The following is a 72,089-nucleotide window of genomic DNA, read 5'->3' as shown; positions in this document are numbered from 1 at the left end:
CTAGTCACCACTCCCACAAGAGGGGACAACATACTAGACCTGATCATTACCAACATGGGGACTCTATGCTCCACACCAGAAGTATATCCCTCATTGGTAAGATCAGACCATAAATTAATTTCACTGGATGTCCACATCCCGACCCCACCCCCAGCCCAGAAAACCACAGTGACAAACTTCTCAAAAGTGAACTTCTCACTTCTCAAAACTGAAGTGGAATCCTTCAAGGCCCCAGGGCCAGTGGAAACTACGGCCAAAACTGCAGAATCCTATATAAATGCATTCTACGGACATCTCCAGGAATGCATGGATCATGCTATCCCAAACAAAACCAAGACCCAATCATCCAAAGGCAGGCGTCCAGTCTGGTGGACCCCTGCCATAAATAAACTGTACAACAGAAGGAGGAAGCTACTACATGATAGAGCAAAATCCCTAACAGGGAAGGCATCTCTGATCAGTACTAGCAAAAAAGTACGATCCCTCATAAAATCCTCCAAGGCCAGCTTCGAGAGAAAAATTGCACAGGACACCAAAGACAATCATAAGGCTTTTTTCAGTTACGTTAGAAACCTGGGATGCAACTCCCAGACTTGTTCTGAGTTGATTCTAAACGACAAAAAATACACTGAACCCACAGACATCACCAATATCCTGGCAGACAGGTTCAGTGCAAACTTCTCCCCTCCCACCCCAAAAGAGCAAGTATCTATCCTGGCAGAGGGCTGCCTCCCAAACATCTCAGATGCTCAGGTGAAGGCTGCCCTCTCCAAAGCAAAAAAACACTGCTTCCATAGGACCAGATGGCATCCCAGGTTGCGTCCTACATGAACTACAAGAGGAACTAATCCCTTAAATAAAACAGCTATACAATCTCAGCCTCACTACAGGATATGTGCCCTCAGAATGGCGTACAGCAACAGTGGTCCCACTCCACAAAGGTGGAGCCTCTACGGACCCTGGAAACTATCGCCCCATAAGCCTGACTAGCTTAGTCTGCAAGGCTATGGAGAGGATCATCATGGAGGTCATAAACAAAGACATTGGGGGCAAACAGACACTAGATCCTACCCAGTTCGGCTTTGTCAAGGGCAGATCCTGCCTTTTGAACCTGGTTGACTTCTTTGAAACAGTCACCAAAGCCATAGATGAAGGGAAGGTAGTCCACACAGCCTATCTGGACCTTGCAAAGTCATTTGACACAATACCCCACTCGGGCATCATAGATAAGCTATCCAGCTTAAATAAAAACCCCTATGTCACAAGATGGGTCGCAAACTGGCTCAAACACAGAACCCACAGAGTGTGAGTTGCTGGAGCCATGTCAGACTCGAAACCGGTCACAAGTGGCATCCCACAGTGTTCTGTCCTGGGACCACTCTTGTTCGGTATATACTTTTCCGAGGTACAGGCAAACGTGGGAGGACTATGGCTCACCAACTTCGCAGACAACTGCAAACTGGGCACCATAATCAACTCTCCAGCTGACACAAACATCCTTCAAAAAGGTCTCACAGAAACAGATAACTGGTGCCAGCGCCATGGTTTAAAGCTAAATGCCAAAAAATGTATAGTCATACCCTTTGGCAAAAACAATGTGCCCACAAATTACCACATAGGCGGAAACCCATTAAGTACAGAGAAAGTTATTAGGGACCTGGGGACCCAAGTTGATAGCAATCTCTCCTTTGAAAACCACATTGCCAAAGTGGTTAGAAAGACCTTCTACATAGCCCACCTCATCACAAAGGGTTTCACATCTAGATCAAGAGAGGTAATCGTGCCCCTTTATTCATCCCTCATCAGGCCCATCATAGAATACAATGCCCCTTTTGGGATGTACCTTACCCGACACCTGCAGCAATTAGAAAGATCCCAAAAGTATCTCACCAAGAGGATCAAGGGTCTCAAACAGATGCCATATGCTGCTCGGTTAAAAACTCCAGCTCTACTCAGTTGCATACCGCCTACTTGAGGCGATCTATGCCTGACATACAAAGCTATGTCAAATCCAGAATTAATGGACATGCTCCACCTCAGTAAATCTAAATCCCTTAGAGCCACACGCTCGAGGGACTTGAACCTCAGCACAGAAATAAATAGAACTTGCTGGAGGGACAGGTTCATAACCCAGAGGCTCCCTTCGCTCTGGAATAGAATTCCAGTTCATGTGAGGCAGAGCACCTCACTGAATCTCTTCAAGAAGAATCTCGATAAGTGGATGGGGGATCGTAGGTTTGTCCCAGGTATTACTCCCATGTCACTATTAGACAGAGGCACAATAAACTAAACCTTAAAAAGGGCACAGTATACTCAAATCAAGGGGTGGCGTAAGTCATACAGAATCGGGCTAGGCTTATAATTGCCCCTGGGCAGATAGCCTAGTATGAACCTATGAACCTATGCATTCTCTCTGTGAACTTTCTACAGGTTTTTCCTATATAGAATGCTGGACATTGCAGGCATTTTTCAGCATAAACAACACTTTTAGACTGACCAGTGAAATGACCACGTATATTAACCTTATAGTCACCCAGTCTAAATTTTACCCCTGTTTCAGTAACATTGGGGCAATGCCTGCACATCCCACATGTAAAGTTTCCAAAGGGCCTATTATTAGGTTCTTTTCCTACTGTATTATTTTCAAGTAGATTTTTAAAAGATCTATCCTTTTGAGCACAATAAATGCTTAGTACCTAATTTTTCTACAGTCATATAATCCAAATTAAGAATGGACCAGTTTTTTATTGACAATTTTTACTACAGCTAAACTGTATTTATTGAATGTTGCAACAAAGTAGAAGGTCTTTTTCTCCTCTATCCATTCCCCCCTCACCAATAACACCTATTACATGTTCACCGTCACAAGATGTGGACTGTTGACTTAAGATGGGCCTGAAAATCCCACTAGTTCTTTTTATTTGAACTTCCATATTTACTTTCTGCAGTAGGTGGTTCAGGATAACCCCTTCTCCTAAACATATCCATAATAAAACTGGTATAAACTCTAAATTCATCTGTTACCATCCTGGCTGCTCTTACCAGCTGCCCTTTTACCACTGATCTTTTTTGGTATGAAGGATGGCAAGTACTGTAATCTAAATAAGAATTCGAGAAAGTCAGTTTTCTATAGAGCCTTGATCTAAGTTTCTGCTTATCTTCATCTATACTAATTTCTACATCAAAATAATATATTCTCTCCTTATGTAAAGTGTGAGTAAATTCTAAAAAGATGGTACTATTATTAATGTAATCCAGAAATTCATCCAAGAGCTCTGATGACCCCGCCCAAACTAAAAAAGGTCATCCAAAAACCTTGTGTAGTATTTTATATTTTTCTCAAATCTACTTTTAAATATGTATTCAGTTTCCCAAAAAGACGTAATGTAATTTGCATACATGGGGGCACAAGCGCCCCCCAAAGCTACACCTAACACCTGCTTGAAGTATTGTCCCTCAAAGAAAATTCAATTATTTTGAAGAATGACTTCCATGAGGGCAGTGCTCAAATTAATACAATCCTGTGTGTATTTCATAGTCATACAAAGCTGTGCTTCAAGCCATTCTAAACACTACTTATGGGGTATAACTGAAAATAAATGTTTAACATCTATAGAAACAAAAATCATGCCTTCAAAACCCACTACTTTGTTTAAATCCTTCAGAAAATCCTACAAATTTTTACATACATACATAAGTTCTTCCACCCCCTCTTTTAAATAAAAGTCTACTAACTTTGCCATAAAGTGGGTCTTGGATCTTTTTCCATCCACTATAGGTCTAAATGGGGGATTCATGTCCTTATGGCTCTTAGGGATCCCAGAGATGCTTGCAGTCATTGGGTATTCATTTTTGATGTAATTATACTCATCCAGGTTAATTTTACCCTGAAAAATCATGTCATCCAGTGTGATATCTAACTTTTTAAAGGCAATGTTAATTTCATTTCGTGAAACTTCTATACAAGTACCATCCACTAAAATAACATTCATGCTGTTACTATAGTCTAGTTTGATTGGTTGAGTATGTGTTTGAATAATATTTAAACCTGATCTATGCAGATGGTTTTTGTACTGAAGTCGTCCCATGTAATTTTATGGGGGACAAAAGTGCTTAACGTTTATTGTGGTTGTATCCAATAAAGAGAACCATTTCCGTTTGAGGTCCTGTCCTTGGCTGCAATTTGTTTCTTTGGAGTCTTATTGTATGGTTCTGGTTCCATAGTTGTGCAGTATAGACAGTGTATTTAACAGTAAGGGGTGAGACACTGTGTCAAAGGGCTTGGTGAGATCAAGGAATACCTAGGATGTATAGCACCCTGCATCTCTGGCCTTATTTATGGTGTCTGTAAAAGATAATAGGGCTGTAGCTGTGTTGTGGCTAGGTCAGAAGCCATGTTGTTTTTTTGTTAAAAGATTGCTTAGCAATAGATATTGCATTACCTACTGATGGATACCCCTCTTGAGAATTTTGGATATGGGTGACAATTTGGATATAGGATGGAAATTGGATATATCAAAGGAGTTGCCTCCTTTGTGGATGGAGGTGATGTGAGATTGTTTCCATATGGTAGGTACCTCTAATTCAGATAAAGGCCTATTTATAAGGATACTGATTGGGTAGGTGATTGAATTAGCAGCCAGTTTGAGGTAGTGTGGTAGAAGATTATCAGCTGAAGTAGAGCTGGGTTTTAGTTTATGTAGCAGTTTCTTAATGGTGCCAGTAGGTATGGGCTGAAGTGAGAATGGGGTTTGTATGACATTTTTTTGAGTAGGGGTTATTAATTATAGGGTTATAAGTGTTGGTTGGTGTTTGAATAGGTTGAAGGGTGGGGATGTGAAGCATTAGGGGTGTGAGTAAGTAGGCTCGATATTGATTTTATGAAGTGCTTGTTAATGTTTTCCTTTATTTGTGATGGAGGGTTATAAGATGATAGGGTGTGGTCTTTATTTGTTCCAGGTTTAAGTAGAAACGATATGGAGTGCCAAAATTTATTGGGGTTGATTTTATGTTGGAGTTGGAGCTGAAGCTGGGAATAATATGACTTCTTATCTCTGTTGATTAGTTTTGTCACTTAGTTACGTAGTGTTTTGAAATTAACATGATTTTGTTCATTTTTGTTCGGTTTCCAGGTTATCCAGGCTAGGCCCCTTTGCTTCATCAGGTGTTTACATTCCTTAGAGAGCCATGGTGCTGAGTTCTTTTTGCTTATTTTCATACAAATAGGTGCTAAGGTATTAAGTATGTGAAGGAAGGTATTATTAAAGTGTAGTACAGCATCATTAAGGGGTAGTTGTTTAAGGGTTGTCCAGTCTATTTCATGTAGGAGATGGTTGAATTTATGCTGACAAAAATTAGTTGAGTTCCTAACTGATTTTACAGTGTGTACTCTTAGTTGTTGGGAGTTTGTTCTAAGTGAATAACCTGGCAGATGATCGCTGAGGGAGCTAGGCAGTGTACTGGAAGAGGGGTAATTAGCAGGGTGGGATACTAGGATCCAGTCTAGGATTGTTTGGCAGGTGAGATCTTTGCTGTATCTTGGAGTATTGATGAGCTGAGCAAAACCATACAGGTTTATATTATTTGTGGGGGAGTTGGAAGCTATGGTTTGTCAATCTATATTTACGTCTCCTAAGATTGTTTCAAGGTTTACTGTTTGTGATGTCCAGTACAAGATATTTTCCAACACTGGTATATTGTTACCTGGTGGGATATATATTACCATTATGCAAATTATTTTTGATATGTTGAGGTTCAAAAAAGAGATTAGTACCTCAGCATTGGAAAAGGTGGGTATATTACTGCTATATGATGTTATGTTGAGCATAGAGGGATATAGAAGAACTATCCCTCCACACTTTTATTTAGATCTAGCTCTTCTGGTTATTACAAAATATGGAGGTATTATTTCTACATCTTTTACACCAGTGTGTAGCCATGTTTCCATAAGGGCTAGAATGTCAGGTTTATTCTGATCAATCCAGGTATTCAATGGGGTGATTTTATTACATATACTTCTAAGGTTTAGTGTAAGTATGTTTAAATTGTTGGGGTTACTCTTTTGGTTAGGATTAGAGGGTGGGCCAGGGTTAGGATGTATGTGTTCACATTTGAGTAGATAGGTAATGAGGAAGCAGTACCATGGGAAGTATTTTTTATTCCTAGGTGATGATACTGGTGTCAAGTGTGGTTTTCGTAGGCGGTGAGGAGGCCAATATGTGGCTTGAATAATATGGGAGGGTATAGGGGAAAAACTAAGATGAGATATGTGAGAAGCTGTGTTGTTTATTGGGGTGATGGTTGGAGGAGGTTGTTGATGTGTACTCATGTGTGGGGGTAAGCAAAGATATAGCTGTAGCGAGGTTGAGAATTAAGATTAAAGAAGCTAGGCAGGTTAGGAGGAGCATGTCAACTGTGATAGTGGGTTTAAAAATAGCAAAAGTGGTATTTATGTGTTTGAACGCAATATCAAGTACAAATAGAGATTATCATGTGATGTGTGCAACTGAAGGTAAGGATGGAAATATTTTGACTTCTGGGTGGGCTTTGACAATGTGGTTAGGTGTTTTGCCCTGTGGTTTGTGACAAAGAGAGGTGGGAGAGATGTGACTGGTCAGTAGTATAATTATGGCACAATGTGAATTTATGTGTATAACAGAAGGGAAAGTGGTAAGCCTGGAGTTAATGTAAGACAGTTTGAGGTGGTGACAGTATTGTGATGGTAAAATAGAGTAAGATACAAAGAATTATTGTAGGGGGAATGAGAACTCAAGCTGAAGGATACAAGGGGAAGCAGATAAATTTGGTGAAATAAAAATAGGTAAGGTGTGAATGAAATGTGGGTGTGGACAAGGTAGAGTTGTATATAATTGGATTAGAGGAATGAGGGGGAGTGGTTTGCTTGGGATATGAGTAGAGGTGCTGTGGGAGGGTGGGATATGGTGGAAGGGCAGGGGAGTGGACTGAGTGGAGCAAACGTTTATCACCATAAACAATCAAAGAGGTAAAATGTTCCTGGATACAAACACAAGGTGACTGAACTCTAAAAACTTGACCTGAATCACAGCATCTAATTTTATAGTTATGGGCTTTTCAATGCCTTTTCCAGGGATCTATTGCACTAATAACAGTAAAATATGCTGAAGTCTTAATGTAGCTTCACCTTCAGCAATAAAAGGCCTGTGAGTGTCAGTAGGTGTGGGGGTGTATCCTTCCAGCAGATTCAACACTACAAACAGAACATACTAGTCCATGACTTAAATTAAATTATCAGTCTAAGTCTATGAATTTGTCTTACAATTTACAAATTACATTTTTTCTTGTGAAATTTTGCAACTGCAAGGGAACTTCAGCTGTGCAAGTTCTTAAGGTAGTGGGTTGTTTGACTGGGGGGGGGGAGAAAGTTAATAAGGAGATCTTGATGGTTGAGATAGACAGGTACAGTAGTATTTGTCTATATTCATCCATATTAAATAACGTTTGGCAAACAAGAGTAGTCCACTATATTTCACAGTTGTGCATTTCACCTTTCTAGCCTTTAAATAGGACAATAAGAAAGCTTACCAGAGATATTTGTAGGTATGCAAGTTTGTGATTACTAAAAACAAAAATGGTGGCTTACACAGTATAGGAGAGAAAGAAAAATAAGCTAACAAGAGACGTGTTTGCAAGCAAACATGGAGTTACCGAAATGTAGGTTTACAGATGTTAGAGAGAAAGGTAGCACACCTATCTGTTAGTTCCTACTTTTTGCTATACAATATACAGACTGTAAATCTGCTATTTAGGCACTTAGAAAAAGGCAGCCAGCTGGAGTGTATAGCATATATGAAAGAAAGCAGCAGCCTTACTCAATGAGAAAACTCTTCACAAACAGAAACTCCCACGGATTAACAATTGCCAACAATATCCAGTAACTGTGCTGTTCATACAAACATAAAATCGGGTATTACAATAGAAGCCTTCAATAGGAAGCTCAGAAATATATATATATATATATATATATATATATATATATCTATATATATTCATAACATAAACATATGCACTACAGATTAGCAGGGAGAAAACAAAATAAACACATATATATATATATATATATATATATATATATACATACATACATATATATATATACATACATATATATATATATATATATATATATATATATATATATATATATATACACACACATGCACACACACACATGCATAAATATATATATTCATACGTGTGTATATGTATATATATATATATATATATATATATATATATGTATATAGATATATACACACACACACACATACCTATACGTGTGTATATCTATAGATATGTATATATATATATATATATATATATATATATATATATAGAGAGAGAGAGAGAGAATGAGAGAGAGAGAGAGAGATGGATATACATATTACACACACATATATGTGAGTATGCAAACATGATTCTGAAATTAAAAAAGTATCATTCCACAAGACGATTTGTTGAATAAAAACTAAAATATTTTTTCTATTTATTTTGTAAGTATTTCTCCTGAAGTAATTCAGAGATGAATATAACAAAAGTAAATGGCTTCCAGTACGTAACTTCAGCACAATCCATATCAGCAAGATAATTCAAATGTGTTACCATTTCTGATGCTATATTAGCTTACCTCCTTTTTAAGAGTGTACTGCACATGTGAACATCTCCACCATTTGATATCCATATACTGAATGTTCATAGGCTACCAGTACCATTTTCCAGAAAATATTTTTACTGAATAAAAGGTTAATAAAAATAAGAAATCAATATTAATAAAGATTATTCTGATGTGTTACATTTTAAGTCAGTTTGTCTAAATTTCTTGTGTAATTTTCACGTGAGAGATCCTAGGGGCAGCCAAACTACTTTACACCCCAGACACACAGTATTTACCCTCTGCCCATCCAGGCACATCCATACAGGGTCAGGTTGGTGTCACTGGTGCTATAGGCCGCCTGGCACACACAAACCTCACAAACTATAAGCTTTAGGACTCGGTTGTGGAACAGGTAGTGGAGCGACATTTTCAGCCAATCTGGGATGATCTTCTGTGGGTCCAAGTCTAGCTGCCCAGGCCAGCAGTAACCACTACATCACCAAAGGCTTCCACATCCTCAACACTGGGGTCCTGTCCTGCAAAAACATCATGCAGTGGTAATGTTTGACTGGGGTGTTCTTGTGTGGAGCTCCACTTTACTTACATCACCTCTCCTACAGTCTCTAAACCTACTTCTTAACCAAACTACGCTCTTACATAAAAACAAGTTACAAGTTTAAAAAATGGGGGTGGGTCTATCTCCCACCAAAAATATAGAACCCCTCCTCTCCCATCTCCTGAAGCACAGCACTACTGATGTTTCCCCTTCTTTGTGTCCTCCTTTCTTACATCTCCCATTTTTAACCTTTCTTATCTTTCCCTTCATCTTTTACAGGACACATACTGCTAATTATACAATTAAACATATGTTTTCATATGTCTGTAAATATCTCAGTAAATGTGCAATTATAAAGGAATTTCTTATCATATGGAAGCTTATGTCTGGTTAACAAAAATGTTCTACAAATTCTAAAAAAAATACATGTGTAGGTTGTTTATTTTTCAAGATATGAAAATTTGTTTCTGAAAGTTTAGCAAAAATATAATATGGGGTTTGTGTGCGTTATAATATATTAGAGCACTTATTGAAAAGACTATGAATGCACTATTATCACTGTAAAATATATCTTACTGATAGTGCTATTTGTACAGTTTTAATAGTTTTTATTGTTCACTATTTGCATTTGTGTATCTTATGTTTTTCAAGTTTATTTTTCAGAAAATGCAAAATGTATGTAAGCTGATAGCGGTGCGACATTCCACACTACCCATGTGTTAATGAGATAAATAAATAACTTTGAACTACCATATATCCATTGCTGTAAGAAAGTTCTTCTATATTGCATAGCTTCTAAACAAAGGGATTGCATCTAGATTAAGAGACGTCACTGTCCCTTTTTACTCTGCCCTCATTAGGCCAGTCACTGAATATAATGTTCCCTTTGGCATATATCTGACAATATACATGCAACAAGTGGAATACCAACAGAGATATGTTACTAAAAGGATACAAGGTCTAAACAACATGCCCTACGTGGACCAACTCAAAGCCCTGTCTCTATACTCAGTATCCTAGAGACTGCAATGAGGTGACTTGTGTCCAACATACAAGGCATCCTCTGACCCAATACTGATGGGCTTACTGCACATCAGCAAGTCAAGTGGCATCAGGAATACTTGGTACAGGGATTTAAAACTCTTCAGTAACATCAACAGAATGGTTTGAAGGGACAGATATAGCTTGCAGTCGCAGATGATGCAGCTGATCTGGAACAGACTCTCGATCTGCATTAAACGAAGTTCATCCCTGTCCATATTCAAACACAAGTTGTATCTCTGAATAGGAAACAAAAAATTTACCCCAGAACTGCCCCTCAGCAGTACTAATTCTCAGAAGCAGCTCCTAAATGCTTTATACCATGCAAGGTTCCCCTCAGACTATCTATGGTATGATCCCAGTTAATTTCATTAAGATAATATATAATTATTGGCCATTGGACGAGTAATGCCAATCTCTAACCAAACACGATAGGTTAATTCAAGCATAAAAAGTGAGATTGGCTAGGCTTAAAATGGCCTGCAAAGGCAGCTAGCCTAGTACTTACCTATGACCTATAGCAATAGCTACACTTCCTACTGTTTTCCTTAAATGTCTATCAGCACTTCAAGCATGCTTACATATAGCTGCATTCAACAATAATGTTAGACTACTTCTGAAATTATATGAGCATTTCTGTTTTCACTTTGTGTTTCACACATACATAAAGATTATCTTAAGCAACTTTATACATTTCATGAAAGTGGGTGTTTTTTTTTTTTTTTTTTATGACAAACTTTTGTATTGTTGTAGTCATTGCAAATAAACTGATATTAGTGTATTTGCATGCTGCCATAGTGGGGTTCTTCACCAGCAACTACTATGATAGTTCCAACCTCAGGGCTATGAATACCACCCTAATATTATGAATTAAAGCATCAGTTCTTTAATCACTAAATCTCTGTCACTGTCCAGCTTAGCAGTCAATGAAACATTCAATTGCAGCTGTGATTCTTCCATAGAACAGCAAGGTCTAGCAGGTAAAGACACTGGAATAGAAGGAATTATATGCAAGTGAGTCCTGCAGGATGTTTTTTTTTGTCAGAAACTTTTGTATTGTTGTAGTCATCACAAATAAACTGCTATTAGTTTTTTGCATACAGCTGTGATGCCTGTGCACTGGCCCAGTATTCAAGGAGCCGCAATCCTCACCACTAAAACCAATGAGGGCCATTCCACATTGAGAAGGATAACAAATGCACACACAGTAAAGTACAATTTCCCTTAAGAGCACACAGAGATCACAATCAGTCTGGGGCTGGTTTCTCCCTTTCTCTACAGATCCTCAATAAGACTCACCACTGGCACAGTTATAGTCCTTAGCTAGGGTCCCAAGCCAAGTACTCCTAGCACTCTCTCTATCCATCCAGTGCTTCGTGTCCCTGCCCAAATAGCTGACACACACAAACACACACACACACACACACTTTGAGATATCAGTTATATACAAACACACAGACTCTTCTGGGGAAGGCTGGCACAGCTTCTCCAGCTATGCCCCCTTCTCTCCAGACTATAAGGTAGAAATCATTGCTACCAGGACCCCTACTTATCAGCTACTCTAAGGCCCTTCCCAAAGGGTGACCAATTTTACTGTGTAATATTACTGATATCCAAATAGTAATTGTGACTGGGCAGTAAGACTATTGGAGTGGCTTTGTACAGTATCACCGAATACATGCAAGTACTCTAGAGCTTAAATTATCTCTACACAAAATAGACACAGCTGAAAGGTTTAAAAATATTTAATAATAAATAATAAAAAACACAAGTCATATCTTCTCAGTTCAACACAGTGCTAGTCAAGAGTTCAGAAATCACAGGAAATGCTTACAATAATACTGTAGAATAGTTTGGCAAATAAAGAAAACAACTAGACTAAACTTACTATTTTCTATCTATTTCTTAAGAGAAACACTAAAGTCTAAGATTCTACTTACAAACAGACAAAGCAAAGCAAGTGCTGGTGAGTGGTCAGTTCTGAAGAGAAATGCAAACTGCTGTCCTTTCTTTCTGTCCTTAAACTGATAACACAGTACTGCTTCACATTACATCATCATTCTGGACACACCTCTGCTTTCCCAGGGTAATAGAAACTCAGAATTCACCTTTATTTTTGTAATGTGCACCTGTAGGAGGCCATGACAATAAAAGAGATTATATATGTAAAATCTAGTGATTAACTCTGGTCTCAAAACAATAAAAGGAATGTCTCAGCCTAGACATCTTGTCTCTGAGCTCAAACAGTCGTACAATGCTTGACTTATCAGCCTTTGTCCAGCAGAGTGCACTGTGCTTACATTTTTGAAGTTCAACATTTAACACGGTTTTCTTTACATTTTAAGAGGACAAGCCTGTGGATTATATTCATGTTTACAATGACATAGAATTATCTACAAAATTTAATCTAGCTAGGCTGGCAGCCTTCACAACAGCCATAATGGGGTTATTCACCAACAAATACTATGAAAAAGTGTGAACCTCAGGGCTATGAATACCCACCCCTCTAATATTATAAATATTATAATATTATAAATTAAAGCAACAGCTGTCAGTTCTTTAACCACTAAATCTCTGTCATTGTCCAGGTTGTCAACCAATGAAACATTCAATTGCAGCTATGATTTTCTGTAGAACAGCAAGGCCTAGCAGAAAAAGACACTGGATTGGAAGGATTTATATGCAAGTTACTTGAGGCCTGTTACAACAAAATCTGCAAATTTGCAACCAATTCTAAGAACTCTTCCCATCACTGTCACTCCCTACACACCTTAAACTGGCTAGAACTCCACAGCCACCTAAAGTACCTACAACTTACAACAGCCCATAAACTCATCTTTAAACCAGCAGAATGCCCCCCTCTCTTGCTAAATCTCTAACACCCTACACACCTACCTGTACCCTGAGATCCACAGGCCAAAACGTTCTGCATGTACACAAACCCATCCACCCAACTGGTAAACTACTACTATCCCACACTATAGCCAAACTATGGAACAATCTCTCCACACCACTACGTAATATACCCAACCACAGCAATTTCAAATCCATGCTTCTCTCCCATCTCTCCTCCAAATGGGAATGTCCTTCACATGCTCCCACCTAAAACTCCCACACTACTAACTCCACAACTAAATCATCATTTCTTTGCCTACTTTAACTTAATTCAGAGATCTTACTCAGAACACCTTTTCATAAATCTTTTGCATGCATGCCTCTGGCCTACCTTACTCATATTCTCAAACTTTCATTGTTTGTTTTTCTTATCCATTGTACCCATAATATTGTTTTCCTCTGTAATATTGTTACTTTGTCTCTATCTGTATGTATTTGTATGTCTGTTTGGGGATTTTCCCCTCGGGTCTCCACTGAAAAAGGATAATTCTTACCCAGCTGGACCAACCCGGTTAACAAATGCAAATAAATAAATAAATAAATAAATAAATATAAGTGAGTCCTGCAGGATGTAGCCTTGTACTGAGTATGGAAAAAAACTTTTTCAAGGTTACAGATGTTGTGCTAAATGTGGCTAAAGTAGTAAACGATGCTTGTTTTTAAATGCTGAAGCCAAGACTGTAAAGTTTTCATGTATGCAAAATTGTAGGAAAATCTGTATTAAATCCCATCACACCCAAAAATAAATAACTTCAAATAGTCTGATTTGGAAACAACTTCCTGCCAGAGAAAATGCAATGCATAGGGTCTAGAAGTAACCTTACAATCAACAATGTGTTGATTTATCTGAGCCTTTTATTTCTTAATCTGGGACTCCCACTCCAACTATTTTGCGGTTGCGATAACTGTACTCATGGCTGTGCAACTTACAGAATGCACTGTTCCAATCTAGTGAAATTTCTATTGTGAGTATAGAGTCAAAATATTAACATAATGTCGGGGTGTATGAGGAAACAAATTGCATCCCCTTCCACTATGCAGCACTAAGGACAGAAAAATACTCAGCAATTTGTCTGTGATTATATTTCTTTTCAAAGTAATTGCTGCATTCTGCTTCCTTTTTTTTTTTTTTGCTTTTAAAACTGAATAATGAATTTATTTTAAGAGATACGGTCTTTACGTTTACAGGCACACAGATGAGATGAGGAAAACGTACAGTCACTTCAGAACTTACTGTTTGGCTGTACGTATTCATAGGGAAATGCTGAAGTTTCTCTTACGATCACTGATGTGAGCGTGGCTAAGACAATAAACATCTTCAGAGACCGTACATGCAGTCTTCCAGATGGTGGGAAAAGATAATATATTATGGTACCATGCAACACCTTGTGCATCTTTATAAACCAGATGTACATACAAGAAGACTGTAGCGTAATATATATAGTACTAAGTTGTACAGACTTCCTCATACCCAAAGTAATCTTGTAAACTGGTGTTTAAATTTAGTGCATTGTTCCTTGAAATAGATTACTTATCAATGTGTTATCCGTTCTGTTTACTCAGTGTAGACAAAAACACTTAATTCTTCTACAGAGCTTATAGTCTGAAAGTAACAGTTTGGAAAGCTCTGCAGTTGACAGCACTTGTTCTCACTTTAGAATGAAGACAATCAGCTGGAAATTTGTTTTCCCTCTGAGAAAAAGGCTTTCTCAATTACATTTTCAGAAAGAACTGATGCTGTTTGTATGAAGGGTTTGCTGGTGCACTCACACAGAACATCTGCAGAGAATCTCAGAACACCTAATCTGAGGATCTGATTACCAAACTAGACTGCTGAAAACATGCTGTTTTAGCAATAATTGATTCAGAAATGTCCAATGTACTCTTAAGACCTGCTGCTGTTTTGAACTCCTAATGTGTTTCAGGCTGGTTTGGGTTTGCCTAATTTGGCAGTAGTAAACATACACATTCCTCTCTGAACTCAATTGCAAACATACTGAGGCATAAATGATGCCGTTCGGGTTGCATCACAGCTAGTATTATTGTTCTATATCTCTACCACCACTGAAGTAAGAAATCCAGCAACAGAAAAAGCATTTGTGTTAAAATAAAATAAATAAAAGGAGAACACATCAGCTCCATGCAGTGCCTGAATGCAGCAAAATACAGAAAGAATAGATATTCTACATTTCCACCTTAAACTTTATAGCCTTACATTTCTAAGGGATCAGTCATTAATAGGTCACTGATCTGACAGTATTTTCTGAAGATCTAAAATAAAAGTTGAATGCTTTCTTTATTAATGTCCACCTTGATGAAAATGTTTTAAAGCTGCATCCGTTTTCAGATCTGATTAGATGTTTGCTAAAAATGCTGCATGTGGTGTTCCTTCATACTAATGTGCTTTCTAAGACTGGAGATCTGTAATAGGAAAGTATTGTAAATATGGTAATCCAAATAAGAAAATGTGATGGTAAAATAAATCAGGAAAAGCATCCATGAGAATGAAGGAAGGGGTTATTTAAAAAGGAAGAGAACAACGTTATGTCAATAGACAGAGATACAAGCACTGCACATAAACTGAACCTGTCTAAGTCTGTGCATTTTTAGTGTGAAAAAGATAGATACTTTATATCCAATTATAAATTGTCAGTTTCTATAGTTGACTGAAATGAAAGAAAGCATTAAGGACAAGGAAACACTCTAAACAAAAGCACACAAAACAAAACACAAATAAAAGAAAACATCTTTTTTCTACATAGTAAGCCAATTAAAAAGCCACCTGCACTCTCACACTAACCACTGAAGTATTTCTCCATTTTGTTTTATAAATACGGCTATGACAGCGCGCACTGTTCTGTGACGTTTAACATCTTAATAACTGTAGTATTTCTCAGTCTTCTTCGTTGCATCATGGAAGAATACAACTCCCTGCCACTTTGCAGATTGTACCACTAATACAGAGGAGATGTTAGCAATATGCACTAAATGATAATAGAATTATTATCAGCAGGTTTGAAAATGTTATTTTGTCAAATCTGATCATCAAGCTCTGGACACAGTATAATTTTTCCGTGGAAAAAAAAGACTGATTTTCCTTTTGTTACTGATTTTTTTGGCTCAGGTTCAGGCTACCTTTTTGTTGAAATATATTTCAGTAGTTACATATCTAAGTGAGTATAACTACACCTCTGATGTTTTTCTTTTTTTATATTATTAAAAAAATCTGTAGCCTTTTTTCTAAAAACATTTATTGGTTCCCTGTTAAATATGATACACATATTTCTGTTATGATTAGTTTCATGACTGGCCTGTATTTCACTTTCATATCATATTTCTGTATATTAAGTAGCATTCTCTGCAATATTTGTGATACTTTGCACCAACATTCTCAATATGCTTTGTGTTTTGTTTTCAGTCTTTTGCTACCAGTTCCTTTTCTACTGAGAATGTATCTTTTGTGCAGTTTTTCTGCTCCGGAAGGAGTGTAAAGTTGATAACTTTAACCTTGCCAGTTTCTGTTCCCTTATCACTGTCGTGCACAGAAAAAGACCGCTGTCCACATATAGAGATCATGATCAAGGCACACCAGCAGTGGGAAATCCTGATATACTCACACCCAGTCATGGATTATTGCTTAGATACCTATATCTGTATATGCATATTGCCTCTATAATTCTCGTTGCTTCACAAGTAGTGGATGTGAATATGTCACATTGGCACCCTGACAGTGGTGAATTCATTTTCAAGATATCGATTGATGTACCCAGTAACTGCACTGTATTATTATTAACTACTGCACAAAATGTGGTGGAGTTGTACATTGGATCTATTTGGCTCATGGATTGGACTTTTTTAAGCCACTGTTGTGGACGTCATCAGTGTATTCATTACATGGTTTTATCAGCTTTACAGGGGGCTGTACGTTACCTCCATTTGTTTAGGTTTTGATGACTACTAAGTCATATAAATCTCATAATATGATGTGGAGTGCTTTCTATGAGTACTGTTCCATGGGGGGATGCATACCAGCTTTATGTTTTACCCTGGGTGATTTTGAACCTGACAGTAATTGGAGTATGCATAGTGATGCACCCAATGTGAAAATAAAAGGCTGCTACTTCCATTTTTCACAGAATATTTGGCAAAAGATTCAGGCTACTGGCTTGTCATCTCTGTGTGGCTCATGTGGCTCTCTTCAGTTTTTATATCAACAGCTAGTGTCACTGTGTTTCCCAAATCCTGAGGATATTCCAAAAGCTTATGAGTTCTTAAAATGCAAGCTTCCTAGTGAAGCTTCATGTTTACTGTGTTACTTTGATCTATATTACCTCTATAGTAGAAACACGTAGATGGCTACAAGATCCGCTTGTGCCAGTCAGCAAGCTTCCATCTTTGTTCGTCCCTTTGCTATGGAGCATAGCTAGTTTAAATGAGCAAACCCTTACACAGATGCAAAATTTATTTATTTATTTTTATTTATTTATTGCATTTGTTGACCAAGTCCACTGGGCCAAGAAGAGCCCATTTTCAGTGGAGGCCCGGGGATAAAAGCTCCACAAAATTATATAATTACAATTCAGCAGTAATACATGCATAAGTAAAAGAAGCAATCTTGATACATAGAATGAGTAAAAGATAATTTGGGAAGAAAAAAATAAGACATTGTCTTTGCAATAATTACATTATTAAAAAAGAATTTGAATAAAAAAAGGACATAGTAATTGCATTAATTACAAACAAAAAAATTCCTACTATCTGTGATAGTTAAACTGTGTAAAGTTTGGGAAGGAAGTTATGTGCTGGGAAATTATGGAGGAGTACAAACAGAAAAATCCTTAGCGATTTGCAACAGTTAAACTATGATTATAGTAAGAGAAGGAATTCAGGTGTGCTTCAAAATGCTGTTGAAGACTAGCAGTGGCTTAAATGATCATGGTGCAGGTGATCTGTGAAGTGTTTTGCATGCAGTTCTGAAGGATCATAATCTAGTGGAAGGTCTACATCTCAGCTCAATACTGAGGTGGCTGGAACACTGAGTCACCGTGGTAATGTGAGAAAAGAGGCTACTTCATGGAGTGTGTTTGCAAGATAATCTGATTACTTTTTCACGTATTTATTTGCCATCTCCTGTGTACTGGTTATTTAAATGTGGATTATTTCATAGGTTCATAGGTTAGTACTAAGCTAACTACCCTTGCGAGCCATTTTAAGCCTAGCCAATTATCGCTTGTGAGACTCAAACCCTGCATCTTGTGTTTGTAAGGCAAACACCTTAACCATTAGGCCACCCTCCCAACCCTGAAAAAATGCTCTCTTTTGTCTAATAATGGTGCTGGGGATTCATCACTGCATGGATGTTTGACTACACATTGCTTCGAGGCATGTACATGTAAAGCAGTGAATATTTTCATTTAAAAATATGTCTGCTTGAGTTATTAAATATGTAAGATTGTTTTCGAGATTTATGTATGTTGCTATCACTCGGTGTGGCATCATGTTTTGGTTTTTCAGTAGGTTGTGCCACTATTTGGTCATTTTGCATGCTTCTCTTAATGAATTGAGGTGCAAGCATCATAGAACGGATTTAGATAATGTGTTTACAACAGGTTGTGTTGCATTCACCTGAGGCTCACTGCTGTGACTGTTTTGCATTCATTATTGTTTTGATCTTTTGTGGAATTTGCTAGTAAGAGTCCTGTTTCATTTAGCATTCATCTAGTGTTGTGTGATGAGTTGTGCTAAATTTTCAGTGTGTGCTAAGTTGAAGAGTTTTTTTTTCCTCTAACTTGATTGTTGATCATCAGTCCACAGAACAATTGGCAGTGGAGGATTTATGGTGTCGGGTTGCCAGCCCAGTGCCCAACCTTCACAGCAGCCACACATATCCAGACTCTCACACCTAGGGCCGATTTCAGAAATCCAGTCCACCTACCACATGTCTTTGGAATGTCAGAGGAAACCAGAGCACCCAGAGGAAACCCATGTGACCCCAGGGAGGACATGCAGACTCTGCACAGAAGGTACTCCAGCCAAGAATCAAATTGGAGAACCCTACTTTCATTTTTCACAGAATATTTGGCAAAAGATTCAGGCTACTAGTTTGTCATCTCTGTGTGGCTCATGTGGCTCTTTTCAGTTTTTATGTCAACGGCTAGTATCACTGTGTTTCCCAAGTCCTGAGGATATTCCAAAAGCTTATAAGTTCTTAAAATGCAAGCTTCCTAGTAAAGCTTCATGTTTACTGTGTTACTTTGAGGTATATTACCTCTATAGTAGAAACAGGTAGATGGCTACAAGATCCGCTTTTGCCAGTCAGCAAGCTTCCATCTTTGTTCGTCTCTTTGCTACGGAGCATAGCAAGTTTAAATTAGCAAACCCTTACACAGATGCAAAATTTATTTATTTATTGCATTTGTTGACCTAGTCCACTGGGCCAAGAAAAGCCCATAAATTCTTACCAGAAATAGCACTCACAAAGCTTCTGGACATGGGCACTCTTTACTAAATGCAATGCTGGGTATTAACTAACATTTCTATGGTATTACATCGGGATGAAATGTGTAGGCTTGAAATATACTCTTGGTTGATAGCCTATTAATCTATGATCCTATGATTTCTGCATGAAATAAACTGTAATTTTGAAAAAGTAGAGCTGTGTGACCCAAAAATATTTATTGTATTTATTAATTTGACATTTGTTGACTGGGTTAGTCTAACTGGGCAATAGCCCTTTTTCATCAGAGACCTGAGGAGAAAAGCTCCTAGTAGTAAAAGAACATGGAAAAGATCAATTACACGATTGCATCTAAATTAAGCATAACATAGTGCAAAGTTCAAAAACATGTCAGAGAAAGCATACATGTAACAGCATTCAAGAAAAAAAATGTATAGATTTATAAATCCCAAATAGAGTATAGTCAGTTTTGTACATATATTAATATAGGAAAATATCATAAGATGTCATAGGCAAGTGGAAGCTTATCGGAGATGCAAAAGATTAGAGGCATGTAATATGTAAAGGGATTAAAGACCATGAAAAAAACTGCAGTGGTGGTGCTGCGGTAGCGGTGTCACCTCACAGATAGATGTTGTCCTGTTCGATTCTCAGCTAGAGCATCTTCTGTGTGGAGACGTGTGAATGGGCATACCTTCGTTGAAGGTTGTGCGTCAGGGCTAGCAACTCGGCACGTAAAAATCTACTGCCAATCATTAGTGGACTGGAGTTCTGCTGTGGCGACCCCTAACCGGGAAAAGCCAAAAGACACAACAACAAATTAAAGACCATGAAAAATGCAAGTGTCCAGACATCAATTACAAAGGATTTCTCTTGTTTAGCAGTCATGACATCATAATCATTATTAGTCTAGCTTTGAAATTTAAATGTTACCTGGCGAGGAGGACTGCCATTCAATCTGGGTGATCGTACAGATCAGTATGCATGATCTATTCTAATGGGCCATGCTTGAGACAAATTTAAAGCTGCAGTAAGCTGTCCCTCCTGAAAACATGCTGATTCCTCTTTTTCACCTCCTGTAGGTAGCACCAGAAGTCTCAGACTGCAGTGATACTGCCAGTTCTCATGATCTTCCACCTTGTCCACAGTGTGCAACTTCACTGTCCAGATAAGTAATGGCAACGCCCTGCCCTGCTGATTGTCCCCATGCACAGCCAATTAATGGCCATTCTTCTAATACCTGCTGTTGATGTCCCTGTTCAGCTTTCAAAGAAGCTGTGTCATCTAGGACATTAGTGATGTGTCTTGTGAAATGCTTTTCAGACAAGTCTGCTGAGACTTATGGCAGACAAGGCCTCCACAAGTCTTGACACCAGCAGTACTATACCATAGTCAGCTCACACTGTACTATTGTAAAAACCCAAATCTGGTTTATAAAACAGCCCCAATGAGCCTGTTAGGAACAGCTTTACACTTATATTTGGAGGCTTCCAATAAATTAATAAATAATTAAATAAATAAAAGTTTACTGCTTCTCCACAGAGACTGTCTTCACCTTAAGGCTGCTTAATATTGCCGCAAATACCATCAAACATGTGACTGAGGTTACACCTATTGACACAGATCCAGCTATGTTGTTCCTGCCTGATTTGGGATCTGCATAATAATCACAATACACAGTATCTAAGTGTGGATAGTGTGTCCTAAGTGTGTAACCTGGATGTATAGCCAGAGTTTCCGAAGTGTGTAACTTGGGTGCTTGGCCAGTCTTTCGGTTGCTGCCTGAGCAGTTTAAGAAGTTGTGGTTATGATTATGGCAGTATTTCAGTCCATAACATCTTATTGTCCATATTTTAGTCACTACTGTTACCGTGTCATTAATCAGTGTCAGTTTTCTACCTTCCTTACATTTTTTGCGGGTTGTCTTTCTGTGATATGTGTGAATCTGTGGCGCATAAAGCTCATTTGCATGCAGAGCACACACACTATTGGGTCAAGAAGTGCTATATCTCACTGACATGCACAGTCATTTGGGAATTAAGCTACATGACCTTGGGTATGGACGACAACCTGTATGCTGCACAGTATGTTTATAAATCTCACTATATATCAAGCTATGGAAGGGCATTACCTGTTCTCTGCAGGTAGTAACAGCGGAGACTGAAACTGAAGATTATACAGTGCACCTTTATATGCTGCTTTACTGAAACATAGCATTAGGTTGCATCCCTTAAATGCACACATTCATATACATGTAAAGATATCATAGAGAATACATATTTCATTGTTTAATATCTTGATGCAGACTGTTTGGCTGATGGATTTTAAATGGAAACCTAAGTTAACTTTTAATCCCTAAGCAACACCACGTCATTTTTTGATTCTCAAGAAATTGAAAGAGAATGCATGTTGAAAACCCAAAGATTTATCACAAAGTAATTTTTCAAAACTGTACTTCAGAGTAGTGTTGTTATTGCGCAAGCCTCATGCGCTGCATGAAAACGTAAAACAAAGCCAGTCAGGAGAAACTCAACTTTACAGTTGTTTTATATCAAAACTCCATGATTTATTGTGGCCCCATGGCACAGAGGGACAAAGTGATTAGTGTGTCCTCTATCTGTATTCAATTAGTGGGATGGGTGTTGGAGGAGTGACAAAGGAAGGATGGTAGTGAATGGCTGATGTTGGCTCACCCATCCTCGGGGGAGTGAGACATCCTGAAGACTCACTAACTACACTGTGCAGCATATGGACCTGGCTAGATTCACACTGCTTAAGTGGTTTGGCACCCAGGTGGGAGTTTGTATATGTGTAGAAGTGCTCATGTACCTCCCAAGGATAGTTATTGTGGAGCTGCCTGCACTGCAATGAGCTAAGGGGAGTTTGGACACATTACCCAGCATGTAGCATTATGCTTCATTAGTGCCCTTGACTTCCAAACTGGTGGGCCTGGGGTAAGGCTGAGATTAGTCTAATAGACCTGATGAATAAATAAGGGAGATGGGGCTGCTGATGGTCAGCTCAGCTGTTGGACTTCTGTGACAACCATAGCAGTGTGTAGTGAGGTCCTGTCTACACTATTAGCTGTTGCCAATATTTGTTTACCAAAGATAGCAATACTACACATCTTTGCAGTTAATTTAAAGCTTATTTGTAATACACCATTGATTCATGTGGTTAACTCCTTGATGTATTTACAAGATATCTAATTCTGAGTGAATGGCAGCACTCATCTTGCAATCATTGTCAAATTTAGTTAGTGATATGTTTAGATTAGTGGACTGGAAGTCTAAAACATAGAGGTTGAACAGAATGGGTTCCAGTACTGACCCATGAGAAATGCAATTTTTTTTTTTGCTCACTGAGGTGTTGCCTGCTCCTTTATCTTCTTGGGTTTATCTGCCAATCAGTTTGATATCCATCTTACAGAATAACTACATTTAGCCCTTTAAACATGTTTAAAATTTCAGCATAAGAATTGGTGTTAAAGGCCTTTGTCAGATCTAGGTACTTGGTGAAAAATGCATGGTCACTATAAACAATTTCAATGGATTTCTCAAAGGCTTTACTTAGGAAGACATGATTTCCTTTTTATAAAAAAAAAACAGTAATGGATCATGCACAATAAGATTTGCTATTTTGGAACTTATGAAATCTGATAATACATTTCAAAGACTTATTATGCTTATAGATATATAATTACTGGGAACTGTGGAAGGGGAGATACATAATTGTTGTTTTCTAAACCTCAGGAATATGCTCTCAGGCTCTACTTAAGCGGAATACCATAAGGAGGGTTCAGAGAAACTGTATTTGGTGCTGTTAATTAAGCAACCAAGTATACTGTCTGGTCCCACAGAAGTGGTATTTTTAATAATGGACATGGCAAATTGCATATATTTAATAATTATATTCAGGAATTTGTCGAACTTCTATGACTAATTCTGGTGTAAAGCCTACACAAACGTTATCTACAAGCATTTTAGCAATATCTCCAAGGGTGTTTACTATCATCATAAATTTTGATTCATTATAGACCATAATTAATTAGTTTATTATGGAGTTTATTAATGCTGACAATCCGAACTGCGGTGGTGGTGCCCCGGTAGCGTTGTCACCTCTCAGTAAGACGTTGTCCTGTTCAATTCTCAGCTAGACCATCTTCTGTGTGGAGACATGCATGAATGGGCGTACCTTCGTTGAAGGTTGTGCATCAGGGCCAGCAACTCGGCACGTAAAAATCTAGTGCCAGTCATTAGCAGACCGGAGTTCCACTGTGGCGACCCCTAACCGGGAAAAAGCCGAAAGACAGTTAATGCTGACAATCCACAGATGTGGTATACTTTTATCTTCCCCATCTTATATGGTCCTGATCGGGACCACTTGACTTATGCAATTTATTAGATGAGAGTGAAATTCATTAGCAAAACTGATGGCGGAAGCAACGTGGGCTTTTAAATCTTGCAGCTGAATTTTAAAAGGTCATATTATTTTAATATGTTAATGAGTTTGTCTTTTCAAGACCTTGAATTCAGAGTTATTTTGTGTGGTGGGTTTAGATTCCCTAAAACAAAGGTTTACTGATTTGTGATTGGATTTGACCAGAGATGAGGATATTAATGGAACAGTGAGGATAAGGGAAACAGATTTTCACATCTTAAGTAGGTTAACTATTTGCATGCATTTACTAACAAGATGAATCTTTATGTATACCCAGCCATTGTGTTATAAATGCTTCAGTTAATCTATGGACATTCAACTTCACCAAACAAAAAGGTCTTTTTTATGTGTACTTCAGTAAGCACACTTAAAAATCTATTGAAATCCCCAGAGGATATGGAAGGTGACCTAGAGCAGATCGTGAATTAATTATTTTTTTTTTGATTTGGGTAATCTAAAGTTCAGTGCATTCTGGGCTGCAGATAATTTCTCTAGAGATAACTGGGTGTCAAGACCAAAGGTCTAACTATGGTGGGCCTCTGGTGGAAGTTGTTAGGGAGCACACTCAGCAGGTGGCAAGGGTGTGAGAGTGCAGTACTGGCACTGCTTTATGAAGCCACAAGGATATTGTGGTTTCAGATGTGAATGCTGATACAGCATTTGCAATCATTATTGAGCTGAAGGGATCATTGTGGGGTGATTTAACTGTAGAAAACTGCTCATTACAGCTGCATCAACAAGCTTGCGATGTTTCATAGCAGAACAGCTTTTCTGTCCTTAATTTTCAGATCTTTTTGTTAGTCAACTTTAACTTGAGGGGGGTGAAAGCTCAGGGAAATGTACAGTGCACGAGGAGACCTAGCTATGGTTCTGTGTCTGAAAAATATTGATACTTTCCCTCAGTTTCCAGCAGGTTTGAATGCATGATACATATAGGGAACCTAGTAAGGAGGGCATGCTGCCTTTATTCTGAAACCAAGTGTCTGTTAATACTCAGATATGGATGATGTTCAACCCATAGAACTCAGAGATCTGACACTTGTTTTGTTAAGACTCCTGGCACCAAGCAGAGAAACCACAGTGTAGATTGGACTGCAATTTACTGCAAACCTTTTTATGTTGGAATATCTAGAAATTGAACTTTGCAAAAGAAAGAGACTATGGAGCCAGCATGTGGAAAATGTGGTACTAAATGTGCAGGCTACCCTTGACAAAGCAAGTCAGGATGTTGATGGAAGGGACAGATAAAGACTGGTCTTCTATATTTGCCAGGTAGGTTGAAATACTGTGGGCAAAAATATCAGCCGATAGATAATCTGTGCTTTAGAGGAGCTGTACCAGTAGATGAAAAGATGCATTAACAGTGATGTAGCAACTATCAGAACATACAGGGAAGAAAGTACATAATACAATCTAATCCGACAGTAGTCCACAGCTATAGCTTAGCAGAGCACTCCGTTACAGTAAGAAGAGGACACTACATAAATTCAATAAATTACCAACAACATAAATGCTAAAGAGGCAGTATAGATTAAACATTATAAGTTTCAAGAATAGTTTGTTAAAGTGTACAATTAAAGGAGGAGGACAGTAATACACAGATTTAACAGAGGACAAACAATTATTCACGCACTCTACAATACTAGGCTCAGATGCACCAATAGTACAACTGCAGGTTGGCTTGAATGCCTCACAACACACACTACAAGATTCAATTCCACCATCAGAAAAAAGAAAAGTCAATATCTTTAGAAGCCACACAATTGCTTTGAGAATTTTTCAGACTCTGGTATCACATGGTTGGATAGAGCCAAATATAGTTATTGTCAATAATTAGCTGACTGTCAATAATTAGCTTAAATTTAAGGAAGATGCAGATATTAATAGCTGTTGATGGCTAGGAACTGCTCTGGCCACAAGAACAATTTGAGTGAGTGACTGACTTACAGAGAGCCAAAAGTTATTACAAAGAGCAGTACCAGTCCTGGGCAACACAATGTAGCTAATTTCCAAACAACAGGGCATTCCTATAAACAATCAGTAGCAGCAGCAACTTGCAACTCATTATAGCTTAGTCATTGCTAAAATAGCTTAAGATTTCTACTCCCACTTAAATAGTTGTATTGATAAGGAGTCTCTACACCAAATAAGAGAGAAAATTAATAATGAACCAATAAAAGAGAAAATTAATTATGAACCAATGTGGTGAATGCCAATATAAATAAATTATGTAACAACAGAAAGAAATTATTTAATGCTTGTAAGAGGGCTCGTTCTATCCTCTTTAAGATCACACTTAAACAAGTAAAGAACTTAAGAGAGCCTTTAAGAAGATCAAAGCTGGATATGAATTTAAAATAGCCTGTGAAACCAAAAATACCTGCAAATCTTTCTTTAGCTATGTCAGGGAGTTAGGAACTAATATCCAACAATAGTCAGAGCTATTGTACAGTAATACTGGCCACTGTACCCCTCAACTTTCCAGAATTTCTCAGAATGTCAACATTTATGCCTCATATTTTTGGTGGGTCCCTCATAAAATTTATGGTTTTCTGGCCAATCATTTTGGATTGTAATCACTAAATAATGACAGACATTTGAGTTTCAGACTTCAAATCCTTCAAAAATGTATGCTAATGCAAGATCTGTTATTCTTGCAATTTTTTAGGTTAGAGCAATATTTAAAATTTCATTTAAGACCTTTGGCCCCAAATTATTTGTACCTTTGTCTGGAATTCTTCAGCTAAGAGGTTGTGAGGTTTGATGCCCACTCTAACCAAAAATAAATAAAAATAGTTAATATTTTGGATAACTGCAAATTTTACTCTACCCAGAGTTACAGCTATTCCACAGTCTCAGACCCCTTAACCAAATTACCATGAAGCAAATCCTCTCAAACCTCTCAAAAGCTAACACCACTTCATCCATGAGGCATGAGGTTACCTGATTATCAGTACTAGATAAGGTCTCTCTCAAACCTTAATTCAACCTCTCTAGTCTATGCCTTTTCACATATTATATTCCCAAAGCTTGGAGAATGGCCATTACAATGTTGCTATAGAAGTGTAAGCCAATAATGGACCACCTTAACTACAGACACATTATATAAAGCTATGAAATATATTGTCTCAGGCCTCAATGAATTAGATATGGAAAATCTTTTAACCCTTGACCCTTATTAATTCAGCTTTGTCAAAGGCAGTCCTGCCTCTTGAATCTTGTTAATTTCATTAACAATGCCACTAAGGTTATGCATTACATGCAGTATATATGGACCTGGAAAATACCTCTGACACTATTTCTGTATAAGAATTATTTGCAGAGTTATAAATCCAAGTATAAATTCATATCTTCTTCTTCTTTCAGCTTTTCCCAGTTAGGGGTCACCACAGTGGATCATCTGTCCACTCATGATTGGTAGTGGAGTTTTATGGTGTTGAGTTGCCAGTCCAGCACCCTATTTTCCTCAGAAGGCGCACACACAAGCACATACTCATGCCTAGGGCCAATTTTAGTGTGCCCAATCCAACTACAGCATGTCTTTGGGATGTGGGAGGAATCTGGAGCACCTGGCGGAAACCCACGTCACCACAGGGAAGACATACAGACTCCGCACAGAGGGCACCCCAGCCAAGAATCGAACCTGAGAACATCTTGCTGTGAGGCGGCAATGCTAAATGCTGCACCACTTCGGCTGCCACCAAGTATAAATTCATATGTTGTGTGTTAATTAGACAACTGGTTGTTTGACAGAGCTCATCTGGTTAGTGACAGATGCCACTTCTGAAAGCAAAAAAAGCGACCAGTGGTATAATATTGGTCTTAGTGTTGGGTTGTCTCCTATTTGACATCTACTTCGCTGACCATCAGACCAAATCTGCTGGACTATGGTTGTCAAAGTTTGCAGATGACTTGTAAATTAGATGTTGTTATTCAATCTTTCACTGTTTAAAAATTGCTCCCACATGGGTTAGACTATGTTAACATTTGGTTGAAGGACTATAGTCTCAGATTAAATATATGAAATGTATTATAGTTCATTTTCATTAACAAAACATTAATACATTACACTGTATAGGCAGCACACCCCTCCAAAAACGCACAGGCACTAGTATTGATTATTTTTAACTTTTGACTATCATATCTCTATAGAAGTGCAGAAAGCCTTCTATCTGGCTCATCTAATTTCCAAAATCATTTCCTCTAGATCAAAAGTGATCTTAATTCCCATTTATTCATATCTCAACAGGACAGTTATCGAATATACTATTTCCTGTGGCATGCACTTGACTAAACATATCAGTCAGCTTGAAAGACCTCTGAACTTCCTAACTAAAAAGATCACTGACCTTAAGACCATAATGTCTCCACTCACTGGAGATGCCTTAATGCCCTCTCACTGAACTCTCCCAATCTCTTATTTCTTCCTCTGTGCAGATCTGTGCATAGCTTTTTGAGCCATGAAAGATCTCACCCTTCTTGAACTCCTGTATCTTTGAAGAATAAATGATCTTCAAATACCCAGGTGAAGAACTAAACCTTCTTCAACAGATAAATAAGACATGTTTGAATAATAGATCCATATCCCAGTGCATCTCCAACATCTTATAGCAAGCTTCCACTGCATATCTAACAGAGCAGTACACTTCCCAGCGACATTAGTGCTGCTGTCACGCTGCATTTGATTTTGGATTGCATTTATTTATTTAAGGTTTGGACATTTCCCTTTTTTTTTCTATTTTACCCTTATTATATTTTCTTCTTTTAATTTTTCATGGAGATTTAAAAGTTCTTAGACAGTTAGAAAATAATTCCTTTCCCATTCACTGACTGAAAAGGTATCCAATCTGTTTCTGTAGCTGTCTTGGTTGAAATAGGCATCCTGAGACAATACATTTGTCTCATGTTTACCGACATCTGCTTATGGATTAAACAAACTGATAGTGTGACAGACGCAATTACATAATGTTACTGGAGGCAAAGCTCTCACAACAACCCACAACAGATTAACATGAAGGCTGGCAGTACCACACATTACCACAGTAAACCAACCACACACACAGAGATCAGACCAAATACATAGACCTATATATGTGGAGGGTATTAAAAGTAGCCTACCTAGATCACAAATACTTCCAAAATGTAATCTAATAATCAATTTCCCTTAGCACCCTCAAAAAATTGAACACAGTTACCACCCATGAACCATACATGTAAAAATCACATTGACTCATTTCAAAAGTCCATAAGGCAAACCTCCACACTTTCCAATATACTAGTTATAGGTGACCTCAGACCCACCAATGCATCACTCATGAGAGTATTATAATCAGTCAGATGCCGGGAGTCACCACATCACACATGCACTACAATACACATATGACGCAGTCAATATGCTTGTAGGTACAAATGACTTGAGACATACCTTCCTGGAGTATATGAAGATAGACATGATGGAGCTCTTGTAATGCTTGTCTGAGCCTGGTATGAGCCTAGCCTTGAGAAGCCTTTTATCATAATTAACAATGATACTGCAATACGAACAAAAGAAAATCTGCTTCAATAACTGGTTTAGCTTCTGAGAGCCATTAATAAGAGGGCACAATAGATGTCAGCCTGGGAGGATGATAGACAGTCTTTACTGCTTTGCAGGGGATGGCCTGCTGCTACCCTACCCCCTCCCAAGGCATTAGTATATTGGCTAAATCCCTGCAAACCCCACCGTGACTTTTTAAGCAATATCAGTCTTCCAGAGCTTCAAATATAACAAAACAGAATCCAGAAAGCACAACGCTTAACTCTAGCAGCCTTAACAAAAACCTTCTCTCCCTACAACCACTCTGTACCCTGGAAATATATCTAACTAGAGAAGTATAGATATTTACACATCATCCCAGAGACTTGGTTCAGGACCAGTGAGAGCATTGCATCTGTAATATTAGATGAGGTTAATACAGATGGCAATATCTCCATATTTTTAAAAAGCCGTTTCACCTCCAGACTCGTTTGCCAAGATAATGACCTTGAACTGCTCCACATCCAACTTACTATTAACAGAGCTCTTTATCATGTTGTAACTATAGGACTCCCCTCTATGTACCCCTCGGCCTACACCTCTAACCTAACCAGTATAGAGTCACTATGCATTAAGCAAAACACCGTTCCCAGAAGACTTCAACTACCTCTCCATTAACTGGGTGACCTACACATCCTCAAACATATATGGCCAGAAATTTCTGAACTTCATCAATACAAACTCTCAAAATCCAGTTAGTCTGCACCCCAACCAGAAAGGTAAAGCCTTGGACTTGACCAGTGCCATTATGGGTCAGGTTTGCTCCCCACCAATTGTAGCTTCCTCCCTGGTCAGACTGAACCCAAGATCACTCACATTCACCTTAAGATTGAAACCAGAATCACCTTCCATTACCTTGGTATTCAGAGATGATGCCCATCTACTAAAACTGAGTGCTAAGCTGGCTAAAGTGAAATGTCCATTCTATTTTAATTACCCCACTGCTTATGTGGAATTCTGTACCATCAAATCCTATGCACATGTAAATAGATGTGTAGATGCATATACCCTGCTCAGAAGTAAATACAATGCCAGATTTAAAAATAAAGCTCTGTGGTAGAACCCTAATATAAACATGTCTAGAATACAAGCTTATTGAAAGCAAAACTACATTTAACTCACAGGATTACTATAATGCTCTTGATGAACTTAACAAGGAACTTTGGACCCTGCTCAAACCAACCAAACCTAGATAAGAGGTAAAAATAGTCACCCAGGTGAAGGAAAACCACAAAGTTTTCTTGAACTGTGTTAGAAATCTCAGAAACAATGCCAAGCACTGTGCAGAGGTAATAGTAAAGGATATCATAGTCAGACTACGAGGACATAGCCAATCTACTAGCAGGCAGATTTTGTTTACAATTCACCCCTTCTGTCCCTCTGTATTCCTAGATTCCCCAATATATCCCAAGTACAAGTCCTCAAGGTGCTATCCAAGCCCAAGAACCTATGGGACTGGATAATATTATTTATTTTAGATTTGTTTACCGGGAAAGTCCGACTGGACACACGTGCTTTTTCAGTGGAGGCCCAGGGAGAAAAGCTCCAATTTAACAGAATAATACACACAAGGAGCAATATTTAAACAGATAATACAAACAGGTATACAACGTAACCTATAAATCACACAAGAGATTCTAAGTATGCGTTACTAAAAAGACATTTGCAAAATGCCCTAGCAGTATCTATATATAGATACATCTCTCTCTCTCTCTCTCTCTCTCTATATATATATATATATATATATATATATATATATGAACCATGCTAATGAGGAGTTACTGAGGTGAAGGTCTTATAGGATGTTAAGAAGATGGGAATGGGAGACCATACTGAATGCTTTAGAATGGTCCAGGAAGATGGAGGAGGTATAGAGTTTATTGCTCTTGTGAAGATTTATGGTGTTTGTAAATGATAACAGTGCAGTTGTAGTACTATGGAAGGCCTAAAACTGTGCTGGGTGTGGGTGTTGGTGAGAAGTTTATTAAACAGATAGGTAGAGATTTGCTTATGAATGACTCTTTCTAGAATTTTAGAAAGTGGGGATAATATTGCTATTGGTTGGTAGTCGTTTAATTCCTTAGATGGGCCGCCTTTATGGAGGGGAATGATATAGGCTGTTTTCCAAATGGGAAGGACCTGTTGTTCAGCTATTGATCTGTTGATCAATATGGATATAAGGTATGAAATGACATCTTCTGTTAAATTTAAGTATTCTGAGGGTAGACTGTCAGCTGTGAGTGTTGTTGGCTTTAGTTTTTTCTGGAGCTTTTTAATGATATCTTTGGGAACTGGTTGGAGTGAGAAGGCAGAAGTGATGGTAGGTGAGGGGAGTGAGGAATTGTTTGTTGATGGGGTTTGTTCTTTTGCTAGTTCCAGGATGGTTTCTGTGAAATATTTGTTAAACTGAGTGGCTACATTTTTTGCATTATTATTGGTAGTGGGGGGAGGGGTTCCTATTTTGCCTGGGTTAAGGATGTTATTTATCAAGGACCAGACTTTTTGTGGGTTTTTGTGATTTGCCCTGTGTATTGGTGTAGTAGTTAATTTTATCTTCTTTTGTTTGTTTTTTGCTTTATTCCTTAGTTCACAGTAAGATTGTAATGTGAGTTGGGATTTATTTATTTTCCAGGAAGACCATGCCTTGTCCCTTAGCCTGAGGAGATTTAGCGTTTCTTTTCTTAACCAAGGGGCATAGTTAGACTTACACGTATAGTCATGGCTGGTACTAGAGCATCAAGAATGGAGAGAAAAGTGGTGTTGAAATGCTTTATTGCATCCTGTAGGGGTAGGGTTTTTAGGGGTGACCAGTTACAATGCTTCAGAGTGTCTAGAAGTTTATTGGGGTTCAGTGGTTTCTTATTTCTAGTAGTACGGGTTGCTTGGTTAGCATTGTTTTCTTTTGAATTAGGTAAGTTGGTGAATGATCACTGAGGCTGTCAGGTAGACAGCCTGAGAGGGGCTAGAGTGTTGGTTTGTTTGTTAACATCCACTCTAAGGTGGATTGTCTATCAGAATTTTTTTGAATTCTAGTTGGAACCTGGATGAGTTGAGTGAATCCATAAAGGTTAATATGATGTTTGGGCTGGAGAGTGTTACACTCTGTCCAGTCTATGTTAACATCCCCGGTAATAAGTGTTTCTTGAAGAAGGTTATTGCTACACCAGTGTAGTAAGTTTTCCAATGATGAGCTATTGTCTCCTGGTGGCATGTACAGTCCTATGTTATGGATGCTTTTTCCAGGGGTTGATTTTTAGTTTAGCATGCAGTATTTTGGTATTGTTAATGTGAAAGGGTATCTCAGGAAGGGTTTCTAGGGAGAGGTGTTTCTTGTACAGTAGGGCTACACCACCACCTTTTTTATTTAGCCTGAGCGTATAATGTTGTAGTCTGGGGTAGGATTTCTTTGCTATCTGTGCTGAGTTTTAACCAGGTTTCTGTGAGCAGAGCAATGTCTAGAGTGTATTGAGCTAGGTTTTCATGGAGTTTGTGGATTTTATTGATTATGCTTCTGATATTCATATTTAGTATTACTAAGTCTGATTTATCAGTAGTGGGAATGGTTGATTTCAGGTAGGTATTTGTTTGGTCAGAAGGGTCAGGTGGTGATATTAGGAGATTGTTGATGGGCCCTGGGTTAGGGTGTATGTCCCCACAGAGGGATAATTTAGACAAGGATTGGAATACGTTTTTTTGGATATTTACTAAAGGTTCTATCATATTTTAAGGAGATACTGGTTGAGTTAGGGCAGTGAGGCGTCAGTTTAGCTTGGGTAAAAGTAGAAACATTAAAGATGGAGCTAGCTATGAGAAAGTTGACTAGTTTGAAGGTGTTAGGGTGTATATTTGAGGTAGAGTAGAATATGCGGGGGGGGGTTGGTAGGGATTGAGTGAAAAGATGTGGAGATAGTAGCAATACCTATTAAGTTTAGCAAGGGTGGCTGGTATGGCAAGCATTTGGTTGGAATTGAAGGTTGTTTTTGTCTCCTCATTTTGGGAGCTTGGATATTAAGGAGGGCAGTTTGTATTTTCTTATTCTAGAGGATATATCTGATAGAAAGATGGTTTTGATATAAGCAAAGGATAGTTGTATATTATGAGAGGGAGGTGGGGCTGGAAGGAGGGGTTGGAGTTAGTAATGGGATGAGATAGAGAGATTTTAGCATAAGTGAAAGATAGTTGTATGTTATGAGAGGGAGGTGGGGTTAGAAAGAGAGGGTGGAGTAGTGGGAGGAGATAGAAATGGAATGATATGAGGTAGAAGAGTTAGATAGTAGGGAGAGTATGATTAGGTGGATGTTCTGAGGGATACTCAAGCTGACTGGGCGAGGGTTGGGTCTATGAGTATATGTCTGGGGAGTATAAAACAAATAAGGCAATGGACTGAGGACACTCCAACAAAATCCAGTTCAGTAGTAAGTAGTTTAATAAGGTTAGCACTTTAATATGGGTCAATGCCTGCACTTCCTCAGACAAAGAAACACCATTGAGCAGAATCACTTAAATACCTTCCCCCCAACAAGTAACCACACCTACCAAAAATCACATGAACAATTAATAATTAAAAATACATTGACATATAAAATAGTCTCTTTGAAAACAATCTGTTGGAAAATCCATTAAAATCCTGGTTGAAGTGTAAAACTGACAGCCAAAAGTCTTATAGCACATCTAAAAATATATGTAATAAATATATATGTATTCAAAGGTTTAGTAGTATAACATTTGATGATAAAAAATATATATGTATTCAAAAGTATAACATTTGATAATAAAAATCCCATCTCATATGGACAACAAATGCATATGCTGTTAAATATGTTCATATTAATTAATATATATATATATATATATATATATATATATATATATATATATATATATAAGCAGATCTTGAAAAACTTACAAAAAAAGTGATACCCATGAAAAATGTATAAAAAATATATAAAAAACAGAAAATAAATATATATACATATATTCACAAGTTTCTTCTCTAATTAAACTCCTTAATTTCAAAATACAAGCTATGAAGCACACATCATTAATGCCTGGATGACTGAAGGCATCACACCTAAGTTGCCATTAGATCTGGGTGGAAAAGGGGGCAAGGGTAGGGGAGCAGAGTGGAGCCCGAGTGAAGTTAGGGCCGAACGGAACAGGCTGCAACCTGGTTCTCAAAAAACAATCAGAGACAGTTGCAAGTAAGAAAATTAAGGTAGAAATATATAGCACATTCATACCAGACTGTGTACTGGTCAGTCTGAAACATGACCTTTCAGACTTTCTACAGAGGTTGTATAATACCAGCCGCCAAAAAGGCATATTTTTTAAAAATCCTTTTAACAACAAATTTTAATATAATACAAGAAAAGAGATAAGTCCAACCAGTGCTTTGTGTCCCTGCCCAAGTAGCTAACACACACACACACACACACACACACACACACACACACACACACACACACACACACACACACACACACACTTTGAGATTTGGTTTATATACAAACACATAGACACTCCTGGGGAAGACTGGCACAGGTTCTCCAGCTATGCCCTCTCCTGCCAGGCTATAAAGTAGTAATCAATGCCACCAACTACTCTCATCAGGTACTAATAAGGCCCTTCCCAAAGGGTGACTCATTTCACTGTGTAATATTACTGTTATCTAAAATAGTAAGTGTGACCCAGGGCTAAAGCTATTGGAGTGGCTTGGACAGTATCGCCAAATACATGCAATGTACTATAAGAGTTTAAATTATCTCTACACAAAACAGCCACAGTTGAAAGGTTTAAAAATATTTAATAATAAATAATAAAACCACAAGACAAATCTTATTACTTCAACACAATGACATTACAGAGTTCAGAAATCACAGGGAAATGCTTTAAAATAATACTCTAAAATAGTTGTGCATAAGTATAGAAAACAGCTAGACTAATCTGGCTATTTCTATCTCTAAGATAAATCACTGTTTTAAATAATTATATTACTTACAGATTAAAGGCAGAGTGCTGGTGAGTTGATGTGTTCAGGTTCAGACAAAATCCAAAATGCTCAAATCTTTCTCTCTGTGAAAGTCTTAAATTGATAAATACCTAGTACTGCTGAGTCATTTTACATTACATCATTTTTATCACTTCTTTAGTTCCTAGGCTAACAGAAACTCAAAACATTTCTTAGTAAGCTGCACCTGGTTAGGAAGCCATAGCAATAAAATACATTATACATATAAAACCTTAGTAATTATCTCTTAAATCAAGACAATAGAAAGTATTTCCTGGCCCAGACATCCTGTCTCCAAGCTTGTGATCAAACAGTTATACAATGCTTGACTTATCAGCGTTCTTCCAGCAGAGTGCTCTGCGGTTACATTTTTGAAGCTCAGTACAACATATAGTTTAATCATAGCATATAGTTCTCTTTACATTTGTAAACCAAGCCTGTGGATTATATTAATATTTATAAATGACATAGACTTATCTACGAAATTCTATCTAGCTAGACAGGCTGCCTTCACAGAAAGGATCATTACAGAATTAATATATAAGGACATAGGCAGCATAAAAATTCAAGAATAACAGATTTTGGTGATTGGGCCACATATACAGGAAAACAGAAGATGATATGATGAAGCATATATGTCTGAAGCACCAAGAAGGTAAGAGGAGAACAAAATGTTTAAAAGATTGATGGGGGACAGTCAGGTATGATTATAAAAGACAATATGGGAGAGGCTCTGACCTTTGAGAAGTGGCAGCAGTTGATATGATCCTGATCCCATATAAAACTGGGATAGAAGGGGGGAAATGATGATGATGTTGTAAAATTCAGTCATTCAGAAAAATAAACAACCATACATTAAGCCTGTGCATGCAGAATGGTCAGATCAAAGACATGGCTTGAGTGGGGTGAACGGGCAGCTGTCCCAGGTTCTAGCTGTTAGGGGGCATGATTAGCACCACAGAAGTGTTGCCATTTGTTCTGTGCAAGTCAGTGACACTAAAAGTGAAGGACAATAATCAATTAGGCAGCCAAAGTTAACATTACAGGTGCATAAATGATTTATTGTGCCTGTGAATGTATGTAAAGCAACTGTAGGAGAAGACAGCATAGCTCTTTGTTATAGCTTGTGTAGGAAAAGTGCCAAAGAGCTACTGTGTATGTATACAGAAATACAGTACCCTTTAGCTAGAGCCGAAGATGTTTTTTACATCCCTTCAGATTGAAGATGATCCCATCTCTCTGGGTTTCAAATGTATTTAACTTGATTCATTTTATTAACTAATTTAGATCTGTTAGTAAATCTATAAACTTTTAGGTATGGATGCATATGAATGCATTTTAACTTTTTCTAACACTACTTAAGTTTTGTATAGCAAAACATCTAGATTTAGAGATTTCTTTGACATTCTCAAAGCTTTCTTTATGCTTTTTGTTTACTTATTTATTTATTTATATTTGTTTACCGGAAAATTCTGACTGGATGCAGGTCCTTTTTCAGCGAATGCCCGGAGAGAAAAGCTCCACATCATGTACATGATAGAGATACAAAGTTGCAGCAATAGTAAACAATATTACAGGTTGTTGGCTTTAATACAATAACAAGATATTGATTATCAACAGCATATACAGTAAATGTTGCAAGTTAAGTTTCTTGTCATTTATAATATTAGTAACAAAGTTGTCAGACACGATTTTAAAGTACATAAAGACAACTAGCTTATTCTGACTGTGGTTAGTAGTGGCGGTAGTATAGTTGGGTTAAGAGTCTAGGTGGGGGGGGTAAGGGTGGGGATGTTAGTCTGGATTAGAACAAGACAAAGAAAGCCAGTGCAAATTTAAGTGGAATTTGAGTGCAGTCTTGAAAATGCTGCTGGAAAGTAGAATAGTTATAGAGGGTGGAAGATTGTTCCAAAGTTTAGATCTGGTACATGAAAATATGACTTCTCCTGTGGAGTTTTTAGGTTTGATAACAGTGAGTTGATTTTTTGTTGCTTGATCTTAGGGGCCTAATGGAGTGATAGAGTTGGAGAAGGGTTTGAAGGGAAGGGATGTTATGGGGTGGTTAATAAGTTTATGAGCGAGGGTGAGTTGATTAAAGTGAAGGAGTTGTGGGAGTTCTAGCCAGTTTAGTTCTTTAAGGGAGATACAATGATGGCTGCAGTAGGAGGTTCCAATGGCAAATTTAGCAATTTTGTTGTAACAAGCATCCAGCTTGTGTAGGTCTGTCTGTCTAAGGTTGGTAAGTATGGGGAATGCGTAGAGTAGGGTTTAGATTAGATTGGAATTGGCTATGGAGATTCTAGCCCCCTTGGTTAGGAATTGGCGGCTTCGATATAATGCACCAAGTTTCTTGTGAATTTCTTTTATTGCGAGAGATATGTGGGTGTCAAATCTAAGTTTGTTGTCTATTTCCACACTGAGTAATTTTGTGTGTTCTGATGGAGAGATGATGGTATTATCTTTGGTGAGAATGTTGAAGTGGGGGGTGTTTTGGGTGGCTTTGGAAGGTTGGAACAGGAGAAGTTTTGTCTTACTTGGGTTGAGTAGGAGTTGAGCATTGGATAGCCAGCTTTCTACAGAAGAGTATGATTCCTGTGTGATTTGTTGTAGTTCTTGTAGAGTGGGGGCAGAGCAGATGAGAGTAGAGTCATCTGCGTACTGTATAAGAGATGCTTGTGTGGTGGCAGTACCTAGGTTGTTAGTGAAAAGTGAGAATAGCAGAGGGCCAAGGATAGACCCTTGGGGAACTCCGAGAGTAACTGGGAAGCAAGGTGATAGGTTATAGTCCCAGATTACTGATTGCTGGCATCCATGTAGATAGCTGTAGAACCAGTTGCAGGCTGATTGTGAGAAGAAGAGGGTGGGGAGAGTAGTAGCTCACGAGATACCATGTCAAAGGCCTTTGAGAGATCTAGAAATATGGCAGTAGAGAAGAGGCCATTGTTTTTGTGATGAAGTATAGTGTTGGTGAAGGACAGCAGAGTGGAGGTAGTGCTGTGATATGGCCTGAAACAATGTTGGGTTTTGAAGACGAAATTATTAGCTAGGAGGTAGTTGCAGACCTGGGTGTTGGTACATTTTTCAAGTATCTTGGAGAGAGGGGAGAAGATAGCAATGGAGCGGTAATTCGAGAGGTCGGTGGAGGGAAATGATGTGGGATATTTTCCATATTGAGGGAACGTAGCCTTCTGTTACAGAATGGTTTATTAGAATTTAAATTGGGTAGGCTAGTTTATCAGCTGCAATTTTCAAGTATTCAGAGGGGAGGTTGTCAGCTGCAAGTTTGGTGAATTTAACTTTTGCCAATAGTCTTTTTATGTTGCATAGATGCAATATTTTTGTCAATTCTTTAATTTTCTTACATCATCAAATTTTAATTTAATTTCAGTGAGTACCAATTGCCCAGCAACAACTCTAGTAAAGAACACCGGCAATTTTTGCCTCTCAGTAGGAAAGAAAAAGCCAGAATATATTTTATTCTAAACACATACAATTGTGTCATAATAAATAGTATTTAAAGGATTTGTGGTGACTGGAATCCAAAAGCACGGAGATGGAATCTAATTAAAACAAAACAAAAAAAAAAAAACTTCCTGGTATGTTTGGGATTGGTAGCATGATAAATTATCATTACTGTAAGTAATGCAGCACAATGCAACCAAAACATTTAGAGTGCAATTTCTTATTTTGCAGCTCAATTTAAAGCTAAACTTAGATACCACAGTCAATCAGAAAAAAACTGTACCTTACAAATGAAATAAACAGACTGCCCAGAACACCAGCAATGTCCCATACTGAGGAGAAAAAAATAAGTCAGAGAGTGACCTAAACAAATAATTTTAGCACAGTTAACAATTAACATATCAGCAGCTAATGTACACATGTGGGATTGTAATAAATTACAAAAAAATTCCCCATTGTCATTGTCACTGACAGAAAGGTCAAATCTGGTTAGAAATGATCTGTCCAGTGGCAGTGTGCTGCTTGGTAGTATGTAACCATAAAATGCATTAATGCACTTCAGCCCAGCTCAACAGGATTAATATTTCTGTCTCTTCATTTTCTGACTCTGTTCCTATGATAAGTTTAAGACAATATCCCTGAGGTCACTCATACAGCATGATACCTTTCCAATACCTGCTGATTATATTTTACTTCATTAGCTCTGAAGGCTTCAAGAAATTGGGACATCGTGTTAGAATTTAATGATTAAAATAGGCATTTTTTGTATTATGCAATCCTTGAAGCTTTTTTGCTGTAGACAGTAAGGCCACACTGTTTAATTCAAATAGAAATAAAGAGGTAAACAGATTTCCTCCTGCCCTTCACACTGCAGTGTGTGTTTCTCTGTATGACTGTCTTTGATCTTTTACTCATCTTTACGAAGAAATTGATACCTGAAACCAGGAGACCCATTTACTTTCCTTATATATAATTGCCTTTTGTTAAGAAGAGACATGTGTCTGACTTTTATTAATTTTATTTTTTTTTTATTTTACATTTGTTAACCGGGCTGGTCCAACTGGATATATGTCCATTTTCAGCAGAGGCCCGGGGAGAAAATCTCCGAATATTAATACACATTAAAAAACAGAGATACAGATTTAGCACAGAGAAAAATCATAATAGCATTAGCATATTTTTACAGTAACAACAATAAGCAATAATTACAAATAGAGGGTGTTCAATTAGGGGATGAATGCAGAAAAGTGAGTTTAAGAAAGATTTTATTCAGGATAAATGTAAGTATTAGGAGCAAGTAGCAGCTAGTCAGGGTTAGTACAGGGGCAGAACCAGCAGTGAGTCACGAGGGGAGTTTTGAGTTGGGATTTGAAACAGGGAAGAGAAGAGATAGCAGTGAGGCTGTCAGGGAGGGACAATTAAGAATGAAGTGAGCATGCATCCCGTGAAATGGTTGTGTGTCATTCTTTAAGTATTAGCCTGGGAAGTACCCTCACTTCCTTATCAAATGCAACAAAATTTTATAGACAATTCATTACTTCTATAGTGACTGCTCTGTTTTAAACTTCCCTTTATTATTACATTTATTTATTAAAGGAGTGCAACGATTATGTTTTGTAACTGAGAATAAACATCAGAGCCCTGACTAAGGTGGTGTGAAGGGGGCGGCTGCCCATAAGCACAGGATGAAACAAGGGTGTGATTAGCACTTGCCAGTGGAGCTCAAATACAGTACCAGTATTTATTTAAGAATCTGCTGGTGATATTTGTGGATCCTTAAATGAATGCATTATTGCATTTTCACAACTGTTTAATAGCTGTAGCAAGGAGGTATGAAAGGCACTATATGACCAAGCTACTACTGTGAAAAAAATAAGCTTGTAATAATGAGATTCATAACTAAAAAACAAAAGCTATAAAAAGCCTGCTATAGTGAGGTACATATGCAAAACAAACGCTGTTATGACACTTGTTCTGTTATGACGGTGACATTAGCACAGAATTTTACTGGAAAAGCCCAGATAGCTCTGAAAGCTATTCTGGAAACAGAAACATGGCAGAGCAAAGTATCAAACCCCTTTCAAAGCTGCTGGATAATAAGCGGTGAGGTTTTCTCATGGCAATTGGAGGTATATTATCTCTTTTAAGGATATCAGACACTTGACAATCTTGCATGTTTTTAAATTTGTAACAGATTGGGAAAGCTAAATTTCCCTCTATAGTACAAACAATTACGAACAGATTACCAGGTACAACTGCCTGTCAATATAGTCTTGAACTAGATAAAGTGGCTCACATCCTGATGCTTTACTTTTGAGGTGAATTTCTGAATCTGTATCCTAATCACATTAATACATTTGCAGTTCATGGAGCACCGTGATTAAGATCAAAACCAGGTTAAATAATGTCCTGGCTATTTGCTACTGTAGTGCAAGACCCAACTGTAACAGGTGCAAAGGTGTTTAAAAAATGTTACACACCCCGTAAGTGCTGCTACATTCTGGCATCAGGGAAGGGACATTTATTTACGTGAATCTCTCCCCTTAGCTATCCACAGAAGTTTACAGAAGTCAGTCTGTAAATAACGCATTTAAATTAGGGCAGTATTTAAAATTTGCTCTTTAGTTTTCTGTTACTTGCTGTCTACACCACAGCACCACTCATTAAATGCTTTACTGGCATTCAAAGCTGGTAAAAAACTTCAACATTTTTTTTCTTAGTAAAAGGTAGTACATAGAGTAGGATAAGACTCCATACACTACGAAGAGTTATGATTGAATTTCACTGAGCGTTGTCACCTCACAGTACGATGCTGTCATGTTCAATTCTCAGCTAGAGCGTCTTATGTGTGGAGACATGCGTGAAAAGATGTACCTTCGTTGAAGGTTGTGCGTCAGGGCTGGCAACTCGGCATGTAAAAATCTACTGCCAATCATTAGCGGACCGGAGTTCCGCTGTGGCGACCCCTAACTGGGAAAAGCCAAAAGACACAACAACAACATTACCTATTATTATGTGTTCTCGACATGGATGCTAAGATTCACCTCTTTAGCTTCATTCTCAAGATGAATTTCATAACATCTATGTCCTGAGAACATAATATTGTGGTTACAATCAGAGACCCAATTATAACCCTCTTTGTTACAATCAGAAACCCATATATAATCTACTGTATATCTTCTATTATCACATCTGGAGACATGGCTTTGAAGCCAGCCAACCCTAGCCACGAATGGAGACAAAGACTGACAAGTTAACAGGCAAATGGACAAATGCATTATCTGTATCTTTTATAGTTTAAAGCATTTACTTGAGCAAACATAACTAAGAATTGTTAGCAATTAAATAAATGCATTAATGGCTGCCTACCTACCTCACGATGAGCTGATTTTCAAGTCATGAGCTGCCCCACAAATTCTGCCTGTATTTGTTGTTGTTTTTGTTGTTGATGAAGATGATGATGGTCTGATTTTCTTAGTTTATTTTGATATAATGCATTGTGGAAATGAAACACTGCACCATATGAAACAAAGGATGAAGGCTGCATTTATCTAAATTATGTTTTATTTTACTTGACTGGGATATAGTCCTAATGCACTATTAGCTATGCATCTTTAAGCATGAATGGTACAAACTGCCTAGGCATGATGCTTGCAAATTAATCGTGTTATGCACACTGCTGAATAATGAAGCCCGTTACAGTTTTTTAAGATCAGGATACTCATATCATATGTAAAATGCCTTCTCTTATTTAAAATAATATATATATATATAACATAATATTTCTGAATGGAAAGCATTCTCAACACAACCTCTGCCCCTGTTCAACTGACTACAGGAACAGTTTAATTTATCTTCATGATCACATTGTGAGACTTCACCAATGCATTCATTCAGTTATACCACTTATCTGCCAATATAACTCCCGGCCTTAAGGGATAATTTAAAATTTAATTCCAACATAGCAATGCTGTAACAGATAATTAAGGTTGACAACATTAATCCAGACACAAACTAAGTAGTGGCAATCAATACTGAGTGTTGCTCTTGATTTTAAAAAGAAATAACAAAAGTTTCATATGGTCACCTTCAGTATAAGATGTAGGATGTGTACTATCAGATTTATTGATTTCTAACAAATACTGCAGAAGTCTATAAACCTTTTTGCTTGCAGAGGTCTTGAAGTATTTTTTTTTGTGATTATAAATCAATAAAGAAGAAGAATGCATATAAATTCTATAATGAATTGAAACTTTGAAATAAAATTTTATGTACTCAGATGCCATACTTTGTTTTATTACATTTTTGTATGCATATATAAGAAACTATACATAGTCTATATATGTATATCTATCTATATCTTCCTCTCTGTAGCCCTAGTAGTCTTTTTCAGGGAAATTAGCTTAAAATGCATTTCAGACTTTGTTAAAGGTTTGTAGGTGTTTACTACACTAATGACCAGAAGGGTCTTTTTCAGCCTAGCCATGTATACCAAATCTCTGACAAGTTCTGATACCCTTGATAAGTGCAACCAGAATCCTGGGAGGTGAAACGTTTACAAGGAGCGGCCTGGGAGATGAACCATTTACAAGGAGCGGCCTGGGAGATGAACCATTTACAAGGAGCGGCCTGGGAGATGAACCATTTACAAGGAGCGGCCTGGGAGATGAACCATTTACAAGGAGCGGCCTGGGAGATGAACCATTTACATGGAGCGGCCTGGGAGATGAACCATTTACAGGCTCTGCATGTGGCCATTAGAGGCCTAGGTGCCAAAACAGGGATGAATTTCCTATTCCCCATCTAATTGTCCAAGTAACACTTGAACTGGGTTAGAGAGGAACTCTGCTTTACATGGATGGGGAGCGTGTTCCAGAGAAGGGGTCGTCTCTGGGATATAAACCTCTCTCTCCAGTAGGTCCTATTTATATCACAGACAAGGAACAAACAGCTAACACAAACAGCTTTATTGAAACAGTTGAGCACTTTCTTCCCTTCTATGATAAGGGACTTCTTCAATACAAATTTACAAAATACCCAAACACACTACTAACCCAGCCCTAAATAGAGAACCACTATTTATACATAAATTGATTCTTAAAATGACATAACATATAATGAAAAAAACATTTGTATAAAGCATGTAACCAATACAATTTAAAAATATATACAAATAATACCTAACTTCACTTAAAATATTATATTATAAAAACAGTTTATATCCCCTGAATAAGAGATTTTACCCTAATATATGTCTTAATTTTAATATGCTAGATAAGCTAATAGCCTAATTGATACCTGGATACTTAGTGGCACCAAGCCTAATTTGCCATCTTATCTCATAGATATCCAAATGGACATCTAGGCATCTACCTTGTGGATCTTTAAACAAATGTTGGATCACAAAAAATGTATTGGTTACATGTTTTATACAACTGTTTTTTTTCATTATATGTTATGTCATTTTTAAGAACTAATTGATGTATAGTTAGTGGTTCACTTTTTAAGGTTGGGTTAGTAGTGTGTGTGGGTATTTTGTAAATTTGTTCTGAAGAAGTCCCTTATCCTGGAAGGGAAGAATGTGCTCAACTGTTTCAATAAAGCTGTTCCTACTAGCTGTTTGTGCCTTTGCTGTGGCTTCTGTTCTGGAGTTTATTGGAATACATTTGGCAGTAGTTTGGTCTTTCTGCAGAGATGGAAGCGGCAGGTACAACGAATGGTGATATTTTAGAGTTATTACAGCAAATTAAGCAACACATTGGCTGCCCATACAGCCCAAATACAAACTTTAACTGAAAAACAGGGAAATAATGACTTGTTTGGTAGCCTTGGCTACCCACTAACTCAGCCAACACCAATTAATAGTGGTCCAAATGTTTCCAAAAGGCAGCAGCAAAATATGCTTGGTGATGCATCCGTTAGGACTTAAGAGTTGAACGGTGATGTCCAAGGGCCTTTACAGTAGAAGAACAATACTTTTGTATTTGGGGTTGAAAGAAGGCAAGGAAGTGTGACCCAACTTGAAACTACCACCATTGACAAAATCAAGGTATTTGAAAAAGATTTGTTATCATATAAGAAACTGCAATTAGAAATATCATATTTACAGAAAAAACATTGAAATGGAATTGGTCCCACGGGGCTTGAGATTGTGGAAATACTCCAATGGGTCTGAAGGAAATGTTGAATTATTAAATGAATTACACAGTTTATTTTATAAAACAGGACTTCAAATGATGAGGCTTATGGTCAAGTACAATTTGCAAGCAGCCGATAAAATGGCAAGGGACTTGGAAGATCTAAATCAAACCATACAAAATTATGTTAACTTTATGCAAAGTCAAACAGTTTACAACAAAGTTTTTTCTAATGTGACATCTGCTTACAATGTAATTTATACACGCAAAACTAATAAAATAGAGAGAGACTTGAATGAATACGCCAAGCAGAGGGTGTATCCACTTTCTGCAGGAAGTGTCAATAATGAGGAAGATCAGGCCAATCAGGGAACAGATTTTGATGAGGGCATGACGTCAAATGCAGCTGCTTTAAAGTGACAAGGAATCCCTCACAGCCTTTTTAGAACAAGGAGTGTGTAAGGCGTTCGGAGAGACTGAAGGAGAAAGAACAATAGCCTCATTTTTTGCCAAAAACTTATCGGTATTATGTTGTGCAGGTTGCGCGGCCGGAAAACAACAGCAGCGGGAACAGGAGCCAACAGCGGAGGACTCAGTGGATATGGCCTTGTATTTATTGGGGTCCAGAAGTACTTTTCCTGTTAACAATTCTTTTGTTTCACTTGGCATTCACAGTGTATCGACTATTAATGAAAATGAATGCTATAGTGACAATGGGATGACTGTGAGCAACACTAATTCGAATGTTTATGGTCAGCAAGAGGATGTTTCAGATGGAACTTTTGACAGTGACCTTTTGTTGAATTTTCAACTAATTGTGGACAATTCAGTCAATGAATTTGTAGGTAAAAGTGATGACATGATACAAAGATGTGATTTAATGTACTTTGAAAATGCATTTGAACCTGTTGTCATTCAAAATGAGAGAAATGATTTTAAAGTTTATAATTATTTTACAAAGGAAATTAGAACTGAACATGTAAATTTATTAGCTAAAGGGTTCACTTTTGTGGCCTTTAGAAAGGCAATGATAGATAACACTTTGATAGACCTTAAAAGTTACACTAGGAAATTGAATTTTAAAGTTTGGTTTAATTCCTAAAGTGAAGGTAATGGGGATTGTAATGGGTGTTTAAGGAGACCCAGTACATTTAATCCACATTTAAATAATGTAATAAGGTTGCTTGAAAAAGAATGTGAAAAGGCTATACATAGGGTTCTATCATCAGTTAAAAAAGAACATGTTCAAACAAATATGACTGTGGGTCAAGAAAGTTTGCTAAATGATTTGGTACGGGACACTAATATAAGTTTAATGAAACCGGATAATGGAAATGGAATTGTCATTATGAATAAGGCTAATTATCTGAACGGGATTAATACCCTGTTGTTAGATGGGTCTTAACTAGAGAGTTCCCTTAATGAGATACATGTTATGTAAAGGAAAATTGACTTGTTAATGGATGCCATGTTGTACCAGGGGCAAATCAATGAGGATGAGCATGCGTATATGTATAAGTATCATATGGTACCAAATATATTTGGAATTCCAAAGGGACTTAGGGACCCACAATTTAGACCAATAGTTGATGGAAAACGATCAAAAACTAATTTTATAAGTACATTTCTGGATAAAAAAATTACAGACAGGATTAAAAACATTTACATACATATGTAAAGATTCTTGGGAATTTTTAGATAAGGTGGGTAGAATAAAGTTTGATGAAAGTGTAATCATGGTCACCATTGATGTGGCTAGCTTGTTCACTATTATCCCACACACAGAAGGTTTAGCGTAGTTAGAGACCCAATTGTTTAACACTGGCCTATATGATCAGGACAATATTAATGTATATATAACACTGATGGAAGTGGTGCTTCAGAATAATCATTTATATTTTCAAGGTCAGTATTACAGGCAAATAAAAATTGAGGTTGCTATGGGCGCAGCCTGCGCCCCCATTTTTGCAAATTACATTATGTCTTATTGGGAACAACAGTGTATAATGCAGAGTACATTCTAATCTAATATTTTGTTTTTACAAGGTTTTTAGATGATTTGTTTATTTTGTGGAAAGGTACTGAGCAGGAATTAGAGCAGTTTTAGGTTCATAGGTAGGTACTAGGCTATCTGCCCGAGGGCGTTTATAAGCCTAGCCAGAGTGCTATTGCCACCCCATTGATTAATTAACTGATCCTCTGTCAAGCAGAGCCAATGAAGTGATCCCAGGGGTGTATTTTCTGTTACCCATCCACTCGTCAAGGTTTCTCTTGAAGAGTGTTAGTGAGGGGCTCTGCCTAATGTAGTTTGGAATTTTTTTCCAAAGCATGGAGAGTCTCTGTGACATGAATCTTTCCCTTCAACATGTACTATTTTTTGTTGTGGTGAGGTTTAGCTCACTAGAGCGCTTGGCTCGCAGTGACTTGGATTACATTAGGTGGAGGATGTCCATCAATTCTGAGTTGGACATGGCTTCGTAAGTCAGGCAGAAATCACCTCTGAGTAAGCGATATGCCACTGAGTACAGCCGGAGTTTTTTTCAGTCGGGCTGCATAGGACATATGTTTGAGGCCGGTAATCCTCTTGGAGAGGTACTTTTGTGGTTTCTCCAGCCGTTGGAAGTGTCTTGTGAGGTACATCCTAAATGGGGCATTGTACTCTATGATGGGTCTGATGAGTGACGAGCAGAGGGGCACTATAACCTCTTTATTTCTAGATGGGAACCCTTTAGTAATTAGATGGGCCACGCAGAAGGATTTCCTAACTACTTTGGCAATATGATTGTCAATGGAGAGATTACTATCTACCTGGGTCCCCAGATCTCTTATTATCTCTTCTGTATTAGGGGGGCTGCCACCTATGTGGTAATTTGTGGGTGTTTTGTTTTTCCCAGATGGTATGACTATGCATTTTTTGGCATTTAGCTTGAGGCCATGACTTTGGCACTAGGTGTCCATCTCAGTAAGGCCCTTTTGGAGGATGTTCGTGTCAGCCGGAGAGTCTATTATGGCTCCCAGTTTGCAATCATCAGCAAACTTGGTTAACCATAGTCCTCCTGTGTTTGCCTGTACGTCTGAGAAGTATATGCCGAACAGTAGGGTTCCCAGGACCGAGCCTTGGGGACACCACTTGTGACTGGTTTAGAGTCGGTCATGGAGCCCGCTATTCTTAACATGTGAGTTCTGTCTGTAAGCCAGTTGGCAACCCATCTCATGATGTAGGGGTTTATTGTTCAGTCTGGTAAGTTTTTCTGTAATACCCAAGTGGAGAATGGTGTAGAAAGCCTTGGTGAGGTCAAGATAGGCTGTGTGAACAACCTTTCCCTCATCTATGGCCTTGGTGATTGTCTCGAAGAAGTCAACCAAGTTTAGTAGGCATGATCTGCCCCTAACAAAGCCGAACTGGGTTGGGTCAAGTGTTTGGAGGTTCACAATGTCTTTGTTAATGAGTTCTACAATGATGCACTCCATAGCCTTGCAGACCAAGCTAATCAGGCTTAGGGGTGATAGTTACCATGGACAGTTGTAGCTCCTCCTTTGTGGAGTGCAATAACCATTGCTGTGCACCATTCTATGGGCACATAGCCTGTGGAGAGGCTGAGGTTGAACAGTGTGTTTAGGTGGGGGGAGGGGTGTAGTTCATTCTGTAGTTCGTGCAAGACGCAGCCTGGGACACCATCTGGCCCTATTGACACTGTGTTTTTGGCTTTTGAAAGGGCTATTTTCATCTGTGCATCTGTGATTTCCAGGATGCTACACTTTTCCGGTATTGTTGTGGGCCCTTTTGGGGGTGAGGGTGGGATAAAGTTTGCAGCGAATCTATCTACCAGGATGTTGGCAATATCAGTAGGTTCAGTATATTTTGTGCTATTTTGCACTAGTTCAGTGCATATCTGCGAGTTGCTACTTAGATTCTTTACATAGCTAAAGAAGGCTTTGTGGTGATCTTTTGAATCCTTGGTTATTTTTCTTTCGAAATTAGCCTTGGATGATTTTATGAGGGACCTTAGTTTCTTACTGATAAGGGATGTCTTTCCTTCTTGAGATTTGCTTTTTTCCTGAACTAGTTTCCTCCTCCTATTGTATAGCCTGCTTATGACAGGGGTCCACAAGACTGGTTTCCTTCTCTTAGAGGAGTGAGTCTTGGTTTTGCTAGGGATGGCACGATCCATGCATCCTTTTAGGTGTTCATAGAGTGCATTTGTAAAGCTTTCTGCATCTTGGGCAGAGTTATCCTTGTGCGTGGGGGCTGTGAAACTTACCGCCTCTGTCTTACGTAAGGTGAAGTTTGCTTTAAGTTGGGGGTGGTGATGGGGTGTGGACATCTAGAGTGATTAGTTTATGGTCTGATCTAACCAGTGACGGGTTGACCTCCAGTGTGGAATACCTGCCACCCGTGTTTGTGATGACCAGGTCCAATATGTTTTCACCTCTGGTAGGGGAGTTTACCAGCTGATCCATGACATTTGAGTTGATGAATTCCAGGAAGTGCTGGGCTTGGGAGTTTGTACTTGAGTAGTTTTCCCAGTTAATGGTATTTTATGCATATATAAATGATACTGTTGGCTTCTTAAAATGTACAGATCAACATAATAAAAAAAAAAACATTGCTTATTTAGATGTAGAGTTATTTATTACTGAAGACAATGTGGTGGAATCTAAAATTTATAAAAAAACAACTTTTTCAAACTCCTATTTAGAGTTTACCATTGCACACCTAGCCTTTCAGAAAAAAATCTATAGTTAAAGGGCAATTGGTTCATGCAGCCAGGATGGTGAGCTCGGATATACTATTTATCGATGAGTTAAAGTTTATTTTAAATATGTTTAAGGCTAGAGAATACCCAGATGCCCTACTTGATGAGATCAGGCAGGAAGTGATGCATAAACGAAAAAATGTTTTTTTATAAACTAATTTTAGTATTTGGTAATGATGGTAATAGTGTAAATAAGGGGAATATGGATTTAAACATTGGTCTCGGGTTTATTATATGTTTCAATCAAGATGTTCAGAACATTGTAGATATTTTTAATAATTGGGATATTTTACAATTTGAAGTCAATGTAGCACAGAAAGTGGGGAGAAAACCCAAAATTATTTATAAAAAAAGATAGGTCTTTTAAAAATATAATGGAAGGAAGTAAGATAAATAGGGACACCAGCATGAATAGAAGAAATTGGATTTGTAAGTGGCAGCACTGTAACTTTTGCCCCCATATTTTAGAAACTGGGGGCAGTTTTGTGTTAAATGGAAAAACATTGAAGATTAATGGGCATTTTAATTATTGCACCACCGGTGTGGTTTATGTAGCTAAGTGTTTGATGTGCCCTGTTTTTTATGTGGGTAAGACTGTTAGACCTTTTAAGAACAGAATAAATGAACATTTATTGGACATCAGACATAATAGACAAACTAAAGCACTAGCAAGACACATTAATGAATGTAGAGACCATGTTTTTAGATTTTTTTGTGATCCAACATTTGTTTAAAGATCCACAAGGTAAATGCCTTGATGTCCACTTGGATATCTGTGAGCTAAGATGGCAATTTAGGCTTGATGCCACTAATTATCCAGGTATCAATGAGGCTATTAGCTTATCTAGCATATTAAAATTAAGACATATATTAGGGTAAAATCTCTTATTCAGGGGATTAGTACACTGTTTTTTATAATATAATATTTTAGGTGAAGTTAGGTATTATTTGTATATATTTTTAAATTGTACTGGTTACATGTTTTATACAAATGTTTTTTTCATTATATGTTATGTCATTTTAAGAATCAATTTATGTATAAATAGTGGTTCACTATTTAAGGCTGGGTTAGTAGTGTGTTTGGGTATTTTGTAAATTTGTATTGAAGAAGTCCCTTATCATAGAGGGGAAGAAAGCACTCAACTGTTTCAATAAAGCTGTTTGTGTTAGCTGTTTGTTCCTTGTCTGTGATATAAATAGGACCTACTGGAGAGAGAGGTATATATCCCAGAGACGACCCCTTCTCTGGAACACGCTCCCCATCCATGTAAAGCAGAGTTGCTCTCTAACCCAGTTCAAGTGTTACTTGGACAATTAGATGAGGAATAGGAAATTCATCCCTGTTTTAGCTGTTTGTTCCTTTGCTGTGGGTTCTATTCTGGAGTTTAGTGGAATACATTTGGCAGTTATATCACAGGCAGGGTTTAAATCTTTGGTGTATACCTCTGCATAGGAGTCCATACTTTCTGTGTTTGAGGGGGATTTTAAACTTCATATGCCATCACTTAGTAGGAGGTAGTTTGTCTCTAAAAAATTCTTAAGATTTTTTGAGCTTGATGGGGTATCTGCTCTTATAATTACATCACAAAAGACTGATTTCTGGTCCAGTCTTACCAGGGACAGCATCATACGGGGGGGGGGGGTACAATGCTCGCCCATGTTAGTGAGTACTATTGTTCAGGAAATTTGACCCTCTTGTGGGAGCACTGACTAGCTTCTTCAGAGCATTTACACTGATAAAGTCCAAGAACCTCTGACCAGCATGCTTGTGGTCATGTAGGTTTCTCAGTTAATGGTAGGATAATTAAAATCAGCCATGAGTAAGGTGCTGGGCTATATGGCAAGTGGTTATGCATTATGCTTTTCCTGGTTCATGGTGGGGACCTATTGCTAGCAATGATGTGGTAGGAGGCTTTGCCTATAGTTAATTGGACATAGAGTATCTGAAAAGAATCATTCTGTTTGACTATTCTTGTGGTATACTTATCCTTACTGAAGATGGATACACTTCCTCCTTTGTTTTTTTCACACTCAGTTTGTGGTCTGTATGTATGGAAGGCACTGTAGCCCTGCATGGCTGGGGTGCTTTTTGCACCTTTGAACCATGTCTCTGTGACTGCTCTGACATTAGCATCTTCTAAAGTGAGGAGTGCTTTCAGGGAGTGCAGTTTCTTATTTAGATTAAGCAGCAGTACCTTGAGATTATCTAGGATTTGTTATGTGGGGAGGCTAATTATTCTGACACTGTCTAAAGAAAAACACAACTGTGGTGACTAATGTGTTTGACAGTATCTGAAAGCCTAGAGGAGACAGGTGCAGGCCACCTCTGGCAAAGCAGCATGGCCTGTTGAACATGTCTTCCCAGGCTGACAGATATTGGATCCCCTTGGAATAACACCAGAAGCTAAGCCAACTGTTAATGTCAATCATTTTTTGTTTGTATTGTGGCATCCTCCTTGGAGAAGGCAGAATGCTGCTTAAAGCTAGGCTTATGCTTGCCTGTGACACATAATATGAACGCTCAGTCACATCTGTCTTCATACAGTCCAATGAGGTACACCTCAAGTCATTCACCCCCATGTGGACTATGGCGAGTCATACTGGAACTTATGGTTGAGTGACATGAGTGCTTGAGTGACTTGATGGATCTTGGCACTTGACAGGCAGATAACCGTAACTTGCTTCTGGATCCATCCTGGTGAGGGGAACATCCGTCTGTCTCAAAATGGAGTTGCCTATGACAAATACATTAGGTTTTGTGGTGTTACACCTTATGAGCTTATTTGTTGAGACACTTGTGTGTGTGTGCTATTATGTGTTGTGCTTGTTTTTACATTATGTGTGTAAGTGGTTTCCATTTGGGAGGCCTCTGATCTTTTAAGTTACCAGTGAGTACCTCCGCATAGGTGGGTTTATGTATCCTGCCCTTATTTAGTGTACGAAGTGTGTATGCTCTGACAACCTGTTTGACATTCAATTTGTCCTTATATGAGTGTCTTGCCTCTGATTTCATAGTCTAGCTACATTTCTCAAAGAATTTGTTTAAGGAGTAAGTAAGTAGTTGTCAGTATACCTGAAACAATGCTACATTGCCTCAGGATGGCCATGTCTATCCGGCTGGCAAGACAGATCACTGGAAACTGCCCATCCATGATAGCAGACTCTTACTGCATGTTTTATTATGGAAGAGAATGGGTACATTTGACAGGCATTTGCTGGTAGCTCTGTGACTATAAGAGGGACCTATGCTTTGTGTAGAATAAGTTTGATCAATAAAGAAATGCAGTTCAGTACAGAATTGAGTTACTCGTAGAGCAGAGGAAAAGCTTGCAAGGGTTTCAGTAATGGCTGTTTAGGGAAAAACTGCACTTCAAGGCTTTTGCATCTATACAGGGCACTACTAACCACAGCACCATGTAAAACAGGAGACTAAAATACAAGCAAAGAGAAACAGGTTTTAAGATAACTACCAATCAGGAAAGCACACAATATACCTTCCACCAGAAATCACCATCTCAGGTTAGATCAGCACACTTCTGCCACAAGAATGCAGAAAAATCCTTCATGTAGAATTGCTGGTTTAGAGTCCAAGTCTAACAAGACCATACAAACTACCTACAACTATCAGATACAATGTAATACAGTGCAATTAACTACTTAAAGCAGCAGTGCAGTGTTTTTTTTCTCTTTGATATAAAGTGTAGAAAAAAATAAGATCAAATAAGTTAAGAAACTTATAGTCACAATCTATAAGGGAAGTACAACAAAATACTTATTTTTGTCTATTCAGTAGTGGATTGCTCCAGGTGGAAGCAGTTTCTCACCAATCTATAGTGAAGTCACTACATGATGAGAAACTGATTATCTATGCCAAAGCCAAGTCAAATGCGAGGCTTAAATATGTGCAAAGAGAGAAACAACTTTTAAGCTAACTACTAATCAGGAAAGCACACAATAAACCTTTCACCAGAAATCCCCAACTCAGACACGTTAACAGGAAATCAGTAAATAGATATACCATGGTACACTGCAGGATATAACGGAATTGATTCTCTATTAATGAAGTTCATGGTACACCATATGGTTTACAGGAATGGATGCACTGTAAATATAGACCATAGTACACCAAATGATATACAAGAATGGATTCCCTGTTAATGTAGACCATGATACACTGCGCGACATACAGGAATGGATTCCCTGTTAATGCAGACCACTGTACACCACTTGATATAAATAAATGGATGCCCTGTTAGTGTATACCACACTGCACTACAGGATATACATGAATGGATTCCCTGTTAGTATATACTATGGTACACTACATTTTGAAAATCAAGTGTTTAGCTAGAGGAAGAGCAATGCCCTATTCCAGACATAGGGTCAGTGATTCTATTACCATCCTCTCTTGGTGATTAGAACAAATACCCCTCCTCAAATTTTCTGATGTAGAAACAGTTGTGCCTTACTCACCCCTTGAGCTTTCTACCCCATATGTGTGATTGTTTCAGCCCCTATCTATATGCTACTTCTGCACATACGTTACCATGGAAATCTGGCCACATGACTCACAGTAGCAGCACACTCATGAAGTGATTTATGATTATATATTTTTTTGTTTTTAAGAATCATGCACCTGTTGAGTTGTTAATGAGATGCATAAAAAATTGTTTTAGAATTGCACACCTGACTTGCGTTCTGTGAACTGTCCTCTCTGTCTTCTTCTATGATATTCCAGACCCAACCCCAATGTACAGTGTTCTCTGACCCCACCACATCACCCTCTGGTAGGCTTGTCAGTATTGCAGACCAGATTACAGAATACCAGCAGTGTCTTTTCTAGAATCACAGGCAATATCTGCAACAAATATTCTATAATCTTATCAATTTAAAATAAAACCACAGCTGCTAAGAAAGTAAACACACATGAGCAAGAATTTGACAACTAATGGAATTTCACAATGTGAAATAAAATGGAAGGAGTTAGCCTAATGTTAAAAATGCTGTCTTCATCCAACATTATCAAACCCTGTTAATAAACTAGAGACAAGAGAACAATAAATTGACTTGGCATTCTTATGGATACAGTTAATGACTGTCTTTAATACACAGGTAAAATGCAGTAGAATTACACAGTAGTGTAAGAAATGAAAATACAGGGTATAAAAATTAAAAGCAGTACACTAACACATTTTTTCAAATGTAATTTTTGTCTGTCCTTCAAATATTTATACATTTCAAGAACAGATCCATTTACCTACAGTTCTGATTTTTTTATTTCTGAAACACAAAGATTTAAGGTGCTAATGAGTGTTGCTAGGCAACCACACTAGTCAATATGCAAGGAATCATTAATACAGACAGTTATCTATCCTCTTTCCATTATATCTCACAAGAACTCTAGCAGTGATTAGATTAAGTCTGCTGAGAAGTGATGTGAAGTGTGACTTGAGTTGTGAAAGAGGTAACCTGATATAATCTGCATTTTGGGCTAGTAGCGTGTCAATAATTAAGTATCACAAAGCAGTCTGAATTATGTGGGTGTGTGCAACAGAATGTATTTGAGTTATACATAAACAGATGTACTTGCAAATTGTTCCCCGAAGATTTAGTATGTTGGTACTTGCATGCATTCTTAAAGATGCATTTAACAAAATTCATCATTTAGCAGACATCACTCTTGGTCATACCTGACAACTGTACAGATTTTGCCAGATTTTCCCAAGAATGTCCATATCTTTCCCTTATATTTTTGGTCTGCTCCTTATAAAATATGTGGCTTTATTGTAAATCACTGAGGATGGAAGTCAATAGATAATGATGCACATTTGAGTTTCAGACTTCATATCCTTTACAAAAATGCATGTTTTTATTCTATCTGCTTTCTACCTTTATAAAGGCAATATTTAAAATTAGTGCCTATTTTCAGGCCATTGTCCCTCATTATATTCTGTTTTGCACAGATTTCTTTCACTAAGAGGTTGAGAGGTATGCTATTATTGTTGCGTATTTCCTCAGAGTCCATGGATGCGTCACAGTTGTAGTAACCTTTCTTCTGACAAAGGGCAGCCCTCATTTAATACAGAGTACTCCCTTCATGCCTGTACTGGTACCTATCTAGATGCTGATTCCAGACCCAAATTGCCAGTGTACTATTTATGATTTACTGTTTCTGTGCATTACATTTTCTTGACAGCAGAAGGAGGCAATATGTCTATGTACTCTATTCATTTGCTTTTTATTTATTTATTTTTTTCTACATGTGTTTTCTACTTCCTGTGCCTACTGACCATCAGAACCCTGTTACAGCAGCCCACTCATTCCCCTAAGGAGAGAGAGAACAGCAGTCTATAGCACAACCATAGAGTAGAAAGTGGAGCTGAATAAGTAAACTTAGCATAACAGTGGATGTTCAAATGATAACTGCCGCATAAGCCTCAACTATATGGATTATAATCTGCAAAGGATGTAACAGCCAACCAGCTTCCAAATATTCAGGGCACCTCCCAAGTGCCTAAACCTTCAGTCAGCTCGATCTGAACTAACTAAAAAGACAGGTTTGATTGTGAAGACCTTCACAGCTTTCATGCCAACAAAAAGGGGAAGGCTAAGCCCTAAAAGGATATTGCTAGGAATGACAAAAAGTAAGAATTTACACCCAGGCATAAACATCATACCAAAAAACATGGGGGATGGAGGGAGGAGCTACTGCAGCAGTGATCATTCCAACATTTACAGTCAGTTCACTTACACAATTTTACTATGTTCACCATATTGATCACTGCTGCAGTAGTCTTAGCTATATGGGTAGACGACCCTAGCTTAGTACATTTAGGAAGTGGAAGGAAAACAGCCTAGGTTCCCCTGAATAGTCCTAACAAATCCTGATCTAGACCCAGAGAAAGAGTCAAGCTTATAGTGTTTTGTAAAATATGTACAGAAGGCAAAGTTGCTCCTTCTAGAAAACTTAAGAATCCAACCCTTTCCAAAAAGCCAAAGATAATGCCAAAGTATTGATAGAGTGAACTTTGACTGCCTGGAATAGTTTTGTTGTGTTGAGTATAACAAAAGTTAATAGCATTAGACAACCATTTCAAAATAATCTGCTTTGATACAGATGGTCTTTTTTCTTACCTTCACAATAAATGAACAATTGATGCAAAGATCTGAAAGATATAGTTCTGTCAGTATAGCACCCGAGTTGTCTGTGGACATCCAAAGTATGGAGTATCCTTTCTCCCTCACTTTATGGTTCAGGAAAGAAAAGTAGGAGATAGTTTTGGTTAAAGTAAACATAGATACCACTTTAGCCAGAAAAGGATGATTTGTTCACAAAAAAACTCTTTTCCTGTGGAAAATGGGATAGGGTTGACTCACCATAAAAACTTGCAACTCAAATATCCTTCTTGCAGAGGTCAGAGCAATCAGTAAACCTGTTTACCATGTAAAGAACCTCAAGTCTGCCAAATCAGCTGTTTCAAATGGAACAAGTGTTAGCTTCTCTACCACAAAATTAAGATTTCAAGGAGGGACCACCAGTTTCCTTGGAGGCCTCTAATGTAAAACTCCTTTCACAAAAACATTTTGACATGAGCTTGCATTGAAAGAGGAAGATCTAAGGGCAGGCATGGTGAAATGGCAGATAAATGAACCTTGATGGAGGAGTAAGAATGGCCATAGCATAATAACTCCACAAATATTATACAATCAGAGACCAACTAGCCCTGAATGGCTGCTAGTTATGCTCTTGGCACCAACTAGAATTACTTTTCCATTTGCTAATATATGATTTTTGGGTATCAGGTTTTCTTGCCTCCACTAGTGCCTGCTGAAAGTCCTCACTAAACAGGGGCCTAAAAAGAATTAACACCCTATCATCCAGTCAGTCAATTAAAGTTAATTGATGTCAGGGTGCATCATCAATCACCTCTGTTCTTATGTAATTAGGTACAGCATATGAGGAAGCTTGTGGTAATTTCCTCAGGCAATTTCCAAGAAAGAGAGAACCACTGTTGTTTGGACCATAAGGGAGTCACCACAATGATATTGGGGGATTACTTCTGAATCTTCAGTAATACCCTGTATATCAGGTGTATGGAAAGATTGGAAAAGCATACAAGGACATGCTTGTCTAAGGAAAAGAAAAGATATCTGCCATCCAGGCCTTCTTGTATGGAGTCCTGGAACAGAATCTTGCTAACTGATTATTTAGAGAAGAGGCAAATAGGTCTATTGGAGAAACTCCCTACAGATGGATCACAACTTGGAAGACCCCCCCAATCTAATTTCCATACATGATGGTCTGCCCTTGCCCTGCTCAGCTTGCTTGTCATGCAGTATTACTGTGACAGAAAGAAGGACGCACGTAAACTGAGATTGCGATGTGAATCTATATTCCAACTAACCTGGATAGCCTGCAATGGGGTATGTCCTGGCTCCCTCTTGCTTGTTGATTTACCACATGGCTGAAGTATTATCTGTAACAACTTGACGAGGTCTTGGGTGTCAAAGTTGATTCAGAGCTGAGTGCCTTGATCAGAGCAATCATCTCTTTTAAGTTTATGTGCTTGCATCTGTCCTTGTTGTCTGACATATTTTGCACTTTTACCAGTCCTGAAACTGTTCCCCAGGCAAAGTTGGGGGCATCTGTGGTGTCTGACTACACTGGAAATGGGAAGAAGAAGGGGTTACTTGGGTTTTAGGATATTTGCTATCTCCACCAAGTGATTTATCTTCTGCCAAAATGCAGCACTGGGATTTGAAAGGACAAAGGATGATGGTGCTGGTACCAAACAGATGTCATGGATTCTTGCCAGGTATATTATAAGAATCATAGATGACCAAAGATACTGAGGCATTCCCTCACAGCTACTGATGTATGTGTGGAAAACCTTATAAATAGAGCTAGATATAGATCTAGTTTTTATTTTGTTACTGTGGAAGACAAGGAGGTGCCTAACTCACACCTCAGGAGCACAATCATGTGTGAAGGAGTCAAATAACAGTTTTGGATGTTTTCTTGGAATAGAAATGGAATCCAGGCAGCAAAGATGTAAATCCACCATACTTTTAATACTCTGTATTAAAATCAGCAATGATGTGATGAAATTAAAACAAACCAATTAAAATTCTATATTCCAGCTAGCGAAGAGCGCTTTTGTTTTGATGGTGTTTGCAGTTTTGTATGTTTAACAAAATGAAAATGTTAATCACTAGCTGAAATATTGAATTTTAAGTGCTTTGTTTTAATTTTATCATGCTAATTTTGATATGAGTATTAAAAGTGTGGTGGATTTAAATCTTTGCTGCCTGGATGCCATTTATGTTCTTTTTGCCAGGTTTGTGATTGTTTTGCTTGGTGCATGTGCTCTTGGAATCGCAGCTTGTGTAAGAAATCTCTCACAGCAGTAAAATTCCTGACACTTTCAAAAAGACTCCGCAAGATAAGCAAGTTGTCCAAATACCTCACTACTTCTATACATACACTTCTGTTTCTTTTTCTTACTTCCCTATCTCACTTTAATTTATAGCCCCATTCCCAGATATCTTTCTCCCTCCCATATTGCTTTGCACTATATCCATTTATAATCACACTGTGCCATTTCAATACCTATCTATTCCACATTGTATCTTTTTTCTTCTTTTCCCAAATTAATCCTCATTTCTTCTTCTTTCTTCTGACTACATTACTATTCTCTAGCCTTTAATACACCTCTGTTCCTTACATTCCAGAGAAGATTCCAGAAAAACCTACCTCTTTTCTTGTATCCTCTTCCAGCTTTTGGAATCCACCACCACTGAATCCCTTACTCTTGTGCAACTTCTTGTTTCCTTCTTCATAGGTTCATAGGTTAGTACTAAGCTAACTGCCCTTGTGAGCCATTTTAAGCCTAGCCAATTACCCCTTGTGAGACTCAAACCCTGCACCTTGTGTTTGTAAGGCAAACATCTTAATGTAATGTAATTGCTACTTCCCCACTACCTGGCATCTATAAAATACAGATTCCTCTACTAGATTAAGCAAATCTTCAAGTGTATCCTCTATTCTTCTCCTGCTGTGCCATCTTTCATTCTACCTTGATTCAATACTATATTGTAATCTCTGTGTAACTCTGTACCAACCACCTATACATACTTCCTCTTTACACTCTTCACACATCGCACCAGACCTATTTAATACTGCCTCTCATCTTTACTCCAAATATAGGCTGATTAATTGCAATTCAACTCAAACCAAAACAAAAGTGAGTGCAAAAATCATTTCCTAGAAACAAGTATGCATAATTCCCCAATGTACTAAAATACTTCTAGGAGGAGATATGCACCCTAATCCTGGCCCTACCTATCACAATGAACACAGAGATAATTCCCTCCCATACAGTTCTGTAAATGAACAGCCAATCCTCCCTGGTGATTTAATTTTTGCTGCAATAAGTGTTAGAAGTACAAGAAGTAAAACTGCTGTACTACATTGCCTGGATTACCCAACATAAACCTAAAGTTCACGCATGAATTGAAATTTTTCCTTAAGCCTAACATAAACGACTCCAAACTTATACCTCAAGGCTATATAATCACTCATGACTGCAAAAACATGAAAGGTGGTGGTATTGCCTTAATATTCCCCAGTACCTACCACATTTCTCCTTACAGCAAACCAGCACCAAATTTCAGTTCAGCAGAACTTCTTACTGCTTTCCTCAAAATAAACAAACATGTATCACTGTCCTTTCTGTCTCTACTGGTGACAATACAGCTATAGTGGAAGATATCCTGCACTGGATATCCATAACATTTCCACAAGAAAAAAAATTCACTAGGTGATGTGAATGTCAATTGGTTGGACATACACTCTAACTGCCCCACATCTAGCATGAGCTTATATGGTTTCACAAAACTAATTAATAGCTCCACACATTATAGCAAGACATCAAAGTCTCTATTAGACTGGATCCTGGTATAAGATCCTAGCAAATACTCCCTTACAGGAACAATGTCAGACTCTTTCAGTGATAATCTTTCACTGTTAGTCTTGCCCAACATCTTTTTTTACATCTCTCTTTCTTCAACTTTAAGGCCACAACCCTTTAAGCTGACTTATTGTAACTAGGAACAACTGAATTGGCCATATTACTGTCTTATCAACAAGTTACTACCCTACAGCTAATTCTTCCAGTCCCATTTTTAAGTGCTTTGTTCTCTTATTCCTGTTCATCACTTTGCTCTGGGTGTCTACCACATACTTCTAAATCCTTGTCTCTCTTCTCATAGTAAAAAAGTAATAATTGTTTTTGTTACCATGGAATACATGTTATTGTCTAACAAGATTCTTGTAATTAATGTTTAATGTTCTGTTTGTGTATGTCTACTATGTGGAGCTTTTCTCCCCGGGCCTCTATTGAAAATGGACATATATCCAGCTAGACTAGCCCGGTCAACAAATGTAAAATAAAAATAAATAAAATAAATACTCTCCCTAGTTATATGACCAGACATCTCACACATCCAGTTAAACATATTTATAAAACATGCAACCTTTCTATGCTTAACCCAGAAATGTTCAGTACTACACTATTAACGGTACTTATGTATTATTGCAGCCACATTTTGAGGTTGTGGTAAGTGGTAATGTCAGAGCGAAATGACTCTCTGATGAAGTAAAAATCATTAGCACTGCTACTGGCAAGCTGCAACTGAATGCAAGATGTCTTTAAGGTATACATTAGCAGCTTTCCAGCAGCAGCGGTAACAACTTCTTTAACTTTTATTTTCTAGTGCTCCTTCTACATGTAGTAATTTGCATGCGATTTTTCACATACAGATAGACATGTTTAATGGCGTACACATTACTACATAACATAAAAATGCTTCTACAAACAAACTCACAGGTCTTTGCAGGTATTTGCGGGCTGCTTCATAGGCTAAAAATAAGTAAATGGGAAAACTGTACATTAAAATGAAGACCACAGCTACAGTCCTTTTGTTCCAAGGGTAGCTTGTGCTATTGGGCTGCAGGACTGTAGCCCCCCCCCAGCTGTACAAAAGAAAGAAAAAAATAAATGATACAACAAATGTGAGTCCCAGAACTCACGCATGCGCACTAGTGGCATTACCCAAGTCTGGACTGCTACTGAACCAGTCCAGAGGATGCGCACAGAATCCGGATTGCTGCTGAGACAGTCCAGATTAGGAAGACAGCCTGCAACCTTCTACAATCTACAGTCTTCAATCTTAGAATCTTGTAGAATCTTCATTTCTACAGTCTGCAATCCTTCTAAGTGGCACACCTCATCACAAAAGGTTTTTCATCCAGGAAAAAAGAGATAATTGTTCCCCTCTACTCGTCACTCAGTAGACCCATTATAAAGTACAATGCCCCTTTTGGTATGTACCTTACAAGACATCTACAGCAACTGGAAAGGCCGAAGAAATACTATACTATATATAATACGCTATGCCCTTGCAACTCCCACTCTAATGTTATCCACCCACTACCTATCTTTTCACCCCACTAACTACCTTGATTATAGCAAGCTTGGATGCTCATAAGCCTACTAATTATTATACAGCAGGAACTTCTTATTCTAATAATTGTTAATGTCTGTTATGTACTTCACAGATAAAGATTCTAGTTGTCTACTGATGTACTATGTTCATCTGTAACTATGTTTGTAATTGTTAATTGGTATGTTAATCAAATTGTTAATTGCTATGTAAATCTAATGTAACTACTGTCTGTATATTTTAACTGTGGAGCTTTTCTCCCCAGGCCTCCACTGAAAATGGACCTATGTCCAGTAGGACACTTCTGGTCAACAAATGTAAATAAAATAAATAAATAAATAAAATACCTCACAAAGAGAACTACCAGTCTCAAACAGATGCCCTACACAGACCGTCTCAAAAAAATCCAGCTTTATTCCATTGCATATCGCCCTCTCAGAGGCAATCTCTGCCTAACATACAAAGCTATGTCAAACCCAGAGTTGTTGAACATGCTCCACTTAAAGAAATCCCAATCCCTCCGAGCTACATGCTGTAGGGACCTAAACCTTGTCACCACAATAAACAGAACATGCTGGAGGGATAGATTCCGGTCCCAGACACTTCCCATACTCTGGGGAAACTATGTATCTATATCAAACAAAGCTCCTCATTAGCACTCTTCAAGAAAAATCTTGATGATTGGATAGGAGATAGGAAATTCACCCTGGGGATCACTTCCGTAGCTCTGCTCGACAGTGGCACAGGAAAATAATTTTCTTGGGTGGCGAAAGCTAGGGTACCGCTTGGCTAGGCTTATATAAACCCTAGGGCCAATAGCCTAGTACATACCTATGAACAGCAAAGATCCCAGAAGTCTATGCAGTTACAACTGCATAGACTGGAAGGGGATTGGACGGCAATGTCTGCAGGCTGGAGCCTGCTCTCGCGGGAAGGACAGGACTTTGTCTCTCTCTCTCTCTCTCTCTCTCTCGCGGGGCTTTCATTTTGAAAGTGGCCCAAAACACTGCAGGTACATGTATATACCAATGGAAGGGTGTGTGCGTTAGCTAGAAAGAAGTCAGGAAATATACCAAGTGGCTAGACTCAAACCCTGTACATTTGGAGTAGGTAGCAGGAGCTTGAATTCCCTACCCACCACCACTTGTGAAATTATTGCTTCATATTTTTGCTCTGTTCCTCATAAAATCTGTGTTTTGTCTGGATTTTGAATTCACTAAATAATGACAGGCATTTGAATTTCAGACTTCATATTCTTTAGAAAGTACATGGTAACACAAAGCCATTTATTCTAGCAATTTCCTGTTTATAAGATCAATATTTGAAATTTGTCCCTAATTTTGGGGCTGTATTCCCCCATTATTGGCTTTGTCCAGGTTTTTTGTGCTAACAGGTTGAGAGCTATGTTGAGAACTTAATTCACTGAATATGTTTGGGAGCTGTATTCCCCCATTATTAGCTTTGTCTAGGTGTTTTGTGGGAAGAAGTTGAGAGCTATGGTGAGAACTGACTTCACTAAATGATAGCCATTTAAGTTTCAGTCTACCTGCCTTTTGAGGAACAGCTTATTTGGCATAGTGGTATGTTGCTCTGACTGTGGTGCACAGGGTCCTAGGTCCAAGACTTGGCAGTGAAATGCATGGTGGTAACACAGCACTTTATTCTAGCAACTTTGCAAGATTATGCAAGCAATGTTTAAAATTTGTCCCTAGTTTTTGGGCTTTTGTCCCCCCAATAAATTTTAGCTTTTTCCAGTTTTATTGTGCTTCACAGTTGAGAGATACAGTTGAGTGCCAAGTGCATTTTACACGGAGATGAGAACTTGGAGAGAAGTTTAGTGCTGCTTGTGCTGTGTCTGCTTGCATTTTTAATAGCACAACAGGTAGTGTACTTGCTTTTGATGCAGAAGACTGTGGGTTCTACTCCTACAGTATATAGATGCATTACTGATATTGTACTGTGGGAGTAGAACATCCTCTTTGGCGGAGACACCTAGTAACAATGAACTTATCAGTTTGCCATCCATTCCCTATTGCAATATTACTAGCTTATAATTTTTTAATTAGCATAGGTAATTGATTCCTTAAGAGCAACAGGCACTTTATTTGTAGATGAAACAATGAAATATAAAGTTGTGTGCTAGCACCAACCTCTTCATTAGTTATAGATCTCTTTAATGTGGAATTATTTAGATGCCTTTTACTTCTGCAGAGATTGTGCATATTTACTGATACTGGTGGATTGTATATGCTTGAGTAGACTTTTATGATGGAAATGTTCTGAATTGGGCAATTTTGTCATTATTGGTGCATGCATTTTGTTTCAATGTTTCCTGGAAAAATGTTCAAAACAATAAATTTAAAATAGTCTCAGAGAAGGCAGAGAGGTTTTAATGCTGTCTATTTTCATTGTGAAATGGCACTGCTTTGTTTAGCAGATGTCTATTAGTCTTTGTGCTGTAAAATGTAAAATAAAACATTTAAATGAAATCCAAATCATCGTAGAAGTAAAGCAGTATACACATTACAGTATTTATGGTAAATGGGGTGAAATAAAGAAGTAATGGGACACTGAAATAGCTGCAAGGGGGAAGCCCCATTCGACCATGATTTTGTGAGGGGAGAAGGGTGGCAAACTCAGCCCTGGCTGAACTATACTTCTCAATTGTCAAGATTTTTGCAGAATGAATAAATTGTTGCTTCTTATTTTTGGTTTGTTCCTCATAACATTTGTGGTTTTCTGATCAATCATTTATGAATGAAGTAATTTAATGACAGATGAGTTTCAGACTTCATACCCTTCAGAAAAATGCATGCTTAGCAAGAACTGTTATTCTGTCTACTGTCTAAGTTTATACAAGAGCAATTTTTTAGTACTGTTTGTATGTTCCCCTAACATATTTGGCCTTGTCCAGATTTCCTGCATTAAGAGGTTGAAAGGTATGAACAAATAAATCACTTTATAGAATTAGATATATCCAAACCTCTCAACTGTTCCTGATTTTGACTCAGAATGTTGCTCTCCCCCTAATAATCCCTCCACAAAATGGCAAATTTGGAAGAAAACATGAAGGGTTTACAATTAATAAATAATTGTAATGATCAGAGTAAGAGATTACTTTTAATTTCAGAAATGTATGTAGATTCTCTTATTTTGTCAGCTGCTCAAGTTAACAGTACTACTATTAAAAATAGTGTCCCTTCGTTGACAGGTACCCAGCTGTATTGTGTGGCTATTTTATATTTTTGCATCACATTTTTGGTCCGTTTTTCATAAAACTGTGGTTTTCTGGCAAATCAGTGACAAATCATTAAATATTAAAGTTAGAAAATAATGACAGACATTTGAGTTTCAGATTTCATACCCTTCAGAAAATGTATACTAATGCAAGACCTACTATTCTGTTATCTTTCTAAGTTATAAGAGCAATATTTAAAAATTGTCCTTATTTTTTCGGCCTTTGTACCCACTTCTGTTTATGGCTTTGTCCAGATTTATTGTTCTGAGGTTGAGAGGTATGATAAATGTGTCAGGGCCATCACCATCAGCCAGAGACATTTCAAATTGTGACATACTTGTTGCACCTCACTCCCCCAAGTAGTGGCTCTGGATGTTTCCAAACAAGGCAAGGAGCAGATACGCAGTGTAAGTGTGCAGAATATCCCCCCATCCAAGGTAGGCACAAGTACTACAGTGGCTTTTCATCTGTCCTTGATTTTGCAGAATGTTCTGGTTTTCTGTCATATTTTTATACTGTTGATTTATGCTTCTTCTTATTCATAAAATGCATGCTGTTGCAGTGACTGTTGCTCTGTGTTTAAGTAGCAATGCTTTAATGACCATCACGTAAGCTTGTCTGAGACTGTAAGATGGAAGTACGCTTTAACAAGCATACTGTTAAAGAATTACCAACATTAAAAGCCTTTTTGTTGTTGCCATGCAGGGAATATGTACATAACTGGATAGCGTCTAAGCCTTGGGTATCGAAATGCATATGACAGTGTTTGTAATAAAGGACAGGATTACAGTATTTTCAGAAGCTCATTATATTTGTTGGAGACTTGCAGTCATCTTTGCAGGTTTTACCCGTAAACTAAACAGAATGCCAATCTATCATGTGTAGTCCATAACTTGTGCAGTAATCCTTTAAGCAATTTATCTTGAGCTTGTTTCTTGTTTGCTGTTCATTTTAACTTTGATCATGTTTTCCCCATGAAACAAGTAGATAGTTGTTGTCAGGCAGCAGGCCGTTTTTGGCTAAAACATTTTTATAAGTGGGAGCATCACAGAGATTGCTACTTTCAGCATGTTATTTGGTACTTTTATAAAGCTGAATATAAATAATAATCCGGACTGCAGTGCAAGGAGAAGTGATTTGAGTTGAGTGCTGCTTATTTTTTTATACTTGATTTTGACATTCCAGTAATGTATTTAAAAAGTTATTTATTTTTTCATACCTCACAACCTTTTTGTTTCCATCTAGATATTAAGTAAGCTGTCATGTAGCCAATGCATTGAAATATTTTTTTTCTTCTACACTTCATTTTGTCTTGATTGGACTTTCATAATGATGGTTTGGCACCAAGGGCAGCGTATTTAATTAAAGTCCCAGTTTTTGCAGTTTTTAGCATAGCCGCCCCCTTCCTGGTTGACCACACCCCCTTCCCATTGTCCCAGTTTTTGCAGTTTTTAGCATAGCCCCTCCCCTTCACACCCCTTCCCATTGGCCCCACCTGTTCAGCTGTCTCCTGCAGCCACTCTTTGATTTGAAGCCAGCACTGTTTTGTACCATTCACTTAGCTAAACAGGGAAACTATCTGGAGACCAAGACATTACAAAAAAATAAAAATAAATAAAAGACCAGTGAATATGGAATCCCTTAAGACATTAGCTCATTCTGAGGTCATGCATCCTTTGTGCCCTGCTGTTTCCAAATAATGAATCATGTTTGCAAAAAATTGATGCACAAAATAGGGACAGAATGTAAACATTGCTCTTAGAAACTTTTTGGAAACTGGAGAAATCGCTACTTACGTATTATCACAGACTTGAAATGTGGTTGCGATAATACCAAAGTACCCTATTATCTTTTAACTAGAACTTCCTAAAAATTCTCATCTCAGATGATGCAGTAATTGAATTCAGTTCAACTTTTTGAAATATCCTAAATAGTCTTACATCTTCTAGAAGGAAGAGACTAAAAACAATGCAATTTGGCTAACCAAAAGAGTAGAATGCTAATGCAGGATAAAGGAAAAAGCATGTAAAGAATGGCAAAAATATAAAACACTTCGATATCTTAAAAACTTCAGAATGCTTCACAATTGTACTAAAAAGCAAATAAATGAAGACAAAAAAAATATACCACAATAACTTTCAGAATAATATTAAATGCAACCCTAAAAATATGTGGACATCGATTAAAGAAATTTTACATCCCAGCCAAAAACTCAACCCAAACCCCTCTCCCGATAACTTAACTTTTGAAACTGCAATACCGTTCAACTCTTATTTTATAGACAGTATACCATCTCTATCCAAGGACTCCTCAACATATAATCTAAACCTACATATCACCACATGTACTTTCACCTTCAAATTTGTGCCCACATCCTAAATAAAACTACTCAAACTTAAACCAGGATCTTCTTCAGCTGATGACCTTACAAGTGGGTACCTAAAAAAGCAGCCAATAGCACTGCCTATCCTGTTTCAATCCTTATAAGTAGGTAAATCCAGGAATCCCACATTCCCTTTCTCTGGAAAAAGTCACAGAATATCCCTCAGCCAAAAGGAGGAAATTTAAAAGACATTATTAACTTTAGACCTAAAGTAATCTTATCATCCCTCACCAAAATACTTGAAAAATGTATTCAAAACAGTAGTATGTATTATATGTATATGGGAACTCCATCAGATGTTGACACGTATATGTAGACAACTCCTCTGTCAACTTTATTAGCTCACTTTATTAAAATTGTTTAATGCCTTCAACTATGTATATTTTTAGTAGTGGAGCTTTTCTCCCCAGGCCTGCACTGAAAATGGGTTCCTGACCCAGTGGACTTTCCTAGTCAAGAAATGTCAATAAATAAATACATTGCTAGACTATCTCTTGCAGTAAGAACTCCTATCCCCTATACAACATAGCTTCCATCCTTCCCATAGTACTAGCACTGCCCTTCTAACCTATACAGATACTGTCAATAAAGCTAAACATAATGGTAAACTTGTGTCTTCCCTATATCGAGACTTGTCGAAAACCTTTAACACAGTTTGTCACAGCAGACTTCTACTTCAAATGTCTTTACTAGGTCTGTCTTAGCCCACCCTTCTGTGGATCAAAAGCTACCTGTCCAATATCAGTCAGTAAAATGGCACTCCGTGCTCTCTCCTTTCCTCCCAGTCACCACCAGTGTATCACAAGGCTCTATTCTTGGTCCCCTTCCTGTTTAACATTTTCACCAACACCCTATATAGTTCCACATAACTAGCCACCCTAATACAATATGCAGATGATTCCACTCTCATTTGCAAATCTGACAACATGGTACACCTCCAAAAAGTTACTTAAGAATCTTTAACAGCCACTGAAACATGGCTATGTAACTCACAAATCATGCTCAAGCCAAAAACAACCAGTTCTACTTTTTCCCAAAATTCTTCTCTCATGAACAAGCAAAATGTAAAGTCTTCTCTCTTGATAGTACAACCATTGAAGTCACTTCTCATATCAAATTATTAGGGAGGATAGTGGACGATAATCTTACATTCGGCCTGCATATACAAAATTGCATAAGAAAAACTCATCAAAAAATAGGGAAGCTGTACAGAGACAAAAACTTTCTCAATGACACAACAAAAGCTACACTTGGCATTACTTATCTCCTCCCCTTTCTTCTTTATGGCACTCATATCCTCAGTAAATCTCCAGGCTTCACAAATATTAAAACTTGAACAATGCTATAAAAAAGTTGCCAAATTTACAGCACATAGTTCTTTCAGAACTCACCACTGTATAGCACTGAAACATCTAAATTGGTTATAAATGCCACATCAACTACGATATACACAACTTCTTATCATTTGTAAAATTGTCCATTCTCCATCTGCATGTCCAGCACTAAAAATCATTCTAAATAATTATGTTTGCAGTTGGTCATTTTGATCCAGTGACCAATAACTCCTGTCAACAAACCTAGCAAGTCTGCTGCGTATTATCTGTACTTGTATAAGGCTTCTAAGGCCTGGAACTCCTTATCTGTATCCATCAGGTCTATACCCTTCCCCACCCATCTTTCAAAATCACTTTGAAAGAATTCCTAGACAAAAATCTGACCTGTTCTTCCTCAAAACTAGGATAAACTACATCCCTAAATGTGAACAAGTGCCTTTTTATTCTTTAAACCTCTTTACTATCCCTTCAACACTATCTTACTGCTATCCAATTCTCTTCCCTGGCTTTCTCTCTAAATATTACATAAGCCTATTTTCCCTCACTTCATATTGCAATTCCTATTTGTATTAAACTAACTTACCTTTAATTTCTCTAAAAACTGTCTAAAATTCCTCTAAATATTAAATGATTGTCATATACATTGTTTGAATTCTTAATCAATGTGTTAATATTATGTCTAATTTGTTATAATTACTTAACTGCAGACATTTCTGTTATATTTTTGAAGACTGTAAAATTATTGCACTTAAAATGCTTTGTAATAATTAGGAGCTTTTCTCCCCAGGTCTTCACTGAAAATGGGCATCTACCCAGTTGGACTTTCCTGGTAATCAAATGTCAACAAATAAATAAATTAAGCATGTGGATACCCTGTAGCTTGCAATGAGCTATAGCTGGAGCTAAGCTCTTTCTAAACACTCTTGATGAACCGACAATGTGATCCACACATACAAAACCTAAAGACAATGATGTGCAGATGAGTAGGGACTTCATGATAAGCATCATTTAAATCTAGTGTTGCCAGGAAACTTGAATGAGGAAGGGCAAACAAGAGGATGTGAAGTGAGAGGATTTTGAACTTGGGCACATTTGCAAACAGGTTTAAGAAAGAAAAATCCAGAACAGGTCTCCAAGCATTTTCTTTCTTTTGCACTAAAAACATCATTGATTAAAAACTTTCTCAAATCTGAGAAACAGGAACTGGTTCTATTACTCCCCAGGAAGCATGTGATGAAGGACAAGTGAAAATAAAAGAAACTGGTCTGATCTGGTGGATGAAAGATTACCCTCTGTAAAGGAGGATTTTCCTCCCACTGCCATCTATAACCTTGACAAATGATCTTCAGAATCCATTTATCTGAATGCCTGTATGATGCCAAGGAGAAAGGTGGAGATTCAGACTTTATAGAATGGAAAAAGGGGTTGCTGAGGTATGTGTGTGTGTGTGTGTGGGGGGGGGGGGGTGTCTGCAATAATCATTCTGACTTGTTGGACTGCCTTTGGTTTTGTTCCCTGCATTTTGTTGAGACTTGTTTGCCAAAACTGGATGAGGGTTAGAGAATCCATTAGAAAATTTGGAAAAGGAGGGCTAAAATTTCTAAGAGATTTTCTGTATCAACCTATTCCTTTCATCGCACTTTTTCTACAGCAGATACACTATCCAAAGGAAAATTTAGAACTAATTTTTAATATCATCTGGAAGATTCTGAGAATGAAGCTGGGCAGACCTCCACAAAACAGTACCACTGGCCATAGCTCTGGAAGAAGTATTAACTCAGTCATACCCATACAGTATAAACAACGAGTAGTCATGTGTACAATAGAAGAAACTAAATTATTTAAATCAGATTTTTCTTCACACACACAAACTGCAGACAAAACCGTCTTCATACTTTCACACTTACAAGAAACTTTAACATATGTGCCTTACAATTCAAAATTCTGAAAATTAAAGTTGCACCAGCACACACTTTTCCCATACTTAATAAACTTCCCATCCTTGTCAAGAAGAGTAGGATTGGAAATAATTAATTGTTTAGCAGCAGTAGGATTATCTAAAGCCATAGCTGCTGGGTCAGATTTGGGAAGAATTTAAGAAAAACTTGAGATTCAGGAACTTTATACATCTTATGTGGCTTTTTAGAAGCAGTTGCCTCACTACCAGGAAAATTCAGGTAGTAACACACATCGTCCAAAGCAGACAGAATTGGAGGAATAAATGAAGGTTCTGGATTTCCTTCTGTAAAAGCATATAGTATTTCCTAAAACACTGGCACAATTTGGAAATAGGCTGAGAGAAAGGGAAACCCACACAGGGAGAATTAGATACTGAGCTCTCCTCTGAGTCTGAATCACAAATCTGAGATGAAATCCCTGTAGCTGCCCCTTCAACATCTTGCTCAGATTCAGAATTTTGAATCTCTTCAGGAAAAGAGGTATTCCTCTTTCTACTACCAGAAACTACTTTATGAGAATAATAGCCTGAATTAAACCTTGAGCAGACCCAGTAAATTACTCCTGTCTAAATAAATTTGAGGAGCACTGGAAAAATGGGGCCAGCATTGGTATTAATGGTTACAGCAGCTTCCCCATCAGTGAGTACAACACTCTGACAAAACAGGGAAAACTTCCCTTTTCCCTCTCCCAGGACTGACAACAGTGGCTCCTC

Source organism: Protopterus annectens, chromosome 9.part0, assembly GCF_019279795.1.
Source record: "Protopterus annectens isolate FY-2018-M chromosome 9.part0, PAN1.0, whole genome shotgun sequence".
Lineage (NCBI taxonomy): Eukaryota > Metazoa > Chordata > Ceratodontiformes > Protopteridae > Protopterus > Protopterus annectens.
Note: the sequence above shows the minus strand (reverse complement) of the source record.